Raw genomic sequence first — 72089 nt, 5'->3', positions numbered from 1 at the left:
GCAAGGCCTCCTCCCATCTCTGACTGCAGTGACATCACCATGTGAGTCTCAGAGCAAAGAAACGCAAAGTGGCCAAGCAGAGATGTCCTTTCCAGGACTCCTGGCTCTGGAAACGTTCTTGGATTTTTGTCCAAACCAATGTTTTCAGACATTGTTAATACATGAAGTCGCATTTCCCAGTAATTCTCAGTTGAGCAAATGTAATACTTGAAGCCTTTGTTGAATTTTTTTAAAAGGATGTTACTGTTCCTCAGAGTCTTTCCAATCAACAATACATACATGTTTAAGTTTTGTTAGTTGTTTTAGAAAAAACCTGCCAGCGTCTGTTCCAGCATTGTTTGAGAGCCTGCATGTCCAAGCGGCTGGTGTGTCCGCGCAGCTGGGGTGTCCGAGAACACGGCCAGCTTCCCTGCCCCGTGGTCTTCGCAAGAGGCTGCATCCCCGGGTCTCCATCTCTCCACTTACAGAAATCGGTGACAGTGCCCACCCACGGGTTTGGTGGGAACACGCCGATGAGATCACGCCTGAAAAGCATACAGCAATGTGGGCCTCCTCTCATCTGACAGTCTGCAATAGTGAATCTTGTTCCCTAGGGTGACAATTAATCCTTAGGTGATCTCGTCATCTTGTGGCTTTTTCCACTCTGGAGAAGCCTGTGTTCTCTCTTGGACACACATTTCTCTGTTTCTCTTCCCTCACATCTTTCTAAGTAAGTTTCATTCAAAAAAAAAACTATCTTGCTTCACACACACCTATTCTTTTGCTTTGTTTTGCTCTTTGCCCTCTCCCGATGGTGCTCAGGGCTTGTCCTGGCCCTGTGTTCAGGGGTCCTAGTGGTGTTCAGGGGACCATATTCTGTGCTGGGGATGGAATCGGGGTCAGCTGTGGGCAAGGCCAGTGCTCTCCCTGACGGTCTATCCCTCCAGACCCTGACTTGGCTACTTTTAATTACATTTCAGGGAGAGGAATTCCTGTGGTGACTGAGATTTAGAATCTTCACAGAAAATTCAAAAAATTCCTGGCTTGTGAAATGACAGCTTAGACTAGAATTTAAGCATCTTTAATTAAAAATTTAATCTTCTGCAATAGATGTTTTAATTTTCCTACAAAAAAAGTAGGAGAACTGGAAAATTTCTGGCCACACTGCTTGCCTTTTTTATCCTGGTATTTTTTTTTTTTAAATTCCTGCTGTATCTCCCGCCTGTCTCATTAGCTCTGATAACTCAGGTGTGTGTGCTGGGACAAAGAATACTGTTTTTACTCATGAGTTGCTGCTGCTCATTCAACCACACGTATTTGGGGGGAAACAAGCCACAATCAAACTGCCCATGTGTGTGCCATAACTTAAAATAGTCCATCTCCAATATTTAAATTCAGAAAATACTCTTAATTTGTGACCGCTGCCAACCTTCGATGCATTACCCAAGGACGCAGAGCCTGGTGGAAGGTTGTGTGTGTGAGTGTTGCTTTGTGGTGTCACGGTCGGGCCTGACCGAGAGGAAGGCGGTGGGTAGAGAAAGGCAATAGTTCCCAAGCAGCCGCATGTTGGCAGGGCAGCAGAGAACACCCCTCCCGAAATAGCTGCTGCCCAGTTAAATATTGTGGGTTTCCGGAGTGACATCTCCCAGCCCTACAACACTGACATGCCAGCAGGAGCACACCAGTCCGGATGGGGTGTAACACAGAACCCAACCCACCCAACGAACATAGCACAGACTTGTTACGTTCCTGACAAGCGCTCAGGAAACCTCAGCCAGTACTGAATATGCCCAGTGAGATATAAGAATTTTCACAAGTTTTCTTCTACTGAAATATTTTTTGACCACTCTTTACCCATTAAGTGGTAACAAGCAATACAAGATAAATTCTTGTGGGCCTGCTACAGGGGCAGGCTTGGAGGGTGGTTTGGAAAATGGGGACAGTGGTGGAGGGAAGGGGACAGTGGTGGTAGGATTGGAGGGAATAGTGAACGCCTGTAACACACCATCATGAATCAAGGGTGTACAAGGCACTGGTTGACCTCTACAAGAAGAAAACATCCAACCCCATCCATAAAATGGGGCGAAGAAATGAACAGAAACTTTCCCAAGGAAGAAATACGAATGGCTAAAAGGCACATGAAAAAATGCTCTTCATCACTGATCATCAGGGAGATGCAGATCAAAACAACTATGAGATACCACCTCACACCACAGAGAATGGCACACATCCAAAAGAACAAAAGCGATTCAACAGAGAAGTGGCCAGGCATTCTGGTGAGCAACGCAGCCCGGAAAATGCTCCGGACCCGAATTGGGGCCAACAACACTGGGGAGCCGGAAGGAGGAGGTGCAGCCTGCACACCTTCTCCAGATGGAGCTCTGGTGACACTGAGCAGCAACTAACTGGGCTCCGGCTGGGACACATCCGACCTTTTCTAAAACCTGAAAACATACAATCTTTTAATGGAAAACTAATTATCAAATGCTTCCTTAGTAGGGTTGTCTTGTTTGGGGGTATAACTCTCACAACAATAGTGAGTTTTGTGTTGAAATATGGAATGTAATGTAATCAAGGTGAAGAGAAAATGAAGTGAAATTCATCAGTTATATAGTTGGGGTGGGGGGCGGGGGGTATACCGGGGATTTTGGTGGTGGAATATGGGCACTGGTGAAGGGATGGTGTTTGAATACGATATAACTGAGACATAAACCTGAGAACTCTGTAACTTTCCACATGGTGATAAAATTAAAAAAAAAAAAAAGAACAAAAGCAACCGGTGTTGGCGTGGATGTGGGGAGAAAGGAACCCTCCTACACTGCTGGTGGAAATGCCAACTGGTTCAGCCCTTTTGGGAAACAATATGGACACTTCTCAAAAAATTAGAAATTGAGCTCCCATTTGACCCAGCAATACCACTTCTGGGAATATATCTGGGAGAGGCAAAAAAGTACTGTCGAAATGACATCTGCACCTGTATATTCATCGTAGCACTGTTTACAATAGCCAGAATCTGGAAAAAACCCAAATGATTGGGAACAGATGACTGGTTAAAGAAACTTGGTACATCTACACAATGGAATAGTATGCAGCTGTCAGAAAGAATGAAGTAATGAACTTTGCCTATAAGTGGATCAACATGGAAAGTATCATGCTAAGTGAATTGAATCAGAAAGAAAGAAACAGACACAGAAAAATTTCACTCATTTGAGAAATATAAAACAACAGAATGGGAGGCTAACACCCAAGAATACTAGCAATAAGTACCGGGAGGCCTGCTCCACGGCTTGGAAGCTAGCCTCACATGCTGGGGGAGAGGGCAGCTCAGATAGAGAAAGGAACACCAACTAAAGTGTAGCAGAGGATCCACTCAGGATGGGAGAGGTGGGTTGAAAGCCGACTATAGATTGAACATGATAGCCACCCAGTATCTCCACTCAAACCATAGCACCCAAAAGGAGAGAGAGAACAATAAGGAATTCCCTGTCATGGGGAGGGACAGCATGGGGGGGTGGGACCCTGGGGCCATCGGTGGGGGAGAATGGGCACTGGTGGAGGGATGGGTACTCGAGTATTGTGTAACTGTAACAGGCACGAAACTCTGTAACTGCACCCTCACGGTGATTCATTAATAAAAAAAAAAAAAAACTTCGTAAATCATGGCGTTTAAAGTGAGAACAATAAATTTTTTTTTAAAGAGTCCATCAAACCCTGAATTAAAAAAATTAAAGTGGGGCTGGAGAGATAGCACAGCGGTAGGGCGTTTGCCTTGCACGCGGCCGACCCGGGTTCGAATCCCAGCATCCCATATGGTCCCCTGAGCACGGCCAGGGGTGATTCCTGAGTGCAGAGCCAGGAGTAACCCCTGTGCATCGCCAGGTGTGACCCAAAAAGCCAAAAAAAAAAAAATTAAAGTCACCCAGACCTCCTTGAACATGATGATCCGAAGAGGAGACGTGACTCCTTGGGCCAACAGTCTCTCTGTGCCTCCAGCTCACCTGCGAGCTTGGCTGGGAGGGAAGCGCAGGCCGCAGTCTCCTTCATGGCCCTCTCCTCCCACCGGGAAGTCACTCCTGGGCTGGACGTGGGGACTCGGGGGGTGTGGGCACGGTGGGCAGAGGCGGCCCAGTCCCACCCACATGCCTGCTAGGATCTAACCGACCCCTGGACTCTGCAGGTACCAGCTGGGAAACTGACTGCCAGCTCTGTCGAGAACCTGAGTTTAGCACCACGGCATTTAGTAAAGAAGGACACTCACAGGCTATTCTCACAGGTGGACTTTGGATCGCGGGCTAGGGAGTGGGGCGCACCTGTGCATCACCAACAGTGGCTCCATGGACACGTCTCCTCTGGAGCGAGCTCCTTCAGATGGGAGGTTATGCCGAATCTGTCCATACGCCTCCCGAGAGTGTCCTCCCACAGGACAGAATGTCTCTGAAGCTTAGCTGGGCCTCGGCGTGCCACCAACCTGGGCGTTCCCTGCAGCCGTACAGGACCCACAGGATACTACTGACTTCGCCCAATAAATTGCCCTTATTTTATCTGACACCAACTGGCTGGTTTTACTTTTTAATACTTTCAGCCATTGATTTCAGCTAGAATGGTTAGCCATTAAAAGACACTTACCTTAAATTCCTTCTTTGAAATAAATTCTGCCATTTTATTTTATTTTTCCTCACTCTCATCAGTGTTGGGCAATACATTTAATTGATTTTCTTTTTCGTGTTCTATAGAAATCACATCAAATCGTGTATTTAAATGTATTCTTGCTATTTAAACTGTCACTTTGCGAAGTGAACTGACAATGGAATTTGCCTTTGGCCGATGGGGATTATTAGTAGAATTATATTACTTTACTACACATATTTTCTTCTTCAATGATGAAAATTGATTTTTAGTATGCAGAGCAGGAATTTCAAAAGAAAAAGCACTATGAATGCAATTACTGTTTTATGTGTCAGAGAACTCATTTTTGCAGACCCCATTTCAGGTAATACAGAAAGGGAGATATTTTTATTTTCATTAAAACAATCACATTTATCTAAAATAATTCATCCAGAATATGGTCATACTATCAGAAAAATCTGTGAGCTACTTGTCCAACCAAGAGAGTGAAAATTCATAACTCACTGTCAAGTCCCAGATGTGTAGACAGAGGCTGAAATTAAAACTGTGTCTTAGACGAATCGACATCCTAGGCCAGGTCCCGATCATCTCCTGCAGCTGACGGGATTTCACTGACCACGCTCATCTGGACAACTTGAAAAATTATTTCATATCCTGAACTCAAATGATTAATACGTATTTTAATCCTCTCAATAAATCACATGTTTATTGAAGATAAATGAACAGCCTTTTCTATGTCCAAACTGCATCAATAAAGAATTTTGTATGTTAAAGTAGAAGTGGCTCCTGACTTAGGAATGTTAAACATGCTGGAGTTGACTTCTTCATTCAGCCCTTGAGTTCCATCAGAATCATCGGAATCCAGGGCAATTAGGACTTATTTCCAAACCAGTCAACTTTCTCCTCTGTCTCTGCCTAGAGAGAAATGAAAATTTTGGAAGATACAGCAGTCAGTCAAAGGTTTCTCAAGTCATTTCAATTTTTGCACAAAGCCAGCAGTGAGTCAGCCATATTTCAACTCGAAATTTGATATACACCCAAGCAAGTCACACCGTTTAGCAGCAAATGAATTCACTGCAGATAAAGAGCTCAGAATGTGACAAGAAAGATTAACCAGAGTTGAGGATAAAAGAGCAAAAATTTCCAAATGACTTTATGAGTGTCTGAAAAAACCCAGGATCATTCTGAGCAAGTCTGATCTGAAGACTGGCTGAGTTCTGCCCTAATTGAAAAAATAATACAGAAAACGGCGAGAATATTTCTAAGAATTACCTACAGAAGACCAAGATATCACTGGAGAAAACCATCATTTACTTATTGACGAAGCTTATAGATAGACAGATATTCCTGATCAGTTAGTATTATTATTGCTAAGTCTTAGTAATAAATCACGGTCCTTATCTACGCATTCTATTCTTGCAGCCACGATGTCCTAGCAAAACTCCACTTTTACCATACTTCCGGTATAATGACTTACTGCTCAACGCTGTGTCCAGTGCAAGGGCGGTCAGCCGACACGTGCCGGAGCTTCAAGCTGGGTACACACTGGATGGATTTTTCTTTTTCCAAATTAAGATTTTGTTTTAGATTTACAGAAAACTAAGGGGCCAAGACAGAAACTAGTCCTACCCACCATCTCCACACATGGACAGCCTCCTCCTCCTCATCCCCCCTCAGACAAGCTCACCCGTGGCAGCTGATGGACCCCGAGTCTTCACATTAGGGCTCAGTGTTAGGGCTCATCATGGTGTTGACTGTTGTGCATGTACAGTGAGGTGTGTTAATACACACTGATGGCCTAGCCGGAGTCTTGACCGGAGAGTCTGGTCTCCCTTATCCTTGGTCCCTCGCTCTGCCCAGCCCTGGCAAGCCCTTATCTTCTCACATGTCCGTCTTTTCTAGAGCACTGCATGGTTCCTGTCCTGAGCGAGATGCCTCACGGTTGACCTTTTGCATCTCACAGTCAAACTCGGTAGCATCAAGATGGCTCTGAGGTCACCTACCTGAGCCTCAGTCTACCCGTTCTCCTGCCGCAGGACACCTGGTTTGTTTCTGGCGATTGTGAACCAGCTGCTCTCAACACACACCTGACCTCTGTTGCATGAACTTAAGGGTCACTCCTTGAGTGAATACTAAGGAGATTAATGGCTGGGTTGTGATGCGAGTTTACGAAGTTGCGAAGTTGCGTTAGTTTTGTAAGAAAAATGCTGAAGTGACTTCTAGAATGCTCTGTGTCTGTGCATTTCACCAGCAATGAACAGGAGAGATTCTTGCCCACATCCTCTGGCACCCTGAGCTGCCTGTGCTGTGGGTCTTGGGGGCCCCAATCAGCTGTGGTGACCCTTACTGCTCCTTCTTGGCTTTCCTAGATGGCGAGCAGTGCTGAGCTTCTCTGCTCAGGATCCCGAGCACAGTCTTGTCCCTGGGCGGCTCTCACCATTTGGGGTCACTGTGTATCCCACTCGTTCATTTTCCTATTCCTGGGCATTAAGCCTGGGCATAGTCGTGGTGGTGGGAAGTATGTGCTGGTGGAGGGATGGAGTTGGACTATTGTATGACTGAAACCCGACCATGAGCAGCCCAGGAACTGTGTATCTCATGGTAATTCAATTAAAAAAATAATAATTACATGTAGCAACTGCTTGTGTGTTTACCCTATTTCCCCCAAACATATTACAGAGGAAAGTGAAAAAAAAAAAAAGCTTTGTGTATTTTTGGGTGTTTTTTTACCCCCTTTTTATTGATTCACTCTGAGATACAGTTAAAAGTTTTAATGTTTGAGCTTCGGTCATACAATCTTCAAACACCTATCCCTTCACCAGTGCACATTTCCCACCACCCAAATCCCAAGTATTCTCCCCCACCCCTGTTCCAACCCTCCCCCTGCCCATGTGGCAGACAAGTTCCCCCATACTCTCTCTACTTTGGTTACATTCGATATTTCAACACCAGTCCCACCACCACTCAAACCTGCCGAAAAGGCAATGCTAGACGATTTGTTTTATATTGCTTGTTATGGATAGAATATAATGTCCAGGAAATTCTGTGTTGTTGTCTTCCAGGAGCTTTAGTTTATAGTCTCTGGGTCTCGGGCGTTGATGAGTTTACATGGTGTCGGGGGGGGAGTTTGTGGTGTGACTGCCAAGCTACTGGAAAACTGGGGACTTGGGGGGAGGAGGCCCAGTCCTGAGTCAAGGGGGTTTGGAGATCTCAGCCATGGGTTCCTGCTTACCTCCACGCTACCGGCTCTTGCTTTGTCTTTTGATCTCTTTTGAGATTTATGGGTCTCTGAAGTGAGGCCAATAAATGAGCTTATATAGCTGAGCCAAGGTGGTTGTGAGTGTGGCTCCCACATATTTAACTTTTGGCCGTTTAATTTCTTGGTAAACCTGGCCCCAAATTGTTGGGGTCTGGCCAAAGGCACAGCAGCAATTTGGCGGTATCTGAAGTCTGAAGGCACCGTCAGGCTGCTGATGCACTTGTCCTCACAGGTACAAGTTGACCTGCTGGTGGCACCATACCCGCCTTTGTGTATTTTTGATCATAGTTTTAAGTGTTTCATTTGCAAATATTTTCTCTCAGTCTCTGATTTGTCTCTTCATTCTCTTGACATTATCCTTTACAGAGAACAGCTTTCTAATGTTAACTGTAGGATAACATAGCCACAAGGAGCTTAGGTTTATCTGGGTCACTCCCATCAAGGTACTCCGAGTCACTCCCATTCCTTTGTTTATCTGTAACCACTTCTCTATGCTCTCTTCCCCAACCAGTTAATCAGCTTTTCCCCCTAATCAGACTCTGTTCATTTGTAAGGTCAGATCTTTCTAGGACACTGAACTTAATTGTAAGTTAATGTTTCCTTTCTCCTTTCCTTATGTCTTTTGAAGAGTTTACTTGAAAGCAATGTCCCTTTTGTATAGACACAAGAAGACAATATTATGCTTTTGTAACTTGGAATTTAATTGACTTCGAATATTATTCATCCCCGGGCATCTGCTTTCTCGACTTAAGCCTAAGTTGCCCTTAGTTCCTAGCACCCCAAAAGCAGGGTCCCAATGAGGGACTGAAGGGACCCAGGGCAAGCTCTGAGCTACCCTGGCATGAAATGGGCCAGGTCAAAGTACCACGATTCTTAACTATAAGTTAAGAGCTTGATCATGGGCAAATGCTGTCATGATCCAAAGTAACGACGAGACTAGGCCCTGCTAGGGATACGAAAGACTAATCTGGCCTGAGCACTATAGTCTGAGATCGAGATGGCCCAAGGAGAGCAATTCTATAAGCTTAATGCATCTCTTCCTGTGTCCATACAAAATGATTAATATTATGAATGCTTATATGGTTGTTGGACAAGGAGAAGGGAAACACACCCATGGGATTCTGCCCTTGGGTGGGTGTCCTGCTGAAAGAGAATCTGTCCTAGAAGCAGCATCCCCTGAGGGAGAGAACTTTAATCCTATTGATTGTGACCACACCTGTGTGTAAAACCCAACCCCCTCATGTTTGGGTGGATTTAACTAGGCTGTAAGAGTGGGTTGGGGGTCGAGATCGAGGGCCCGGAGAGAAGCAGAGAGAGAGACAGGAGTGAATAAAATAAACGGCAACTGATCAATCAACAGGCTGGGCCTTCGTTTCCTCCTTCATGTGCTCCATGGCCCTGGGCCGCTCCGAACCCTGGGGTGGCCCCCGGGCTGATGTTTTTTACAGTTAACGAATTTTAATCACGCTCAATATAAGTCAGTCTCATCCAGTGGACAGGTGACATTGTTGAAATCAACCCCAGGTGAGGTGCTTTTGAGGAAAGAACTCCGTGATGCGTTTTCCTCCGAGCCATGTTTCTGCTTTGTCTGCTCCTGTTCGGGGTGACGATTCCAGACAGCTGCGTTGCCTTGGCGGCCCCCACAGGTGTGCCCCCGTCTAAAACATGATCGCAGCACACTTCAGAGCAAGCAGAACAGGGCAAGGCTTTGTCCGCGAAGGTTTGTAAATTAGTGATGGGAGAACAACCCATTTTACCTTCATTGAGAAAATGCCGAGAGAAAAAAATAAAGGGTAATTTCCATTAATGACATTTAGAATGATGTCAGCTGTTCTATAACATGGAATGAAATGTCGACTCACGTCATTTTGCCCAACACAGTCTCAGACACTCAAACCGGCTCCTGGAGTGCTGGTGTTGGTGCCCTGGCTTTCCCCGTGGAATATGTCAATCAGGCTGACGTCCTTGAGGTGGGCAGCAGTGAAGGAGGAGCCTGCCTGGGAAGGATGGAGACTTCACTGGGTTTGGCAGTTCCTTCTAGGACTACTTGATTATGTTTTATAGATAAAAAGCATAGCACTGTAGCACTGTCATCCCGTTGTTCATCAATTTGCTCGAGCGGGCACCAGTAACGTCTCCATTGTGGGACTTGCTACTGTTTTTGGCATATCAAATATGCCACAGGTAGCTTGCCAGGCTCTGCCATGCTGGGAGGATACTCTCGGTAGCTTGCCGGGCTCTCCAAGAGGGATGGAGAATCGAACCCGGGTTGGCCACATGCAAGGCGCCCTACCCACTGTGCTATCGTTCCAGTTCTCTATTACTTGCAATTAAAATATTTAATCACTGGATCTGCGAAGACACACCCACAAACACACTTACAAACACACACAGAAACACATACACAAACACACATACATACACACATAAATACACATACATGAGCACAGATACACACAAATACACACACAGAAACACACACAAACATACATAAGCACACATACACACACAAACACACAAAAGCACCCAGAAACACACACAAACACATAAAAACACTCCCAGAAACACAAACACACAAACGCACACATAAACACACATACACATACAAACATATATACACAGCACATACACACATACACAATTGCCTTTTGATTGAACAGCAGGTGATTTAACTCGACTTCACAAGAGAGAATGGGCCAGAGCAAGAGCAGGGGTGGGGGTGAGGGTCATTTGCCTTGGACGTGGCTGACACAGGTTCCATTCTTTGATCCCCAGCATCCCATGGGGTCCCCTGAGCCCTGCCAGGAGTGAGCACAAAGCCAGGAATAAGTCCTGAGCACTGCTGGCTATGACCCAAAAGCCAAAAAAAAAAAAATGGGGGGGGGGCAAAGATGCAAAGACCCCTGCCTGGCTGAGACCCACCCACACAGGCTGTTCACCGAGGCCAGTTGTGGGATGGGGACGCCGGGACCAAGACATCACAAATGCACCATTTCCAGAGATGGGGGCTGGTTGCTGGGGTCTCCACTGGCTCATGGAGACGTTGAGGGGAGCCCCGGGGGTCTCGCCTGGGACCAACAGGCACAGCCCCACATCCAGGGTGGGAGGCTGGAGGCCACAGGCCGGGCCAAAGAGCGAGGGGGAAGACTCGGTGGGAAGCTGAGTGAGGAAGGGGTGGAAGGGCTCGAGGCTGAGGCTGAGGGTCCCTTGGGTGCTACACCCCGAGCGCCCGCGCCCAGGACCCCGGAGCCCTGCCATGGGAGAGAGGAGAGCTTCTGCCCGGCAGGCGTGTGCAACCCGCATGGAATGTGGACGAGCCAGACGCTCCCGGAGCAGGTGCCAGGGGGTGGATGGTCTGGGGCGCAGAGACCCACCCTTCAGCGCTCGAGCTGCACAGATGTTGTTAATTTTGGTTTTGGGTTTCTGGACCACACCCAGCAGTGCTCAGGGCTGACTCCCAGCTCTGTGCTCAGGGATCCCTCATAGAAGGGCTCAGGGTGGGCCTATGGGGATGCCGGGGATTGAACCTGGGTCAGCCTTAAGCAAGGCAAGTGTCCTTCCTGCTGTATTATCTCGCCAGCCCCTGTGTAGGAATTGAAAGACACACACACACACACACACACACACACACACACACACACACACACACACACACACACATAACATGTTCACCCAGCGGCCCCCTAGAAAACTATGGGGCCTTCTCTAGCCCTGAGCAATGGCCAAGAATGTGAGTTGGGGACAGAGGTCCACTTTCCAACATGACCAGGACTGGGGGGCTGCCCAGAACACTATCTCAGCGCCCCCCCCGATAAAAAGCATAATATTTTAAATATGTTTCAATTATTTTGATTGATACTGAATATTTAGGACTAATTAAAATACCTAAAATGGCGAAACTGCAACAATTTTCCTACTCTGGTGGAGGGGAATGTAGGTGGTAAGGTCACTGGAGATTGGACTTTCTCAGTCAGTGTCAGGGAACACCTTTAAATAATTAAGCATAGCACCTCTGAACTCTTCACATAGATAGTTTTCAAGCGTGCTGGTGGAGTTGATGACATTGCAGCCTTCAGGAGCAGAGATCATGGAACGCCTATTACTTAATAAAATAAGCCTCTATGATGACTTGAGGGCAGAGAGTCTCTTGCCCCTGCGCCTGGCTGTCTTTCCCAGGGCCCCTCGGAGGGGGTGGGTTTCAGTTTCCCTCCCGGCCCTGAGCAGAGCTCCCAGCGGCCGAAGACTTCTGGAGCCCAGCCACAGCCATGCTCAAGGCCCCTCTCCACACATTCGGACGAGCCTCACGCATGAAGGAACTGGCAGAGAAACCCAGGTGTGTGGGACCTGAGGCTGAGACCTCCAAGCCTGCTTGGATCGGGACTGGGCCTCTTCTGCCTAGATTCCCCATTTTTCAGTAGCTAGGTGGTTACTGGACTAGGGACTAGGGGACCCAGGGACTGCCCCCAGCGCCGTGTAATCCCACCAACGGCCAACATCCAGAGACTATAAGACCAAGCTTCACAAAGCGGCTGTGCGACATCTTATAGCCTAGTTCTCTCTCTGGGAGAACCGGCAAGCTATTGAGAGTTTTCTGCCCCCATGGGAGAGTCTCGCAAACTCCCCATGGTGTATTCATATGCCCAAACCAGTAACAATGCTGGGTCTCATTTCCCTGACCCCGAAAGAGCGTCCAAAGCGGCACCATTGGAAAGGACGAGTAAAGAGAGGCTTCTAAAATCTCAGGGCTAGAATGAATGGAGATGTTACTGAGATTGCTCGAGAAATTTGACAATCAATGGGATGATGATGATGATGATGATCATGATCATGATGATGATGATCATGATGATGATGACAGCTTGAGGGCAGAGACTTGAGGGTGGTATCCTGCTGGTCTTTGCTCATTATCTACGCATGTAGTAGGTGCTCAATAAAACTCTCAGCAACAAAGGTTTGTGGTCATGGATTTCTTCCTGAGAGCTCACTGTGAAAACAGTTCAACCGTCAATTTGAGTCCAGATGTTTTGGAAATTGGCTAGTTGATTCATCTCTGCCAAGTAAGCACTATCCTATCACTCTAAAAGCATTAGTCATACACCTACTGTGTATTTAGCATCATTAGTTTGGCTCAGTACTCAATAATCAGGAACAGATGGAATTAGTTGGTAATAAAAAACAAAACATGTTTTTTCCTCTCCACCCACATACACACAAAGTAAAAAAATAGAATTCTCCATCATTTTTCTTCTAGCAAGGACATCTTCACTGCATTAGTCAGCCCTGGAGGCCCTCCAGCCCCAGGGCTGATGTCTAACTTTAGAACTAACGAGCTCCATGTTCCAGTTTGCCAAGCACATGTTCTCCCTGTGCGCACCAGGCCACTCTCCTTGCTTTGTTTGTTTGGGGACCACACCCAGCGGTGCTAGGGCTTACTCCAGGCCCTGCATGCAGGGACCACACCTAGGGCACCCAGGGAGTAGTATGGAGTGCCGGAGGTGAGACCTGGGTCTATGAGAAAGGTAAAGGCCCTAGTCGCTGCAGCACGCTCCAACCCCGGCACCGAGGCACCCATTCCTCACAGATCCATTGCCAAGGAGGGTTTCGACATGCCTCTTGTTCTTTCTCTTTTGTTTGGTTTTATTTGGGGGCCACACCCAGCAGTACTCAGAGCTTACTCTGGCTCTGTGCTCAGGGATCATTTTTGGCAGGTTCCGGGAGACCATAGGTGGTGCCGGGGAATGAACCTGGGTCAGCCAATGCCTTACCCATTATACTAACACTTTGGCCCCGGAAATTTGGCTCAGTCCTTTCATCCAGTGCTGGAGAAAATGTGGGCAGGTCCATCGGAGAAGAGCAGGTTTGTGGAGGACTCTGCGTCTGAGTATCCCCATTCCCCTCTGAGGGCTCTTTAAAAAAAATTTTTTTTTTTTTTATTGAATCACTGTGAGATAGACCCTTACAAAGCCGCTCATGATTGGGTTTCAGTCATACAGTGTTCCAGCACCTGTCCCTCCACCAGTGCACATTTCCCAGCACCAGTGTCCCCAAGTTCCCTCTCACCATCTCCAACCACCCCCTGAGGGCACGTTTCTTCTCTGTCTCTGTCTCTGTCTCTCTCACTCACTCTCTCACTCTCTGAGGGCTCTGTAAGACTTCGGCTCGCCATTCCCTGACAGCGAGCTTCCTTCCTAGCTGCTGCACGGGATTGCAGCCCCGTCACTTTTCATGAGCTCTGCTCCCAGCCCGGCACCCCAAACCCTCTGATCTGTATTCCCCCAAAACTTCCAGATCTGAACCTTTGAACAGGCCAATTTGCACCAGCAGCTCTTTCCTGTAGTTGTTTGTTCGTTTGCGTGTGTAATGTTTGGGGGACAACTACCAGTTGGTCTCCCTATGTCCCATCCTTCATGTTCTCTGTCTCCCTTCTCCAGGCTAAAAGCATCATCTTCTTTCTGCAACTCTCCAAATTCAAGTTGATTTGTCATTCTCTGTACTCACTCTTTCCGTTCCAGAGGGAGCGCTTTGCTCCCAAGTCATCCTGACCTTCAGGAGAAGTTCATCATGGCAGGGATGAGAAAGTGCTCGGCCCCCAAGTACAGTCTCTGTCTGTCTCGAACAATGAGTGCAAATCACACCAGGATGCAGAGAAGAGGCAGCGACTCCTGACTGTACCCACATCTGGAGAAGCAATGTGGTCAGTGACAGGGTCCCGGGGAGATAAAACCTCAAGACTGCTCAAGTCCACTTGGGGAGATTAGTGGCAGCTGATGTCACTGATATGAGCAGATTTGCCTTCTAGAGAAAATTCATTGTCTCTTCAATATATATATTAAGTGTGTTTTCTTCAAAATGCATATTAAAAGTTCCATTGAACATATACAAGAAACCTGGGGCATCCTTTTTATTCTGAGTGAAGTCTTAAGCTCTGGGCCTGGAAGACACAGTCAACAAAGGAAGTAGAAAGAAATACCCTAAGATTCACTTATCTTCTCAATGAATCTCCAAGGAGTCAAAAAACTTTTGAAAATGAAGAACAAAGCTGGAAGGTTAAAAAACTTAGTACAGAATCTATTATAATTAAAATGGTGTGGACATACGCATAGTCCTATAGAATAGAACAGAGAGGCATGATTAAATCCTCAAATATCAAGTTAAATGATTTGTTTTGCTTTATTTGGGAACCATATCTGGCTGTGCCCAGGGCTTACTCCTGGCTCTGGACTCAGGGATGACTCCTGGCAGTGCTCAGGAAGCCATATCGGGTGCCAGGGATTAAACCAGGTTGGCTGCATGCAAAGCAAGTGCCTTATCCACTGTGTTATTTCTCCAGCGCCTCTGAAGCATTCCTGACAAGAGTGCCAATATCACTACATGGCAATATTTTCAGCTAGATGCCCACAAGACAAAAGGATAAATTTGAACCTTTGCCTAATACAGTTTATATGCAATTAACTTAAAATGCATCAGGGATTTAAATGTAAAACCTAAAATCACAAAAATCTTAGACGTAGAAAGCAAAGATCAATGTTTTGTGACATTGTATTTGGTTTAATTTTTTAAAATACAGCATCTTGGGCATTAGCAGCATGGAAAAATAAGCAATATAAACTTCACAAAATTATTTAAACAGTTTTGAATTAAAAGAAAATATCGAGAGTAAAAAATGCAACTCAACATAGAATGGAAGAAAATGTTTTCTTTGGTTCGTTATATATCTGGAAAGGATTCATATCTAGGATAGCTGAAGAATTTCTAAAATTCAACAACAGAAACAACTGTACTAATATGGACAAAATTTGAGTAGATTTTTTTAACATACAGAGACTGAGGAGCACTACAACCGTGCTCAAGATCTTCAAGAAAAGATGAATCACGTCTGCCTTGAGAGTCAGCCTCACACCCGTGAAGATGTCTCACGTAACTAGACAGAAAGCATCCCTTGGAGGGAGGGTGCAGGGAAGCCAGGGTGCTGTGCAGTGACAGCGTGAATGTGGAAGTGGGGCGGCTGGGGTCGGTATGGCAGGTCCTCAGAAACAAAGGGAAGCACAATACTTACACTGCCAACTTACACTGCCGGCGTCTACTCCGGAGAACAGAAATGAGCTCTGGAAAGGATATTTGGACACCTGTGGTGGAGGCAGAATTATTCACAGTAACTAAACTGTGGAAGCAGTCCAAGTACCCATCAAGAGATTAATGGATAAGCAAAGACAAATGGTTCACAAGTCCACTCAGGTGAGCCATTGAGCGAAGGCAAAATCAGAATGATGGGGGATTGCCAAGAGCTGGGGGGGAACTAGACGTATATTGTTGGTTGAATAGGCAGCGCTTCAGCTTGACGAGATGAAGAGTTATGGAGATAGATGGTGTTTGTGCAACATCACGAACGTATGTAATATTGCTGAGCCTCACACTTCCACACTTTAGATACATCATTATTAACCCAAACCATCATTTATGTTGGGGTTTCCTTGGGTTCTGCATGCTATGAATTCCACAAGCACATCGTGATGCTTTCAGCACCAGCCCTGCTGCTCCATGTGTCGCCCACACGCACTCACCAGGATCACCGTGCTCTTCTTCCTCCTTCCCACATCTCCTCAGCTTTCCACCGGGTCCCTCTCTGGCCTTCTCCAAATCTCCTGTGTCTGGAGTCCTCCACACTGGCGTCTCCACCTCTCAGCATGCACGGAGACATTCTTCACGTCTTCTTTTGTGATCTGACAGCTCTGTCCTACTCTTGAAGAACACTGCACTGTGCTGTGTGGATACACTAGAATTTGTTTTTTTAATTTAATTATCTTATATTGACTTTCCTCTGCTCACTTAAAACATTTTAAAAATTTAATTAATGTTTTTTGGACACCATGAGATACACAGTCACAAAGCTGTTCATGATTGGGTTTCAGTCATACCCAATGACTGAAATGATTGGGTTTCAGTCATACCCATATTCCAACACCCGTCCCTCCACCACTGCACATTTCCCACCACCAGTGTCCCCAGGTTCCCTCCTGCACCCCCCACCTTAAGCTTGCCTCCATGGGAGGCATTTTCCTTCTCTATCTCCTCTCTCTCTCTCTCTCTCTCTCTCTCTCTCTCTCTCTCTCTCTCTCTCTCTCTCCCTCTCCATCTCTCTCTCTCTCTCTCAATGCCAGAATTTTTAAAAGCTATTTATAGGGCTGGAGTAATAGTATAGCGGGTAGGGCTTGCACGTGGTCGACCTGGGTTTGATTCCCGGCATTCCATACGGTCCCCTAAGTACCGCCAAGAGTAATTCCTGAGTGAAGAGCCAGGAGTGACCCCTGTGCATCACCAGGTGTGACCCCAAAAGCAATAAATAAATAAATAAATAAATATAAAAGCTATTTACATTTAGAGGTCTGCTGGTAACCTTCGGCTGTGAATAAAGATGCTACTATATTTGTGTAGGTCTGTGTAGATTTGTGTTCTTAACCCACTTGGGAAGAAGTGTAAATTATGGATAGTAAGGTATAAGAGGTGTAGTTAGCATTTTTGAAATCACCAAACTGTTTCCCAAAGTGTCTGTACCATTTTGCCTTTCCATTAACAACCTAGGGAATTGGTTCCTCGTGAGCACTTGTTGAAGGCCGTTTCTATGTCCAGGTGAGAGTCAGTGATTCTGGGTGACGTGGACCAGCTTCCCATAGGGTTCATTGCTCTCTGTCCAGCTCTTCCAGTGACTGAGCTCGGATAGTTTGTCAGCTTTTCACGGGGTTGCTTTTGTTCTTATTGCGGAGTTAGTGAACACATTTTGAATCAAAGTCCTTCTCAAATATGTATCTTGCAAATACTTTTTTGCATATTTCACAAAAGTTCTTAATTTTGATTTATTCTTTTTCTTTCATAGCTCCTGCATCTTGGGGGTTGTATCTAAAAATTATCAGAAAATTCAATTTTTACAAGATCCTTCTCTATATTATTTTATATACATTTTGGTGGCTTATAATTTTGTATATTACATTAAATGAGAGCCCGGCAAGCTACTGAGAGTATGGAGCCTGCACGGCAGAGCCTGGCAAGCTACCCGTGCGTATTGGATATGCAAAAAACAGTAACAATAAGTCTCTCAATGAGAGACATTACTGGTGCCCGCTCGAACAAATCGATGAGCAACGGGATGATAGTGACAGTGACATTAAATCTTTTAACTGTTTGAGTTTTGTTTTGGTAAAAGATGTAAGATTTGTGTCTAGATTAAAGTTTTTGCATGTGGATTTTCTTTAGCAGTAACAGTATTTGAATAGAATTAGTTTCCTAATTCAAACTATTTTTAAGAGAACTGATTAAAGAAGACTTTGTATAGCATAATATTTAATAATTTAAACTGCAGGATGTATACTGTTGCATTTTTGTAATTTTTGGATGAGTTTTATTCAGTATTTGTAAAGAAACACGATCTTTGTTAGTCCATTTACTCTGCTGGCATAACCGCGCACTCAGAAGTAGGTTCTCGATTCACTCTGTGTCTTTAGACAAAACGACGGCATCGGCCACATCTGCTCTGCCCTTTATGAGTTGAGGCCTCTTCCCCCTGCACGGAAGGCTCCAGAAGCCCACAGAGCCCCACGGCAGACACTGAGGGCCCAGCCGTGCGGCTGCTGTCGTGTTCGCATCTTGTTTCCTCTGCCAGTCGTGGGCTGAAAGGCTCTTGGGCTGAGGGCGAATCACCCTGGGTTTCCCGAGCCCGGTTTCAGGGCTGCTGATGTGGAGGAGGCAGCACCTTCGATGGAGAATTGATTTTTCAAACTTCACGTTCCCTTTGTGAACTGTGTGATTAATGGGCGGCAAGCGTTCCACTGGAGAAATGCTAATTAATAAACCTTCTGATTAACTCCTTGATATATCCTTGACCCATGATCATTACTACACAATTTTTTTAAGTCCTTCATCATGGTCTACAAGTAATCTATAAAGAGTTCAATAACTACCAAGAAATATGCAGCACCATTATTTTTCAGCCCCTGGGGAATGACCCGCCTCCGGCTCCAGGCCAGCATGGTTGACCACTGGAGCACGTGTGTGCTGTGTGCAGAGGCCTGCAAGTCTCTGGGGTTTCCCGGCATCTTTGACAAAGGTCCCGTGCTGCCAGGGTGGTAGACAAATGCCCCCCAGTGCCCATACTCTGGGCCCCTGAGCCTGCAACCTGGGAACTCACCCCTGAGGCCAGCAGGCCCAGGCCTCGCCGTGTGGAGAGCGCCCAGGATTGGTTTCTGGAGGGTTCGAGCCCCCGGAGAGCCCCCACCCTGGCCGAGACCCAGCCCGGCCCCTGCTCAGCTCGGCAGGGCCGTAATTCCGGCCCAGGAAGAAGCTGCAGGTGCAGTCGAGGCAGCTCCTCACACACTCGGAGACGCAGGTGCCCTGGTCTAGCCGAGAGCCGCGCAGGGTCTCTGCCGGGGTGTTGGGTGAGAACCTTCCACGGCACCCACGCCTCTAGCACGGCTCACGGCGAGCTGTTTTCACGGCTCAGGCCGGCTTAGCTCAGGACTGTGGCCCCTCTCCTGGGCCTCCGCTGGGGTGTCGGGTGAGACACGGCACTCTGCCTCCAGCTCAGGGGCTCCGGCCGGAAAGCCCCTTTAACAGCGCACAGTGGCTCCCAGTGACGCTTCTAACCCTTCTCCGAGATGCCAGTTTTCTGGCCCCGGGGTGGGCTGTCCAGTTCTGTCCTCTCCTGCCCCCAAAGCCAAGGGCCCTCTCTCCCCTGAGTTGTGCACCTGTCCCCGGTGCAAGGGGACCTCGGGAGGCGCCTGTTCCAGACCTCGATGGAGGCTCAGCAAGCTGCAGGGCACAGACCCCGCAAAGACGTGGGAGACCCAAGGGGCCGTGCTGACGCCCTTCTCCGAGGCTGCCCGGGAGGTCGTGCCGATCTTCAGCTCACCCAGCTGCCCTCCTCCCCTGAGCAGGCTTGCCTCCCCGAGGACCCGGCATCAGGCTCCTCCGCCCCTCCGTGCCAGCAACTTCTGACCCCTGTAGCTTCTGGCGGGCCCCCCCACCGGGACAGGGGAAGCTGCGGCATCTCCAGTAAGGTGAGCGGCCGGCTGGCGCCTGCATCCCTCCCCTTCACCATGTCCTAGCGTTTCCACCCAGTGCTGCCCTGTGCTGGTTCCCTCCCCCGCTTCTCCGCAGTACGGTTGACAGGAGGTAGGTCCAGGCAGGGACAATGAGGAGTCTGACTGTAGCCGTGCATTGGGAAGTGACCGTTACAACTAAGCAAACCCCTGGAACCGCCGCCTCACAGTGGCCGCGCCCTTCTCTGAGGTGGGGCGAGAACTGGCCAAGCCCAAGTACACACTGAGCATGGCTGAGACTCAGCCTTCAGTGCTCCCTGAACTGACCAACAGTCCTGCTCCCCAGCCCAGCAACGCCACGGCAAGCCCGAGCTATGTGACCCCTGTCTGGTGTCACCGGTCAGGTTGCTGGGATGACGTGCTGGCCAAACAGCGGAAGACAAACAGATGAGCTCATCTAACCAGAGTCCCGAAGGCGACCCAGTCACAGGAGGCTTTGTCCCTTCGGAATGTCAAGGAGACGGATGTCCTGACCGTGCCATCCGTCTTGCACCCTAGGATGTCCCACCTCATGTGCCTCGGAGGGGGGGGTCTCGGCAGACAGTGCCTCACCACAGGTTTCTTCTCTTTCTTCCTTCATTCTTCACCACCATTGTTCTTCCTGCTTTGGTTTCTTGTAACGTCCCCCCTCCCCCTGCAAATTCTATACCTCAGTGGGCAGGCCCTGCATTTCTTCATATGGCCTTGCTTCCAGGTAAGTAACACGCATGTGAGGAAAGCGTGTTTGCTTGGGATCTCCGTCTGGAACAGCTGCGCATGAAGGCGCAGGAGAAGGCAGGAAGCTGGGCGACCCGGGCTCGGGGCCAGAAGGACAGGAGCCAGACGGTCTCTGTTCTCTCCTCCTTTCTCTCACAGCGCAGCCTCTCAGAGCCCCCTAGGCCTGCACGCGCTGAGGTTTCCCCCCAGGGCCCGTTCAGGTGCCTGCGCTGTTAGTGCCGGGCCGAGCAGAACAGACTCGAATTGTTCGCAGGGAGTCGTCATGTGGGGCTGGGGCGACGTGGAGAGAGGGCAGGGAGGCCCTGTGGAAAGGAAGGGCCACATACGGCCACGGGGGAGAAGCTCCACTCGGGCACCAGAGCTCTGAGGAAAATCTCTGATCCAAGAAGCGGCTCTGCTCCTTTCCACAGGGCGCGCTACAACAGGCCCGTGGGCACCGTGGACACCCATTGTGTTGGGTTCTACGAGCCTCTGCCACACTTTGTCAGCGTCAGTGGCCAGGTGGGCAGCTCCCTGGACATAAGTGCTGGCCCATTGCCAGGTGAGAGGTCACCTCCCAGCTCCTCCTGCGACTTTCCTTCAGGGACGTGGCCCCGGGTGCTTCCCTGACAGACACCGCCTGCGTTTATCTGCTCTCAGCAGAGCGTGCGAATAACAGCACCAGACTGTTCCGGACTTGAGTGCGGGCACACAGGATGCTCTCTGGGCTCCAGATTCCTGTCCCAAAACTTTCTAAAATTCTCACAAGCAGCATAAAACTCAGAAAGAAAAAACGGTGCTTCCAACGCAAGTGCCCAGGTAGCGGCAGAGCATGTCCGTTTCCTTCCTCTGCATAGCAGTGCCCGGAGAGAGAGGGGCTCTGCAGAGTCCGCACGGGCCTGGACCCCAGCAAGTGGAGGCGTGTGCCTCATACACGCATGTCCTTTCTTACAGAAAGGACATGCGTGAGGCACACCACACGCTTCTCTTCCCAGCCTTCCATTATGGTCTCTCGGGCCTGGGCTGCAGAATATCCCATTTGTGAGCCAGGCAATGACATTTGCAGTGTGACCGGCTTGTAGGAGTGAGACTTCACTTTGCAAAATGCCACAAGCCAGCCCACGTCTTGCAGACAGAGCCGAGCCTCTGAGGCCGTCTGCTTCCCCTCCAGAGCGCCTCTGAGTGGTTCCATCTTTCCTGATCGTGAGACCACTGACAAATGCGTGTGCTCACTTGCAAACATGTTTGCAGAAGCTGCAGCTCAGTTCCTCTTCTTCCTCTCTCCAAAGGACCCTGGCAAAGTGCAGAGTACATAAAAATCTTTAAAACAGCAAAGACGGCTTTTCAGCTTGTTTTGGTTTGGAGACCGTGCCCGGCTGGGCTCAGCGCTTGCTCCTTGCTTGGCAGCCAGGGATCCGTCTGGGGCCTCAGGGGACCAGATGGGGTACCAGGGATTGAGCCCAGGCCGGCCACCTGCAAGGCCAGCGCCCTGCCCTCTCCACTGCGGCTCCAGCCGAGAAGAGTCATTGTTAATAGAACTTAAAAGTACATGGCCCACATGTCAACTGTGTCAGGGACGGCTGCAAACGAGGCCACAGATGTGATGAGAACAGAAAGAATCAGGAGAGCACAGGGACTTTGGAAGGGACTTTGTTTCAGCATAGCTCCATTGGCTGTGAACACCAGCATCTCCATGGAGAGTCACTCTACTCCGACCAAGACGTGGCCATCAACTGGCCATGCTAAGAATAGTATCGTATAAGCACAGCTGCTGTTGGTTGGTGGCCCACCCGCTTAGGACGATTTTAAGAACACAAAACTACTAGAACTGCAATTTTCAAGACACTAAGAAATGAACTCCTTGCTTTTGTGAGTCTGAACACAGGAGTATTTCTCTATCCTGAAGGTCAGGGACAAGGACATGAAATTCCTCTAAGAACTTTACACTTGTCAAGCTCTTACACCGGGACCCAATGAAGGTCCAAGAGCTCCAGCCAGGATTTCAGATTTCACATCTCTGGATGCAGATTCAATTCAATTGAAGTGCAGGTCATTCATTTTAATGAGATTGTCATGGGAAATTAAAGGATTGTTTCTGCCTAAGCAGATACTCTGTTCCAAGATTTCAAATAAAATTGAAATTCTTTTGCTGTGCAAGGGACATTCCCCCTGATTTAAAAGGTCGAAATCAGTGTCATTTGACCTCAGAGCAATTGGCAATCAATATTTTTAACCATTCTGATCATCACTGAAGACCCATCGTGACTAGATGGAGAAACAGCTCAATATTTTCTATCTTTGCTTCGTGGTTCATGGATTAGAAGCGGTTTTTTTTTTTTTTCTATTTTATTTAGGTTTGTCTCTGGGATTAATTCCTGTTTCCTAAAAAACATAAAAATTCCTTTTGTATTTTCTTTGAAAAATACATGTATTTCACCCATTAGACTTCTTTTGGCTTAGAATAAAATGCCCTTTAAATGACACTGAGGTTAGTTCATAAGGAAAAATGTTGAGCATGATGCATTCTAAGTCCCAAAGCCCAGAGTCTGTACAACACCCAACCGACCCATCTCACTGGCAGGGCGCCACCTCTGTATTTGACAATGTGGTCAGCGGGACACTTTGGCTGGTTTCCCTCCAGTGTCTTTCTCATGGTCAGAACTGAGAGAAAAATCTGGCAAAGATGTTCTGACCTTAAGAGTTTACAGGATGCTCTGACTTAAAGGATGCGATTGGCTGATTTTGAGCCCTGCAAGGTGCTTTTCCCCCCTTAAGCTGAAGACATTGAAGGAGATCTGCTAGGACCTGCTCTGAAAGCCCCACACTTCTTTGAGCAAAACAGTTTCGTCAGGAATGGGGTCCCTGGGCTGGGCTCGGATGCAGGCCCACGTTGCAGCTGAGGGGCTCAGTAGTGACTAGAGTAATTACAATTAGTTAAAAACGAGTTGAGTGATTCCTAGCTGATTACTTCCTGTGAGCATAACTAATCTAATGTTTCGCTTCCCAAGCAATAATGGTTAAAATGCTAATTGTTAAGGCCTTATTAAGGCGTAATTGTTATCTGTCTCAGCTGAGCTCATTAATGATTATCGGATCACTCCTGGGTTCTGAAAAGTGGGTGTTTCTTCGGGGAGGGGGGGAAGCCTCGGTTGGTGCTGATGCCCCCTCGCTCCCTTCCCGCTTCTCTGTCCCACAGTCTCAGAGCTCAGCAAAAACAGGAGCGCCAGCCAAGCTCTGGGAACCGAACCCACTTCAGAGAGCAAGTTGGCATCCTGCAAGATTTGGCGGTAGCTGGCATCCATCAGGAGGCCAACAGAGAGCAGGTGCGGCCTCCCTGTGAGAAAGGCAGTCTGCTCCCCACAGCCGGGCCCAGGCCTGCCTGCCCTCCGGAGCCTCCTGACTCAGGCATCCAGAGTGACAGCCCCAGAAGGAAGCTGGGGCACTGGACCCGAACCCCAGCAGCAATGCTGGACTGCAAAGTCACGTAGAGGCCTTTGACGGTTTGTCCGTAAATGCTGCTTAAATGCTTACAGCAGACAGGGGGGCGCTGCTTTATTTGTCTGCTTACCAGAAAAGTAAAATGTTGGCATTTGGGGGCCGGAGCGATAGCACAGCGGGTAGGGCGTTTGCCTTGCATGCGGCCGACCCGGGTTCGATCCCCGGCATCCCATATGGTCCCCCAAGCATCGCCAGGAGTAATTCCTGAGTGCAAAACCAGGAGTAACCCCTGAGCATAGCTGGGTGTGACCCAAAAAGCAAAAAAAAAAAAAAAAAATTAAAAAAAAAAAACGTTGGCATTTGAGAGACCAGGAGAGAGAAAGAGAGAGAGACGGGGAGAGAGAGAGAGAGACAGGCAGACAGACAGATAGAGACAGAGAGAGACAGAGACAGAGACAGAGAGTAGACAGTACAGCTAGGAGGGCTCTAGCATCCAGCTACCTGGATTAGCTAGCATACAGATGACCCATATCCCATATGGTCACTGAGAACTGCAGGGGTAATTCCTGACTGCAGAGCCAGGAGCAACCCCTGAGCATCACTGGCTGTGACCCAAAACCACACAGAGAAAGAGAGAGTGAGAGAGGGGAGAGAAAGAGGGAGGGGGAGAGAGGGAGCAAGGGAGCAAGGTGAGAGAGGGAGAGGGAGAGAGGAAGAGAGAGGGACCGAGGAGAGAGAGGGGCAGAGGAAGAAAGACGGAGAGAGCGAGTGAGTGAGAGCACTGGGGCTGTGAGGGCGTGCTGCCAGACGTGTCCCCTCTGGGACTCTACAGCTGCCCCCCTTCGAGCTTCCATCCCGGACAGGAGGATGGGAAACCCGTGGGATGGGGCCAGAAGACTGGATAAGGCAGTGGCAGGGCTGGGCCAAGATGGGGGCCAGCGGGTCAGCTCCTGCAGCTTGTGACAATTGAGGCTGGTGTCAGCCCTGACACAAAGGGCTGCAAGTGAAAGCTTAACTGACACGTAGGGACAGCCCAGTCCTGGGACAGCCTTTGTACTGTGGGCGCGTCTGTGAGTAAGATAGTGAGATAAAGCACATGTATCTGTCTGGAATAAGAGAAATATTTTATTAAGTAAGTGCATTTACTTAATGTTAAAAGTACCAATCAGCATGTTATATTTAAATAAACATGTTATATATTTAAGCATTTAAGAATCTAATATGATAAAACATTTCCAAATACTAGAGTAATTTGGTTTCATGCTCTAAGAATACATATGCATAGAAAGAAAGACAAATGGGAAAAACTGTTTAGGGTTAAATTGAAATGGAGCTCCTTATATAATACCACCTCATTGCTTTTAAAATAGAGTTTTAGGGGCTAGAGAGATAGCACAGCAGGTAGGGCGTTTGCCTTGCATGCAGCCAACCCAGGTTCAATTCCCAGCATCCCATATGGTCACCCAAGTATTGCCAAGAGTAATTCCTGAGTGCATGAGCCAGAAGTAACCCCTGTGCATCGCTGGGTGTAACCCAAAAAGCAAAAAAAAAAAAAAATAGAGTTTTATCTACAAAAGTATAGCGTTTAATTCTCAAATTTGTATTAAATATTTGTTTCCTATATTGAATTTATCTCTTATACCAATATGGTGTCCTTGACTATAAGTTATTAAAACCTCTAGTCCAAGAATCTATGTGGATACTATGTGGAAATTTTTTTTGTGTGAAATAATGAGTAATATCATTCGAACACAGATGTGTAATTATGAAAATCTGCACCAGGGTTTCTCGCTTGCTAGGCCATATGCAGCATGATTGACACTCTATTCAAGATACTTTTTTCTTCAGGCTGAGCACACTCCCACACCTGCCCCCCAAAAGGCCCCCTTGCACAGTGCTCAGGAGTGCTTAGCAGGGGAAGGTTTTGAAGCATTGTAGACTCTGAGGAAACACATACTTTTCTTCCTTCTATGAGTTTGAATTCTCTCACGATGGAGTATATAATAAAAATGCCATCTATTTACAAACACCAACCCAGAAAACCACAGCTGTATGAGCTAGTAGGAAGACCCCAAGGAATACCATTAAATAAATGAGTCAACTGCACAAATCATTGCCTCTGGAGTTTTTAAGATCCTGACTTTGCTATAATTAAAGAATTGCTTGAGTGGAAGTGGTGATTCCTGCCGACCCACCAGCAGAAAACACGCTCTTTCCTTCAGTTCAGCCCAAGGGTCAGCGCGGCCGCACAGCCCACAGGACAAGGCTGCCAACAGTCACTGTGTGACCCTGTGGGGCTGTGTGCGGAGAAGGTTTATCTGAGAAGCAGGAAACGCAGCAACTGAAAGCATCCCCTCAGGGCCAGAGGGAACCAGAGGGGCCAGATTTCCCCTTATACAGAACTGATTCAAAAACAGACGGAGGGTTAGAAAGAGTTGTTTGTCAGACACTAGGCATGAAGCAGAGAGATACTAGAGAAAAAGAACCAGGTGAACCCCCAAACTGTTACTACTAATTGCTCAGAGAGTTCCCAGAGCAATCTCTGGAAGAATACCAAGAGGCTTCTGTGGTGATTCAGTTTCTCTCAGGGCCAGGGGGGAAGGCCCCATCTCTCAGGGCCAGGAGGGAAGGCCCCATCTCTCAGGGTCAGGAGGGAAGGCTCCATCTCTCTCAGAGCCAGGAGGGAAGGCCCCGTCTCTCAGGGTCAGGAGGGAAGGCCCCATCTCTCAGAGTCAGGAGGAGAGGCCCCATCTCTCAGGGTCAGGAGGGAAGGCTCCATCTCTCTCAGGGCCAGGGGGGAAGGCCCCATCTCTCAGGGTCAGGAGGGAAGGCTCCATCTCTCTCAGGGCCAGGTGGGAAGGCCCCATCTCTCTCAGGGCCAGGAGGGAAGGCTCCATCTCTCTCAGGGCCAGGAGGGAAGGCCCCATCTCTCAGGGTCAGGAGGGAAGACCCCATCTCTCAGGGTCAGGAGGGAAGGCCTCGTCTCTCAGGGCCAGGAGGGAAGGCCCCATCCCTCAGGGCCAGGAGGGAAGGCCCCATCCCTCAGGGTCAGGAGGGAAGGCCCCATCTCTCAGGGTCAGGGGGGAAAGCTCCATCTCTCTCAGGGTCAGGAGGGAAGGCCCCATCTCTCTCAGGGCCTGGAGGGAAGGCCCCATCTCTCTCAGGGTCAGGAGGGAAGACTCCATCTCCCTCAGGTTAGGGTCCGTCTCACACTGAGAGTCCGGCCTAGTGTCAGAGGGAGTGTGGAATGAGGGATGGGCTAGAGAATAAGATCTCGTCAGTCCCGTGGCCAGATCCTGCTTCCCAACCCTGAGCTTTCTGGGCGTGGAAAGTGCCATGTGCACAGGGCTTGAACATCGCCAAAGGGTTTTCCCTCAAGCAATGGGAATAAACTCACCCAGGTTTAAGAAGTGTGGTATTGGTGCCACCTGCACACACCAAAACAAGATACCAAATCCTGAACTACAGCCAACTCTTATCAAACTCCGGAACAGAGGATGTCTGTAGCAACAGAAAAATGATCCATGACCCCAGAAGATAAATTCAAAATAGTCAGCATCCAGCACTGTGTACATACATGTAACACACACATCCGTGCTGCTGAATGTGGACTATATTAATTACATATCGAAGAGGACAAGTGCATGCGTCCCGATGCTGTGCCTGGGGACAGGAAGAGCCGTCACCGGCCCCCCTGAGGGGCTGTATCTCAGGCTGAGGTGTGGGAGTCTGCACCCACACGGGAGAGAAGAGGACCCCCAGCCCAGCGCCTCTGCGGGGAACACAGCTCAGGGGCTGAGGTCCGACGCCAGGTCCCCCGGAGGGAGCCGAGATTGTTCTCCCAGGCTGCCTAGGGCAGATGTTGGGCTGTGAGGTGCAGCGCTGATGGAATGCAATTAGCTCGGCCGGGCGGGCATGTGTGTTTCCCGCCAGGCCCTGCAAGGCTCTGAGTCAGGTAGACGGCACGGAGGGCTTGCCAGGGGGGAGTCCTTTGCAAAGAGATGACGAGAAAAGACCCCAGTCGTGTTGTTGATGGTTGGGAGAAGGAAGCCTGGGGCTCCGGAGGGCTCGGGGAGCAGGGCACAGCTGGAAGGTCCCCTGAGCACTGGCGGGCACAGGGCACCCTGCGGGAGACGGAGCATGTGCAGCGTTGCCACTCAACTCGCCCACTCATGGTCCCTGTGAGCGTCTTCCTTGCTGCCTTGGAAATTCTTTCCTTTGGGTCTAGAACCAACTTCATCGACATGAGTGGCTGCACTTGTCATGGAAAAACAAGCATTGAAAGCAGATCGAGCTGTTTGCTCCTTGACATGTTGGGCCACTGAGACAAACACCACGGAGGGTTCTGGGACTCTTCCACAGCACTGAAATCTCCTCAGGAGAAGAGCAATCGTAGGGTTGACGTGAACTTATTATTTTGATGACAGAGCAATTTCCAGTGCTTTAATATGAATTTAGAGAAGCGGAGGGAACAAGTGTGTACCGTGTTCCTCAGACATTCATGCTCTCACAGTGAGTGATGGCACGAGCAGAAGCTTGTCCAGTTTATAGGTCTGTGAGCGTCTTTATCGCTGCAGCCGGGATGTCCAGAAGCTTGCGCCGGCTGACTGGCTGGCATCTCCATTATTAGTTCTTGGTGAATGTCCCTCCAGGGCGCGATTCTGAGGTTGTAAATGTCTTGTCCTTGAATACTGTGGCATTGAACAAAGAGATTTTATGTGGCTTTTTCTCTGGAATCAATAAAACATCAATGCTTAAAACTGACTTGAGCACCACGAGGTCTTAGCCCTCCACTACCCACAGCTTTTATTGATATTATTAGCAAAGTGTTTATTGACGCCCCGCTGATAAGGTACTGTGCGAGACAGTCACGAAAGCTGGTGATTTATGATTCCTTACCCAGACCCGTTTTGTCAGCTCCGGACATGAAGGATAGGCTCTTCATGAGTTTCCCTGTACTTCTCCTGCCTGTAGGAAAAGACGGATATTTCAAACCAGGAGCTGACTAAGACGCTCCTTAAATCTTAGCCTGTGGCACCGGGAGTCCGAGCCTTTACGCCAGTGTCAGAGGGAGATTTATCGGGGCAGCGGCTTAAACATTCATACAAAGTTATTGTGCACGCATGCACACTGTGGCATGGTACATAAAGACCATGAAACAGTGGCTGGAAGGTGTCACATTTGCGACCCCGGTGGTCAGGTGACAAGGGGCCCATCCTTTTGTTGCCTTCGATCCCGGGCAGGTCAGTGATATAAAAACTGAGGGCACCTGCGTCTCTGGGTCTTCCCCTCTGTCCCGGTGGCAGAAACACGAGTGGCCTCTTCATGAGGGGTCCATCCCCTGTGGCTTCCCACCTGGACGGACAGAGCCACCTCCAGGGTGCCCCTGGGTGTCACGTCTGTGCCAGACACTGCGGGACTGAGCCACGGGCGCCTCTTGGCTGCACACGCGCCTAGCTTGCCTTTCAGACCTATGCTGGACCTTCAGGGTTAGGGACAAGAGCTCTGGCCAAATGCGGTGATACGGAACAGCTGTGACAATGGGGCCTCACCTGGCAGTGCTCAGGAGTAACTCCTGGTTCTGTGCTCAGGGGTAAATCCTGGCAGCTTCAGGGAACAATGTGGAGTGCTGGGGAGTGAACTCGGCTTGGCCACGTGCGAGGCAAGTGCCTTGCCCTTTGTGCCGTCTCCTGGCCCCTGCGGTGGGGGTCTGTAAAGACTAAGAGAGGCAGGATGGCCTCCATGGGAACCTCCCCCTGCAGGGACACTGGCCGCCCTGCCCTGTCTTCACCTCCACTGCAGAGGATGGCACCTCGCTCCCATCACCCCGGGGGAATCTCATTGTCCCCCGGGATCTCGCCTCTTCCTCTGTTCTGGCGCTGAATGAGGGAAGGGCAAGAGGCAGAGCCGATGCCACCTTTGACAGTGAGTCGGTTAAAACAGGCAGAACCCACCTCTGCCAGCCCCGGGCATGGGAACCCCGGAGCAGAGGTGAGCTTCTCTGTTGGGGCCTTGGAATAACGAGAATAAAGCAGGCAAGGAGCTGGCAGCGTGGGAGCAGACTAAGACGAGTACTGCATCATCTCATTTCATGGGGCTTTGGATGGTTTAATGTAGGTGTTCACCCGTAGACACTGGGGCGGGGTGGGGAAGATAAAGGATTCTACTCACACAGCTAACAGGATCATAACTTTCAAAAATTTGCTGGGGCTTTCCCTAATAAGGCGCACTTTCAAGCCAGGAAGTGACTAACCCCGTCTGGCAGTGACGGAGGAGGGTGGGATTCCTCGGCTATCATCGGAGATATGCCATGTGCCCACGGGACCTTGTCCTTCGACCGCACACGGGGGGACCATCCCCGTGCGCTCTGTGGGGGGAACCTAGCAACGAGATACAGTAACAGCTGTAGAGTTTGCAGAGAAGTTTGCTTGGGAACGCAGTTGCCATGGGCGCCGGCCCTCGCCACGCTCAGAGTTGGTGTCGTGTGAAAGCAGTGAGCTCAGTTTACTTTGTCTGCATCGTTCTACCCACACCGGTGACTCCCGGGGGGGGGAGGGGGGAGGAGGAGGAGAAGAAATATCTTTGCCAGACATTTGATGTTAAAAAAAATCAATTCTTTTCATTTTTGAACAGATGCAGAGGAGACATCATTGAGAAGCCTCTTCAGCAGTGAATCGCACAGTTAGATCCCAAATAGAGACTGTGTCAACTTTCTGGAATGCGAAAGCGTCTGCTTGGAGCTGCGCCCTACTCAGATGAGTCACACACAATTATAAGTCCTCAGAAATTTGCTTAAAATAGTTGCAGCTGGGAGATTAAAACAAAAGTTATGAATGAGCTCAAACCAAGTGAATCCTACTCTGTGGGGAAGAGACTCAATGAACGGGCTAGGAAGCAGCTTCCAGGAGAAGGGGGGGTGGTGGGATTTGTGCGTTTGACCTGAGAGACCCCCTCCTGGGCGTCTGGGGGTGGGGGCTGCGGCAGGAGGTGGCTGTCAGCCTCAGCCCTGGAATAAGAAGCCCAGACTGAGTGCTTCTTCGCCACCTGCTCGGCCCCCTCCAGCAGGGCCCGGGTCTGTCACCCTATGCTTTCCAGGCCTGGAGGGACCCCCGGCACTTCCCGACATGTCCCCAGGACCAGGAAGATCCCCAGAGCGGGACAGGGGCCCTGGAAACACGGCTGAGGGCTCCAGAGATTGACCACCTCCCAACCCGACCCCCAGGCTGGTCTCACAGAGGGTCACGGGGCTCCTGGACACTGGGGACAGCACCAGGGAACATGCACTGTCGGGTCACTCAGAGGCCCCCGACTCCACAGCCCGCAGGCCCTGGGTGACCCTCGGGGCAGTGCGCAGAGCTGAGCCAGCACCACTTCCCTCTTCTCCATTCAGCTCTGGGCAAGCCAAGGGCTGGGAGACACGGGGTGGGTGGGGGCGGCCTAGGTTCCCGAGGACAGGGCGTGGACCCCAGGGCTGCCACATCTCACCGAGCGCAGGAGGAGATGGATTCCCTTCTGGCCAAGGTGTGCATGGGCCAGCCCGGGGTGAGGATGTGGTGCTGGACAGTGCCCGTGGCTGAGTGGACAGAGGCTGCAAGGAAGAGGGGTGGGCCCAAACGTCCCCCCCGACGGGCATGTGAAAGAGCGCAGAGACCCCCCCCCCCTTACAGGCTCTCTCTTCCCCACAAGCGCTTCATCCGGAAAAGAAATAAACACGTAAATGAAAATGGACTTAGGCACAAAGGTGTTTTCTGACACAAAGGACCGTGGCAGACTCGGGAAGTCGGGCTTGGGTGACCCCACTGCAGCCCCGTGTACACAGGGAGGGCACAGCCCGGGCCCTCAGGAGAGTGGGCCTGCAGGTGAGTCAAACATTGGCCAGGCTGGGAAGCCACTTGCATGGGCTGAGAGTGACATGGTGATGAACAGGCGGGGGAGGGAAGGCCCTTCTCTGTCACCAGACCACTGACCCTTCCAAAAATCACGGCACACGTTTCTGATGGGCTAAGCTACAGTTTTATCAAATAATTTCCTGTTCAATAGTGGCTGTGAGTTATCATTTGGTGGTCGGTGAGGGAAAAAAGTTCATTTTCCAGTGAAGGTCTTATCATGCCTAGCCCAGGCTATAGAAAAATCATTCATCTATTTTCTCTGGTTCCTATAGTTAAGCTACTGTTATTTTTATTATCCACATAGCACACCTCCGATGCTTTGGTGTATTTTTATATCTCTTGAGATTTACTGAATTTAGCAGGTTAAAATTTTCACACAAGATGTTCTTAAGGATAAGAATTACACAGGCGTTATAGCAAGATTTTTGTTAAACGGCTTCTAACAGAATAATTAAGCTTTATATTGCTGCTGCCTTCCAACATGTAATGAAGCTAAGGTCCATCTACTTTATCTTTCCTTTTCTTTCGATGATGTTTTAATAAGAGTCTATGCAAAGTGCATGAGGTGCAAGCCTAATATAATGGTAGTCGCTGATATTTACTGTGGGTGGGAAAGAATAAAATCCTGGGAAAGAATAAAATCACCTTTCTCCACTTAAAAAATTTTCAATTCTAATTCCCAATTAGAATTTAATCTGTACTGTTTTAAACAAAGCAATTGCAGACAAAATACTCTTATTTTGACCAATAAATTATCTTCCTCTTAACTTTCATATTTTGGGTTTAATTTGTTACTTAGACAAAATTTCAGATGTGAAGAAATTGGTAAGACTCGAATAGTGATAGCCTTTGTCCTTTCTTTTTCCTTCCTTCCTCAAACTCCTGGGGTTAGTTGATAAATGTGGCAAGTCTCAATCACACTTGAACACTTTGGAGCATAATTCTTACTAAGAAGGACATTCTCTGACAAAACCAAACCATGAATATCGAGATTAAGGAATTCCCTTTACACTTCATCGTCTCACCGTCTGGAAGGAATTCCTTGCTTCAGGGGGTCTGTGCCATAGATTTCCCTTCTCTCTGGCCTCTTCCAGCTGAAAAGGTGTTTACACGCACCCTGTCCCCCAGGCCCCAGGGCCTTTGCAGATGAGGAGACAGTTATTCTCAGGAGCCTTCTGAGTTCTGACTGTAATGGAAGCCTGGAAGGACTTTCTCCTCCTTGGGGTTCCTTTTTCCCCAGACCCAAGGAAAGAGGATCCAATAGGTTAAAAGCAGATCAGGTGTATCTCAGCTGTCTGCCAAATGGAGAGGAGACTCAGGTGCGGACACCAGGATGTCTCGCCTAGATGCCGGAAAGTGCTGATCAGTGAGTCCCGGCCTCCCTCGCGACCTCCCCCGTGCCCTGGGGCCTGGGCCCCCCGGCCCTTTGCAGTGAGCACAGACTCAACGCTTGAACCAGTGAGATCAGAGAGGGAACAGTGGATGCTCCTCTTCTCACTCTGGTTAAGAAATGGCGAACGTTATGCAGCAAACAAGACGGCCTTCTGTGAGGGCGTGTGCCGGCCGGCTAACACGTGCACGGAAGTGGCTCCTTCTCGTCGTGAGCATAAATGTGATCGACAGTGAGTCTGTCTCACTGCTGTGGGAAGTCTGTCCCCAGGACCGCACGTGGCACGGCGGGGAGGCCTAGAAGGGGGCGTTGCCCGGGGTGCCCTCGGGTGAGGTCTACACCACGTGATGGAGCCAACTTGGAACACAGCTCCCACTTCTCAAGGGGCCGCGTGACCAAGAGTCCACCCTGGTTAGAGACGGCCGAGTAGTGGGCAGGGAGAGGGACACCCCCTCTGGAGACAGCCCTGTCCCATGCCGGAGGGGGGGGGCGGGCCACGCTCGCCCTCAGAAGGGCAGGGCCAGGGCTAAAGCCAGGCATGAGAACAGGAAGAGAAACGGGAGCTTCGCACGGCCTCCGCAGCCCCTGTGTGCCACAAGGAGGGGACCCCACCTTGACCACGGGCTCGGGCTGAACCCTGAAAACAGGGCAGGGCAGCTGGCTGGGGACACTGAGAAGACCCTTGCGGTTGCACTGTGACCCCCAGCGTCACCCAAGACCCCTGCTCACGGGTGCGGGGCCGTGACCTGGACAGAAGAAGCCTGAGGGTGCCCGGGCGGCGGGGGAGGGGTGCCCACGCTCGGCTTCCCGCCGCCCTGCCCCCGCCACGCACTCTGCAGGTGCCCTGTGCTTCTCCAGGGCGGGACAGGGCACGCTCTGCACCCTCGCAACCCCGTCCTGCCTCTGCGGGGGGCCCTGTCCCGCAACTGGCCCATGTGAACCGCTTTGCTTTTTGCGTCTTATCATTGAGTCTGAAGAGTTCTGCTATATTTTGATGACGGTCGTGTGGCAGATGCTTCTTTCTCGAATATTTCCCCCAGCAATCCTCTTACTGTTGCTTGTGCCTGTCCGAAGCGATCAGAGTCAATGCCGGCACCCAATATTCAGAAAGGGCCCTGCTGGTACCCCGAGCCCGTCGAGGGAGCAGCCGGCTTCTCCTGCTGACGCTGGTTCGGAGGGAAGCGCCCTCTGAGTCTCCGAGACCAGGCTAAGCTCCTACGCCAAAGGTCAGGGCTGAGGCTGCTGTGGACGATGTCCAGCACGATGTCCTCTCAGCCCCACCTCAGCTCTGCTCCTCAGCGAGCACCAGCCGCCGCTTCGTCTAACTGAGAGACGAGACCCCATCAGAGGCCGTTTCACTTCAATCCCACGGTTGTGAGAGGTCAGGCAGACAGCCCACACAGAGGTCATGGTTGAAGAGAAATTCCCGTTGAAGACGTGGCTTTCGGGGAACTACCGTGGGAGAGAGAAGAGAGTTTAGCCTCTGTGGCCTCCAGAGAACGTCAGGAGCCCGAGCAAGCCCTGGGACTTGTGGAAACAGAGCCATGTGACTCGTTTGTTACCCAAAGCAGCAAACCAAACGCCTCTGAACCTTCGCTTCCCTCACTGGGCTGGGACCGGCGGCTTGTTCCTGCACTTCTGCCTCTGCACAGCCCCCCAAGTCCGTAGCAGCCTGTCACCTGCCCCTGGTCTGGTCTTGGGGCTTGTGACCGCCCAGCTGTAACATCAGTTCCTTTGACTCCCCGGTGGGTCACTGGCCTGTGCAAAGGAAGCAACGTTTCGTGGTGAAGAGCAATTCTCCACCTGCCTGTTCCCATTCCCAGTTCCTCCACGGCTGCCGAGCGTCTGTCTCTCCTGCTTTCCAGTATATGTCTCTACTCAGAAATATATATGCATATATACATATATGAACAGCAGTGCTGGTTGTGGACGGTATATGGCGGCAGAGTCATGGCAGGCAAACGAACGCTAGTTAGCGACGTGCGTGTCTGGCAGGGAGGTGAGGCCAGTGGGGCCGGAGCCCTGGGCAGCGTGGGTGATGCCCGGGGACTGGCTGACAGGGAAGCAAGAGCAGAGCAGCTGCAGGTTTTTATATTCAAATAAAGTCCGGCTAATCCCAAACCATTTGGTTTCTCTGTTTTACTGAGGACTGAACAAAGGTAAGATGTTTCATTTTCAAGGATGTCTGTTTGTTGGTGTGAAAATCCCTTTAACCTAGAATGGGTTTCGAGCTTTAAATGACCTGACTGCGTTTTCCTTGCCTAAGTCAGTGTGTGTGCAGCTCTCCGTCCCTGTGCTGATTGGACATCGCCTTTGTTTGGCAGGGGCCACTAGCTCCTCCAGGGCCCTCCTGTCACCTGCCTCTTGTCTGTGATCAAACTGGAGCTTCAGAATGTTTGTGATCAGCTGCGTTGGTGCTCTAGTGTAAGACTACTCTAATTTCTAACTTTTACAGAGCATTCAAGCTCACTTAAATCCAGGCCTTAGCCCTCAGTGCAGAGAGGATGTGAGCTTGGCAGTCAGGGTGCTAGACACTCATCCTGAGAACTGGACATGGTGTCCACATTCCACATGCCTGCATGTGGGACAGGTTTTAATTGGTTTGAATAAATAAATAAATAAACCTGTCAGTACTTTGGTTTTCTTAATGACTATGCATGAAATACTCAAATCATTTTATTAGTTTGTAGTCAAAACATGATACTGACTTTCTCCATACTGTAAAGAATTTTTTTTTTTTTTGGTTTTTGGGTCACACCTGGCGATGCTCAGGGGTTACTCCTGGCTCTACACTCAGGAATTACTCCTGTTGGTGCTCAGAGGACCATATGGGGTGCTAAGAATCGAACCTGGGTCGGCCACATGCAAGACGAACACCCTACCTGCTGTCCTATCGCTCCAGCTCCAATACTGTAAAGAACTTTAACATGTTCTCAGCTTATTGTAGAAGTGTTTTAAAATATAAATACAGAAATTTGCATTTTAAAAGTATAGTGTGTGACTTTATATTTTGTGACTAGTCAAGAAAAGATCAGAGCAATTTTATTTTATTTTATTTTTTAATTTTGTTGAATCACTGTGAGATAGTGACAAGCTTTCATGTTTGGGTTACAATCACACAATCATCAAACACCCATCCCTGTACCAGTGCACATTCCCCACCACCAATATCCCCAGTACAATCCCCCTTTCCCACCCAGATGTGTGAGATGATATCTCATTGTTGTTTTGATTTGCAACTCCCTGATGACTAGCGATGTGGAGCATTTTTTCATGTGCCTTTTGACCATTTGTATTTTTTTTGGAGGAAACTTCTGTTCATTTCTTCTCCCCATTTTTTGATGGGGTTGAGGTTTTTTTCTTATACAATTTTACTAGTGTCTTGTATATCCTGGATATTAATCCCTTATCAGATGGGTATTGGGTAAATATTTTTTCCCATTCTGTGGGCTCTTTCTGTATTTCGGTCACTGTTTCATTTGACGTGCAGAAGCTTCTTAGTTTGATGTAGTCCCATTTGTTTATGTTTGCTTCCACTTGCATGGTCAGTGCTGTTTCGTCCTTAAAGATGCTTTTAGCTTCAATGTCATGGAGAGTTCTGCCTACATTTTCCTCTATGTACCTTGTAGATCCATGTATGATATTGAGGTCTTTAATCCACTTTGATCTGACTTTTGTGCCTGGCATTAGACAGAGGTCAGAGTTCATCTTTTTGCAGGTAGCTATCCAGTTTTCCTTGCACCACTTGTTGAAGAGGCTTTCCTTGTTCCACTTCACATTTCTTGCTCCTTTGTCAAAGATTAAGTGGCCATATATTTGGGGGTTTGTGACAGGATATTCAACTCAGTTCAGAGCAAGTAAAGGCAGACTTTGCCCCTGGGAAGAGCAGCTTTGCTGGGCCTTTTTCTCTGCCGTCATAATCAGCACCTGGATTTTCAATGGAGCCCTGGGCCTCCTTCACCAAGCCCCGACTACCATGCCAGGTGAGTCCAGGGAAGCCCAAAGCACAGGCAGAATCCAGTATTCCTTCAGAGTTAGAGGGGAGTTAGAGGTGTGCAGGAGTGTTCTAATGAAAGGTATTTTCTCTCTGTCTCGGGCCGGTGTGGTGGTGTGCAGAGCTTACTCCCGAGTCTGCTGAGCTCAGGGGCCTCTCCTGTGGGGCTTGGGGACCCTATGTGGAGTCGCACGCCAGGATCGGGGTCCAGCCAGCCACGTTGGCTGCCTCAAGGCAAGAGTAACCCCTTCTTGATGTCTCTGTCCTGAGAGACAGATTAAGCTCGTGCTGGGAAGCTTCGAATCTGCCAGGACATGTCCTCGCTTCGTCAGAAGGCCCCAGACTCGGGAACATGGTGTTCACTGTTAGATGCTGACGCAAAAACTCACAGAGTGGAAGCTTGGCTAAGGTGTGCCTCCCAGACCACTCGTGCGTCATCTTATTAGAATCTCATTTTGATGAACCCTGAAGAACAGAAATCTAGAAAGGGAGATATAGCAGACTCTCAGTCCCAGCAGCCTGGCTCGCCTCAGAGCACCACGTGCAGGAAAGCAGAGCCCACACTTGCTTTTTTCTCTAATCCTCATTATAGTTGCTGTTTCCGGCCATGCCTCACTGTGCTCAGGCCTCTCTCCTGGCTTGTGCCCAGCAAGTACCCCTAGCTGACTCGGGATGGAGCCCAGATCGGCCGTGTGCAAGGCCGGAGTCTTGCCCATCCTCTCCCCACCTGGAACTTGCTCTCTGCACAGGTCCCTGTCAAAGCCACATTCTTGCCTTTGGAGATGAAAAGACCGCAAACAGCAGGAGTCAAGGCAAAGCAAGCACTTAGCAAACAATGTATTGAATGAGAGAAAGAAATCACATTCTTTGATCATCCTGATATTGTGTTTATTTGGAAGGAGAGAGGGAGAGAGAGAGAGAGAGAGAGAGAGAGAGAGAGAGAGAGAGAGAGAGAGAAAGCTCCTTCCACAGAGGCAGGCAGGGGTGAGGTGGGGTGATGGGAGGGAACCTGGGGACACTGGTGCTGAGAAATGTGCACTGGTGGAGGGAGGGGTGTTGAAAATGACTGAAACCCAATCATGAACAGCATTGTAAGGGTTTATCTTACAATGATTCAATAAAAAATATTTAAAATGAAAATAAAATAATAAAAGGGTTGGATTGGAGTGATAGCACAGTGGGCAGGGCGTTTGCCTTGCACGCGGCAGACCTGAGTTCGATTCCTCCATCCCTTTTGGAGAGCCCGGTAAGCTACCGAGAGTGTCCCGCCCGCATGGTAGAGCCTGGAAAGCTACCCGTGGCTTACTTGATATGCCAAAAACAGTAACAACAAGTCTCACAATGGAGACGATACTGGTGCCCACTCAAGCAAATTGATGAACAATGGGACGACAGTGCTAATGAACAGGTCACATCTATCACATATTTCCTTCAAAAATATGAAAAATTCTCTAACAATTTTTGAGTTTGAATAAAGTCAATCTCTAGGTAAAAGAATCATGTTTATTTGTTTGGGACCCCTCCCAGAAGCACTGTTGGGTTCCGTGGGCCCCAGGCCAGGGGTCCGTCCTCGGGGTGTTTGGGGACGCATGGTGCTGGGATTGAGTCCAGGGCCCCGAGTGTGGAGCCTGTGCTCCGGCTCCCGAGGGCTCCCTGCTCCCCCCGGCGCTGGCGGCGAACATCCACGTTTCCTAGAGGGGGAGTGGAGGTCTCCTGAGCAGCTCCCGGAGACAGGAGCAGGTGCCGACCCCCAGCTCTGGGGCCAGCCTGGAGCGAGCCGGATCCCCCAGGCTCAGACAGGGCCTTGGTGCTTGCTGAGCCTGCCTTTGAAGTTGGGGGTCCTTGTACAATGGCTTTGGGGGGCCCCGAGCCGGTGCGACTGACTCTGGGTTAGGAAGGGTGGGACCAGGTTCAGGCCAGACCCAAGAGACACTGCAGGTTTGGGAGGACACAACTCCACACGCTGCCACGGCAGAGTCAGTATTTGTGTTGCCACGGAATTGGTGTACGTCGTTTGTTATGGGCAGATTCATTCTATCCAGCTGTGGAGGCGCTTCCAAGGAGTTCTTTATTAACAATGATTAATCCATGGACTGGAATGTACCCTCTAAAATTAAAAACACGAAGTGCTTACACTCACACAGTAATGCTGACATGCAAATAAAAGCATCACACTGTATGCATGAAAAGCATAAATATTACAGTAGAGACAAACCTTTAAGACCACTATAGTGCGACTTCAAATGACCCCTGTGGGGCCCAGGCCTCTCTCGGGCGAGACAGTAGCTCTAACCGCCAGCAGCAGCGGCTCGTGGGTCTGGCTTTGGTGGTACAGGCAGGGCCGACGGCACACCAGCCTCTCCAGCCAGCCCAGCTGCAGGGCAGCGCTCGGTACCTTGGAGAGCGTCCCTGGAGCCTGGCACCCCAATCCCACGGTCACATGGGCCAGAGACGTGTGCAAGACAGCTTTGCTAAGCACCCCCCTGCGGTGAGCAGAGGGTCCGCTCTCTCCTCCCATGCATGCCCCCTCTGTGAGTAGCAAAGCACTTCATTCACTAGAGACTAATCCTATGAAAGGATTCTCGTACTGCTATGGCAATGAAGCTCTGGATAGGAACTGAGCGCTGAAGGGCGGGGAAAGGACGCACATGACAACCTTCAGTGACAGTAGAGCAAACTGTAAGGCGTGCGCGAGAGAGACAGAGGCAAGGAGACAGTCTGTCGTAGACTGGGGGGGGGAAGGGAAACGGGGACGTTGGTGGTGGGACATGCATACTGAAGGGATGAGTGTTGGAACGGAGTATGGCTAAAATCTAATCATGAGCAACTTTGTAACCATGTATGTATCTCACTGGGGGGGGAAGGGAAACGGGGACGTTGGTGGTGGGACATGCATACTGAAGGGATGAGTGTTGGAACGGAGTATGGCTAAAATCTAATCATGAGCAACTTTGTAACCATGTATGTATCTCACAGTGATTCAATTTTTTTTAAGTTATTGAAAAAATCTTCTCCAGTTGATGGGCCTGGTCAAGGAGGGCCAGCGAGTAATAGTGAAGCTCCAACCTAGCACTGCGTCCGCCTGGCGCTGTGGGGTGCACGTGAGCTTCCCAGAGCCCTGCTGGCCTGGGTGACCAGGGACAGACCTGTCACCTCACACTGACCTCCTGAAAGAATTAACAAGAAGAAAGACATTCCGTCCAGCATGCTTCTGCTTTCATAGATGTGCTCCCTCTCTTCTTCAGGACAGGCCTAATGTGAGCGAGGAAGCACCTAGCACAGAGGACGAGTGGTGTGGCCGTGGGCCAGAGTGACCCCTTGCCCCAGCTCACATGTCGAAACACCAAGTGGGATGCTTCGGAGATGGGGCCTGGGCAGGTGATTTGTGGGGAAGAGCCCTTAGGGTGGATCGTAGGGTGGAAAATGCCCTTGTAGGAAGAAGAAGTGACCCCAGATCCCACCCCTTGCCTGCCCCCTCTCGGGCCCACCCGGAAAGAATGTCTCACAAGTACGAAAGAAATCAACGGTGCCAGCTTTCAGTACTGTTTTCAGTACTAATAGGCACAATAGACATCTTGCCTCCAATCCAATTACGTAATAGAGAAATTCACAGGGAGAGGCAGAAAAAAATGCACAGAAATGATGGGTGTGGGGCCAGGCGAGAACGCCACAGGCTCCTGAGGGCCAGGCAGGGGCCCGGCACTGCAGAGCGCAGTCTGGGAGCCCCTGAAGGAAACCAAACAGGGTTCGGTGTGTGTGAAGAGAAGCAGCGCGTGGCTACTTCTGTTCTGCTCCAGCTGGCACAGGGGCTGCAGGGAAACACTGACTTCCGGTCCAATCCCTCGTGGTCCCGGGCTGAGCTCATTTCTGCTCCTCCTCACTCCAGACTGAGTCCAGGGCACCTGCCTCTGAGCCTCGCACCCAGCCCGCCCCTGCAGAATGGGGCACAAGGAGGGCCCAGGAGCCGGGGTCCGTCTGTCCACCACAGCGGGGACAGCAAGTGTCTCTGCTTCCTGTAAACCATTTCCGCACCTGGTGGTGCCTCCCTGAGCCTGTCGGGGCTGCTCAGGGCTCACGTCGTTCAAGGCTGGGCCAGGCGATTAGGAGGAAAATGGTCCAGTTGCAGGCCAGTGTCCAGAGATCAGACGGGCATGGGCCCTTCTCTCCTACTGGACTCTGGAAACGGCAGCAATGCAGCCCCTCGGGGGCAGCCACAGAATGGGTCTCGGAGAACGGTCAGAGCGAGAAAGGACCTTGGAGGGGCCAGAGAGAAGCGAAATCCAGAGAGAAAAGCCGTGTTGGGTCGGATGGTGGCATTAGAGAGCTGGGGGAGGAAGACCTGGGGTGGAGAGGATGGAACAGGGCCTGCCTCAGGGTGTCCCGGCAAGCCCCCCACGCCACCTCCCTGCCAGGTGACTGGGCTGACCTGGCGTCGGGAGAGGAGAGGCGTGAGTGTGCCTCTGTGTCTTCCTACCACAGAACCCCCCCCCTCCACAGAGACGGGGCAGGGGGCTCCTCACCGCACAGTTCCAAGGGTCCAGAGAGGGAGCGGGGACAGCAGGGTCCCTTCCACGTGACGAGGGTCCCCTCACCCCTCACTTCCTCCTGAGTCCTCTCCGTCTGTATCTGGGCCCTACTCTGGGCTCTCGTCCCAGCAGCCTCCTGCTGGTTCTGGCCGCAGGGCCCGAGGGCGCTGGGACTGCCTGGTCCTGCGGCCCAGCTCGGCAGGCATCAGCTGGTGGCCTTCGTGACTCATGCTGCGTCACCTACCAGGGGCACAGGTTTGGACAGGAGAAAACGGATTCAGACTTGTAATTCAGGGTACACGAGATAATGGTCGGCAGGTGGGGGTGCACAGAGAGGACGTGGGGGAGCTGGGGAGGGGATGTCTCAGTCCTCTGCTCTGCCGCTACGCCCCTGTGAGATGTGCTTGGGAAGAGACACATCAGTGAGTTTCCCGGAGGACCATCCGGGTGGACGGGAGCAGAAGCATGGCTTTCGGGGGTGGCACCAAACCCCACTGTGCCCAGGGCCTGTGTAGCAGCCATCCCCCACACACGTGACAGAGCCCCAGGTCTGTCTGTCTGTCCCGTCCTCCCACATCCACAGGGCCTGCTGCATCTGGCCACACTCTCCGGCAGACCGCAAGTGAGCTCTGCGTCGATAACTTAGGTGCACGGTGCAGGCAGAAACGGCACAACCAGGGGCAGGAAACCGTGCCAGTCTCGCGTCCCGTTTCCCCTGGGTGCTGATTCAGGCAGCAGATCCATCTGTGAGCCGGCGTGGCACGGGATGGTAGAGCATCAGCCAGTCTCGCGCTGGGCTTGAGTGTCCACGTGGTTCCAGCCACCATCTCCGTTGCGGACAAAATGGAGAGACGAAAGTCAGAAGACACAGAGGTTGGCTGTTGGCATTCTCTAGTCAGGTTCTGGTCAAACCCAGGCAAGGGGCTACTGGGGCTGGGCCCTGAGAGTTCTGCAAAGGCCAGGGGGTCCGTACAGGGGTCACCAGGGCCAGCTTTGTCTGTTCACCCCCATACTGCAGCGTCCACACTGCAGCGTTTCTTAGAACGAGGAGGCAGCGTTTGCAGGTTCTATTTTAAACCAGGGGAAATGTGTTAAAGCTGTTCTACTTCTGTCAATAATACTTCTATTTTCTACTTTTTAAATAAATCTTTCCATCTCAAAAAATTTCAGCTCACACAAAAAAGTGAAAACCTCACCCAAAGATTCTTTATCTGCCTTCTACTTAGCTTCTCCAATAAAACCTCAACATGACGATCAAAACCGGAGAATGACAATGCAACACCAGCTCTGGTTGGTAGGTCTTGCTGGAACTTTTTCAAGTGGCAACTATTTTTCTCCCTGAAGAGAAACCCAGACCCCCCCCCATGCCTTTCTTATTTATTTGTGGGGGAGGGCTTTACCCAATTGAAAAATTAGTACACAACAACCTTTTAGCACTTTCTCTTCAAAACCTCTAACTTTATTAGGAAACGTTTTGAAGAGAAAGTAATTTTTTATTTACTTCTTGATCCAGTAAAATTATTACAATAATAATGAAGCAGATTTCAGCCTCTATTTTGTAATACAACTTTTAAAACCCATTGCTTTTAATACCTGGAAATAATTTCCTAGAAGGTTGTAAAAAGTATATAAATTACTGACCTGCACATAACCTCCTTATTTCACTATTCCTGACTCACTACCACATCTGTTATAAATTTTAACCAATCCTCTAAAAAAATCTGGTGCAGGGTCTAGAGTGATAGCACAGCGGGTAGGGCGTTTGCCTTGCACGCAGCCAACCCGGGTTCGATTCCCAGCATCCCATATGGTCCCCTGAGCACCACCAGGAGTAACTCCTAAGTGCAAAGTCAAGAGTAACCCCTGTGTATGGCCGAGTGTGACCCAAGAAGAAAAAAAAATTGGTGCACAGATTTTCCATAAAATTAACCATTTCAGAAAACTCTATCGAGAATTATAAAGTCAGCAATATAGGAGAAATGAAATCTGATTATATTTTTAAAAAAACTTTCATAATTGACTTAACAATTACTAAGTGAAAATATGAGAGAAAATTGACCTAATTAACTTGCATTGCTCAGACTGCCGGCTTCCTGGCAGGGGAGGAGAAGTCTGCACTATTCGCTCCCTTTGGTTTGCTAGCGCCCTCTTCGACCTTCTCCTGCTGTGTCAGTTTTCCCAGAGACCTGAGAGTGCTCTGGCATCTTAGTGAGAAGGACTCGGACATTCCACGGCCGCGCCACCCTCTGACCACGCTCCTCAGTGTCCGGCCATGATGCCCGGTCAACACAGCTGGCGTAGGGTAGAGACAGGAGGACCAGGGAAGGATGCGCTTTGGCCTTGCAGAACGGACTCAGCTAACCTTGGTGCTGGCGAATAAACTAACAGCTGATGCGCTGACACACTAAAGAACCGTCTTTTCCTCACTCACATGAGTTTGGTGCCACTCGGAGTCTTCGGGGAAGGCATGAGCAGATGTCACAGGGACACTCCCAGCCCCTGTCAGAGAATTTTATTAATTCTGCAAATGCTGTGGTTTTTGGACAACCAAATTTAGCAAAGAAAGATGAGGCTGGAAGATAGTTCTCCCCTTTGGAGAGTAGATATTTCAGGATCTCAATAAATCTTTTGAAAACTAATAGCACTGCAAGTAATTTCTTCACATCTTTAAAATACTTAGATATTCTGGTCATCCAATTACAAGTATTCTTACACACTGACCTTCCTATTAACATGAACTTCAAAATGCAAAATAAAGTGCGATAAGTCTGCTCAGCGGCTGGTGTAATGGGACACGCTGACGGGGAAGTTTCACTCTGCCGCCCGCCGCCTCTCCGGGGACCGTGTCAATCCCGGGGGAGAGATTCCAGTTTTTGGAGTGCAATGAGTTGAAAGACCATCTCCAACACATATGCTGGAATCGGTGTGGCAACACGCCCGGTGTAGGGGGAGTCTTGTAGGAAATCGGGGTGCCGCCTGGCGGAGTGACGGGGCCGGGGAATAAGCACGCGGGTCCTTCATGGGCCTGTGCTCTGCAGACCCTGGCGGGCAGGAGTGCCCCTTCCTTCTCCAGGCTTGCTGCAGCCAAGGGCAGAGGACACGTGAGGCGGGAACTCCCAGGAGAGGCCCGTGGGTCTCTTGGGGCTCCACGGCCGGCACCGCAGAGATGACTGAGGGCCAGGAGGCGTCACGTGTGTCACTGCTCAAATGCAGGGAAGGGCCATAAGAGAGAGGCCTCTGAGACAGCTGTCATGATGATCATGATGGTCACCCCCAGGCTCCCGCTCTCCCGTGTGGACTGTGTTACGAGGCGGCGGGGTGGGATGCTGGGTCGCTTCACACCCCAGGAGGACTTGGCAGCTTGTGGGTGGGTCAGAACTCGACAGATGTCCCTGGAAAACTGCTCTCCTCAGCGCAGGAAGAGCGGAGAGAGGCAGGCGGTGGGAGCCGGTGACTGGGTCAGTCAGAGGAGGAGGCGGCAGGTGAGGGTCAGCCCGTCAAGGGCAGCTCGAACCCTCCAGTCCCACCAGGCCCGGGAGGAGCCCGGCTCAACCTTCCCTCAGCGGGATGCAGTCACTGGCTCAAGGAGGCGACACGTTTCCCTCAGGACTCGGAGCAGAGCAGCGTGTGTCCCTCAGGGCTCTGGACCGGGTCTCCACGCGGCTAATCAGAGGAGGCCCTGCAGTACAGGGCCGGGTCTGGCTCTCGGAGAAGAGATGGCGCCGTGTCCACCTCTCCCTCTCTGTGGGTTGGTCACGCTACTATTCACAGGCCATTGGTGGGTTTCATTCCTCAGAAGTTACTCTTAAATGTGTTTCGCTTTGGAGAAGCTCCCCAGTCGTTCTGCTCCGGCCGGCAACGGATGAGATTTCTAGCCCACGTCCCACCAGCACTCAGCGATGCTCACTCTTAACTTTGGTCACTTGGTTATCTCATAAGTTATTTCAGAAATTTCGTTTTTCAATTCCAGAGATGCCATTTGAAATGGAAGTGAAAGCTCTCGTGTCTGCTCAGAATACGCAGGGCCAGCGGGTCCGCACTGACTGCCCACAGCTGTCCCTCTCGCACCAACGCCCCGCCTCGGCTCACAGCTTCGAGGCCTCCAGAATATTCTATCTGATTTTTTAAAAAGTAACCTCTACATTTTTATTTCAATATATGTGTATTGGAAATATATGATGGCTGAGAGCTTTTGATGAAACTTGTTATCCTTTGGCGACTGTTTTAAATGCTCATTGTTCAGTTTTGCTCAGTTTCATTCCCTCTTTTTCCTCACTTTTTTTTTTTTATCATTTTCACTTTGTTTTCTGGGACTAGTGTTTCTTGCTAATACTGTTGTTTTTATGGAATCCAGTGTAATACGAGGACTTGAGGGGCCTATGGAATAATTTGTGTGGGGGTTGAAGAGGCTGGAGAGCTCGGACAGTGGGGAAGGCTGAAGGGTTTGAACCCCAGCACCGAGTGTGGGCCCTCGAGCGCCCCCGGGAGAGAGTCCTAAGCACAGGGCCAGGCACAGCCCGGTGTGGCCCAACTCCCAGCACCCCAATAAGGAAATAAATGAAAAAAATCGAGCAGAAGAACTTAATTATATGGAATTTACCTTACCCCAAAATACGATTTATAATATTTATTTGATTTAAGGTCTTACAGAACCGAAAATAGGAATGGTAGTCGTGGCTGGTGCAGTTTCCAGGATTCGGTTCCTTTCCCTTCAGACTCCTGGGCTCACCGAGCTTCTCCAAGTCAGTCCGAGTCTGTGGTTCTTCTGTGTCTGCACATGTGCAGGAAGGTGGGTCCCGCCCTCTGGACACATCTGTCCCCATGAATATTTCTAAAAGGCAGCGGAGGAATCTTCTTTGGAATGCAGCATCCCTGTCACTGGCATTGAAATGGAATCATAAACCACATTTAATTTCATTCACAGAATTTTTATAACAGCAAGACAGCTGCTCAGCATAAGTTTTCCTGTTGCTTTTAAATTTATGGTACAGATGATAAAATGAATTTGGAAGTAAAGGCCAAGAAGCAAGTGAATGAGCTTTATGGAAATTAATTGGACTGCTCCGGAGGCTTATTTTTCATTGAACATTTCTGGCCCTTATACTGCCTTCGGACCAGGAACATCCATTTCCTAATCTAGTTCATGATATACTGGTAAAACCATAATTATCTCCCAAAACCTAGTTTAAATGCCTCATTACTTTTTCCTGGGTGACACTGGGTAGATTCTGCTTTTATAAACGCATCACTGTGCCCATTTTGACAGTGTGATCTAATTGTTCAAATCGATTATTTGACTATTAAGGAATAAGACACACAACAGACCCGTATCAGCATTTTGCAGAAAGTCTGATTTGCTTCAGTCTTGTTGATGTTAAAACTTTGCAATCTCATTCTCAACTGAGGTAGTCACTTGCTCAGGTGTGTGAACGGAAATTAATCAAACACTGGAATTGATCACGCCTGTTCTGGGTTTCAGCAGGGAAATGCTAGTCACAGATAGACGCCTGCCAGGCCTGCGTCTGAAGAGCAGAATGAGTCTGATCTGGGGCAGCCGAGTCCTGGCTGACCCTACACCCGATTCTGAACCACATCGTGTAAGAAGCTGGTGTGTGGGATTGCAGAACCCTCGGCCCTCCTGACCGGGAGCTGCTCCCAGGCTCCCCCTGAGCTCAGCCACCAGGACTTCTCCTCCCGGCTTCCCTGGAGCACGGGGACGGGGGATCCGCGCAGATGGGAAGCAGGAGGCTTTCTTTTCTCAGGGGCCAGCGGCACATCTGCTCACCACTGGTCCCAGCCCGACCACGTCCGGCCCGTCAGAGCTCGCTCTTCCGCTCTTCCTCCCTTGGGCCCCTGCAGCCCTGCACGGAGGGGCCTGCTCTGGAGGCCTCTGGCTCACCCCTAAGGAGGACGAGGGCTGTCCAGTCCCTTCAGAACTCATCCTTGTGGATCTGTACCAGAATTAAGTGGATTCAATTAGTCTCAATGGGCTGACAAAGACTTCAGGAGCCTCCACCCCCTGCTGGGACCTCAGGAGGCTCCACACCCCGCTGGGACCTCAGAAGGCTCCACCCCCCTGGGACCTCAGAAGGTTCCACCCCCCGCTGGGACCTCAGGAGGCTCCACACCCCCGCTGGGACCTCAGGAGGCTCCAGCTCTCGCATTGAGTCTCACCCCTTCCCCCACCACACACACTCTGGGACCTGAGGCGGCTTCATCATCCCCGCTGGATGCTCAGCACGCAGGAGGCGAGCAGCATTTTGCTCTGAACACTCGGGAAGGAAGGCGATGGAGGAGGTGAGCACAGCTGCTCGCCTACCCCCACCACCAATTTTCCATCTCAGTCTTCTGGGACTTGGGACTGGGAGGGACATGCCCTTATTGGCTGCCCTCATTAAATGGAAACTTGGGCATCCTAGAGCCGATGGCACGCAGAGAAACGCAGCTACCCCTCACCCACTTGCCAACCCAGAGAAGCGATCCCCACCAGGGTGCTTGGAAGAGTGGCTGATGAACTGCCACACACACTGACGGGTGTTTCTCAGCACCGGCCTCTGAGGAAGGGCCCAAGAGGAAGGTAGAAGAATGGTTACTTGGTTTCTGGTTTCTGGGTCACATTGGGCAGAGCTCACAGACTGCTCCTGGTACTGTGCTCAGGGGGTCACTCCTGGCAGTACTCGAGGGCCACCTGGATGGGGATCAAACTGGATGCCAGCCGAATGCAAGATGAGCATCTTAGTCCTGCACTCTCTTGGTTTATCTCTTGTGCTATCTTGAGGTTTCATTTTTAAATGAAAGTATATGGGAGAGGAGAGTGTGATCCATAGATATGTCCTATGCACACATATGTACATACATGTCTATGCTGTGGGAGAAGAAAATTTGATCAAAAGCACGTGTCTATAACATGGCACATTGCTGATGTGTGGTCACATGATCCGTCCAATGGCCTAGATTAGTCTGTCCAGTTTGCATGTCCCCACCCCCTCGTGCCAATATTAGAGGACGGGTCATACAGGAAATGAAGCGGCCGCTGCTTCTGGGCGTGTTGTGCACGGATACAGGAGAAGGTGCTGCCATGCATCATTCCACTTAAGGCTGGACGAGAACAAACTCTCTCGGCTTCCCGGATATGAGCTGCTATTTCTCATCTCTGCAGGGAAGCCGAGGAGACAGGGAGACTGGACAGTGAGCTGGCCCTCTCTGGCATCTCCCACCGGGCACTTGAGGGAAGCCCAGCCCCTCACTGCAGTGCCCGCTGCCCTCTCTCCTCTCCCGGGGCTGTTCTGGTTAGAACACACTGAACTCCACCAGCCCGGGGAGGGTGGGAGTTTACCCTCACAGTTACCGCAAGGCAGACAGCTGGTGACTCTCATCAACACCATGTTAGTGGTGAAGGGCCCAGAGGGAGAAACTCAGCGACAGCTCACGTCAAACGCAGCGAGCAGAGTGGGATTCCATGCACCGTCCCCACCGCTGGTGAATGCTCCTGCGATGACTCATTCACCTAGGGCCCATTGGGACAAAGACCGGTTACCTCTCATTGAGAAGCAGTTTCTCCAAGGTCGAAAAATCAAAGTTGAGAGGCTAAGTCAGTAGATAGACATTCGGGGCTTGGGGCTTTTTGGGTGGGGGCACAGGTATGTCTTAATAGGGCTGTTACTGCCAGTGAAAAGGATCAGCTTGAGATAAATTTCTCTCAAAAGGTCTTTCAAGATGGATCCCTAAGCCTGTGGGAATGACACCCAGTTTTCACAGCCTCTCACAGTGGGCTCATCGTTGTTTTTGAGTAGTTTCTTCTCTCTCAGCAAGGGAGCCTGAGGCTGGTCACTCAGGCTTGCTCAAGGGCAGGAACTCCCACGTGGCTGTGGCCATTGCTGCATGGTCAGTGGCAGTGCAGCCCAGCAGAGCCCGTCGTGGGGTGTGAGATTTGCTCCTACCCTCTCCTGTCAGGGGCTATGGGGTCCTCTAAATCCATCCTGCGACAAAGACGCCTTCCCTGGTGCTCCCCCAGGCTCTGCCCAGAGGCCAGTGGGACGGGGTCTCAGCCATCCAGGATGAGCTGCTCGGAGACGTGCTTCCATGTGAGTTAGGAGCAGAAAGTCCCATCCCGAGTGAGCCAGAGAAGACAGACACAGGACAACCCCAGTGACCTGTGGTGTAGGGGGTACTGAAGGAAGGGAATTCACTGTAGTCAAGGGGAGGCCTGGACCCCCGGGCCCGGTGTCGGAGAGGAGGGCGGGGAAGGAGAGAATCTAGGGACAGAGCAGGAATACCGGGTGAGCAGGCATCGGGGCGTCAGTGAAGCCGTGACAGGTGAGGGGTCGAGCCACAGACCCAAACGCCGACTCAGCAACACTGAAGACTCGAGATTTAAGCTCAGCCTGAGACTCTGTCGTGAGCCTGTCAAGGTGACAGGGGGACGGGGCGGGGGGCCGTGGGGGAGGGAAGCTGACGCTGGTGGTGGGTTGAAATATTATACGCCTAGAACTCAACTATTAATAATTTTATAAATCACAGTTCTTTAATTAAAAAGGTGGAAAAAGGAAGAAACTCCCTTCCCGGAGACCCGCTTTCCTTGCCCTCTCCTTGTCTCTTCCTGGGTCCTCCCACCTCCCAGCACCAGTCAGAGACACACTAGGGTAGACGCACGCCCAGGACAGACAGACAGACAGATACTGCCTGGCTTCCTATCCAGGCTGGAGCACTGGAAGCAGGGTCAGCTGCACTGGCCTCCCCAGGGCCCCTGTGACCAGCAGGGCCGTCATTGAAGGTGCCCAAGCTCTGCCTCAGGGGCCAGGCCCAGCCCTCCCGCACAGCTGCAACACCAGTTGAGCGCTGAGTTAACGAGCGGAAAACGGGAGCCCTGGGACCGATTTGGCTATTTTCAGTCCCCCACGCCCTGCTTCATTTTATTTTCACTGACATATTTTATTTCCATCTCTTGATCCCAAGTGTACTTGCATAAGGTTTATTTGCATCCTGAGTTATGTTGAGGAATAAATGATGATGAGACGCTGGAAATCTCTTCCCTGCAGACCCGCCCCCAGTAATCTCCAGACCCCAGCGGGCTCCTGGAACGCTCTCCACCAAGCCCGCTCTTCCCTTCGATTCTGTTGTTAAATGCCATTGAGCTTCCCGTGCCTGCCCACTCATCTGGTGGCTTCCCAGTAAACACACAAAAAAGCAAGTTTCGGTGCGGGTTGGGGGTCCCTGCGGTTTTATATTTAGAGACGGCAGGGACCTGGCAGAGCTCGTAAGTGTCGGGCACTGTGGGGGAGAGCAACGGCCGGCCCAGACTGACCTCTGTCTCCCCTCTCCCAGAGCCAGCCAGGACGCATGCCCGCTGCAAACTTAGGGCATAAAATGAAATTCAACAGAAATGGATTTGTCCTTAAAAAATGCATCCTGGCTTTGGTCAAATGAGTCAGGACTGACATATTTTGAATTACTTTGTGTACAGACTGTTGCATTTCTTTGAAACTTGATCTTATAATCACTGCTTTAGGTAAAAATAGGTTAAAGTTGATTGGCAGCACATTCCCCTGATTTCCTTTCATCCTGAAATTTTTTTAAAAAAGAAGTTAAGATTACTTAACATCTATTAGGCTGCAGATTTGGTCTGGTTCACCTCAGTGAAACAATCCTGAAAAAAAAAAAAACAGAACAACATGTGCTAACGCACAGTTTAAAATCAGTGGAATCACACACTGAGGTGATAAAGCAGCAAATGTTTATTTTCTAAATGAATCAACGAACAAAATTTGTGAAATGGATGTTAGACTGTCATCTGGAATGAATTTTATTAGTGACCAGGAAACCCGTGTTCATCAACTTATCCTGGAGATGAATCCTATTTTCATTCTCTTCCTATTGATGCTGCTCGTGGCCTGGTATGAATCTGGGACTCCGGATGCAGCAATTCCTCTGGACTGTGGAGAAACAAACACATAGCTGAGATGCTTGGAGCTGCTGAGTCACCGGGCGTGCCCGGGAACACAGGCTCCCCCATGCCCAAGTATTCAGATCCTCCTCCCCACCTCGTGTTTATTTGCAAACAGGGAACTTCCCAACCCCACTAACAACACCATTTGAATCAATAAAACTGCAATTCTTGCCTCCATCAGGGAGTTTTAAATGAACTTATCACGACTGGTTTAACAGCTAGTGATGGTAACAGTGCAGAGTCTCTGTCGGAAGGACGGTCCCTGCAGTTTCTGGACGTGGCCCAGGTCCTCCCAAGTGCTCCCGTCTCTCTAGCTGGACAGCCCAGCAGGCCTTCTGGGGTCTTCCCGGAGCAGCTTTCCAGTCTGCAGCTACTCTGGGGGCTCAACAGCGTGAGGTGGACGTCAACCCCCGGAGACGGCTCTGGGTGTTCCCTGGACCTTCGTGTGACAACCAAACTATCTTCAGTGGCTTACTGAGTTCTGGGTGGCCGGCCCACAAGGACATCTGGACTTTGGGTCCAGCTGGCACCTGTCCTTTCACCCTCTGGTCACTGCCTCTTCTATCCCCAAGGCCAGCTGAGCCGTCTCCATCCCCAAACTTCCCTTAATATCTCATTAATATCTTCAATTAGGCTCTGCCCGTTAGTCCCTGGCCACACCGGCTGCCCAGCCTGTGCACACGTGCTGAGCCTTCAAACAGGGGACTGTCCTAGGTGTCCCCACTGACCACAGGGGGCCAACAGGCTCTGACGGCAGACACTTGGTGTCACACACTCAAAGCCCCTTTATATTGTGAGTAGCTGCTTTATTGATTTACAAACTGTTTCTTAAACTCAAGGCTTATGGAGCACTTCCATTTACTTTTTCAATTATGAATATTTGGTTTTATTCACCGGGATCCATAAACAGACCTTGTGAGATTTAAATTCTATGAAATTTGTTGAAACTTGATTTATGGACCTACAAACTTAACTTTATTAATCTTTCTGTTCAATATGTCTAGTTTCTCTGTTAAAACTTTTATCTTATTGTAAATATATCTCTCATGAGTTATCACCATATGTACTAAATAGAATTTTCCTCCCGTGAATGATGTTACAGGTTGGCACCTAAGTGCACTGGCTTTGCTCCCGTCCAGACTTCTGGGATACCTATTTGTTCTAGAGATTCCATTTGTCCCTTGTAATAACCTTAGACTCTCACAAGAGGATGGGGGATGTCTCCCTGGTGGGGCTCAGGAGGCCTGGGTACCTATACCACAAACCATAATGGGGGGCTGGGAATGAAACTCCAGTGGGCGCATGCGATAGCTGTGCCCGCTGTACTGTCTCTCTGATCCCTTAAAATGCTCTTAAGTCAATCACTATGATCTAACTGAAAGTTTAAATCTCTAGATGCTTTCTCTGCTCACTTTCTTTTAAAGGTTTAAGGCTTTCAGTTTGCTTGTCATCATGCAAGTTATCTTCCAGCTTATATACTAAGATGTAGCAATTTTTATTTTCTATCTTGGGCGCTTCTAGGCAAGGCTCAGGGGCTGCCCCACTGGCCCACTGGGTGGGTGCCCCACTCAGGGCTTGGGATGCAGTTGCTCAGGTCCAATAGCACTGGACTTCCTGGGGCCCCCACAGTGCTCGGGGCCTCCCCAGACCAGGGGGTGCCAGAATTCTTGCCGGCATCTTGAGTGTGCACTGCCTGTGACCGCCCTCTGAGCTATAACCCCTGCTCCCTATGTCTCTTATGCAATTAAAGTGACAAGCGCACATTTTTCAGTCTCAGCATTTTAGTCACAGACCCAGGTCAATAAATGTGGACTTGAGAAGGAGTTGACGTGTGTCCACTACTAAAGGTAATAATCTCAACGTGCCCCTGCCACTCCCGGTCATGCCTGGCAGTAAACTGCCCTTTGGGTTATGTATTAACCCATGCTGAGTTCCCGGATTTCCAGCACGAACATTCTTAGATAGATGGGTGCATTAGAAAGAATATCGACAGAAACAAAATAATACATCTCTATTTTATTCATACACAATGTTATTTAGAATTACAACCACTGGGAAATTGCCCCAGAATTTTGAACATTTAAACTATTGGTTCAGAAGATTTGATTCATTTGGAGTCTCTTTCATTCAGTGTTCTCAGAGCATAACCTCTCCCCCATTTTTTTTTTTTTGCTTTTTGAGTCACACCCAGCGATGCACAGGGGTTACTTCTGGCTTTGCACTCAGGAATCACTTCTGGCAGTGCTCAGGGGACCATATGGGATGCTGGGAATCAAACCCAGGTCGGCCGCATGCAAGGCAAACACCCTACCCGCTGTGCTATCGCTCCAGCCCCCTACCCCAATTTTTGAATGAGAATATACCAACAAAAACTCAAAACATTGGGAGGAATAAGTTTGATTTCCAGAACATGGAATAAAACTTAGAGCAGAAATTAATGGCATGGAAACCCAAAAAAAATTCGAAGCGTCAATGAAACAAAGAGCTGGTTCTTTGAGAAAATAAACAAGATTGATAAACCACTAGCAAAACTCACAAAGAAAGAGAGAGCGAGAACCCTAATAAACTGAATCAGAAATGAAAAGGGGACATCACAAGAGAAACCAATGAAATTCAAAAGATCATCATCGACTACTTTGAAAGTCTGTATGCCACGGAACAAGAGAAACTAAAAGAAATGGATAAATTCCTTGATTCCTACAATCTCCTAAGACTGAACTAAAAAGACTGGAATACCTGAATAGACCCATTCATACCAAGAAAATTGAAGCTGTAATCAAAAGTCTTTCCAAAAACAAAAGCCCAGATCCAGATGGATTCACTAGCGAATTCTTCCAAACATTTAAAGAGAACCTATTGCCAGTTCTTCTCAAGCTTTTCCAGGAAATTGAAGAAACAGGAACTCTCCCAAACAGTTTTTCTGAGGCACATATTTCCCTAATACCAAAAGCAAACAAAAACACCACTAACAAAGAACATTATAGACCATTATCCCTGATGAAAACTGATGTGAAGATCCTCAACAAAATATTAGCAAATAGAATCTAACAACTCATCAAAAAGATCATGCACCACGACCAAGTGGGATTAATCCTGGGGATGTAAGGATGGTTTAACATTCGGAAATCAATCAACATAATCCATCATATCAACAAAAGTAAAGATAAAATCCATATGATCATATCAATAGATGCAGAGAAAGCATTTGACAAGATCCAACACCCTTTTATGATGAAACACTCACCAAATGGGTTTTGAAGGAACTTTCCTCAAGATAGTCAAAGTCATCTACCATAAACCCATGGCAAGCATTATCCTCAATGGGGAAAACTAAGGGCCTTTCCTCTAAGATCAGGAACAAGACAAGGATGCCCACTCTCACCATTTCTGTTCAAATAGTACTGGAAGTACTAGCAATAGAGATTAGGCAAGAAAAATATACTAAGGGCATCCAGATAGGAAAGTAAGAAATCAAACTCTCACTATTCCTAGATGGTATGATACTATATCTAGAGAATCCTAAAGCCTCTACCAAGAAACTCTTAGAAACAATAAACTTGTACAGTAAAGTTGCAGGCTATAAAATCAATACCCAAAAATACATGGCCTTCCTATATGCAAATAATGAGACAGAAGAAAGGGACATGGAAAAAGCAATCCCGTTCAAAATTGTGCCCCAGAAAATCAAGCACCTCAGAATCAGCTGAACTAAGGAAGTAAAGGACCTCTACAAAGAAAACTATAAAACACTACTCCATGATATAAAAGAGGATATGAGGAAATGGAAACATATCCCCTGCTCATGGATAGGGAGAATCAACATTGTCAAAATGGCAATATGCCCCAAAGCATCATACAGATTCAATGCGATCCCTATAAAGATACCCATGAAATTTTTCAAAGAAATGGATCAAGCAATCCTGAAATTCATATGGAACAACAAATGCCCACGAATAGCTAAATCAATTCTTGGGAAAAAGATGACGGGAGGCATCACCCTCCCCAACCTTAAACTCTACTTAGCAGTAACAATTAAAACAGCATGGTACTGGAACAAAGGCAGAACCGCAGACCAATGGAACAGAGCAGAATATCCCTATACACAACCCCAAATGTATGATCATCTAATCTTTGATAAGGGGGCAAGAAATGTGAAATGGAGCAAGGAAAGCCACTTTAACAAATGGTGCTGGCATAACTGGACAACCACATGCAAAAGAATGGGCTTTGACCTTGACCTAATACCATGCACAAAAGTCAGATCAAAATGGATTAAAGACCTCAACATCAGACCACAATCCATAAGGTACATTGAAGACAAGGTCGGCAAAACCCTTCACGATATTGAAGCTAAAGGTATCTTCAAAGAGGACACGGAACTAAGCAATCAAGTAGAAACAGAGATAAACAAATGGGACTATATTAAACTAAAAAGCTTCTGCACCGCAAAAGATACAGTGACCAGAATACAAAGACAATCTACAGAATGGGAAAGGATATTCACCCAATACCCATCCGATAAAGGGTTGATGTCAAGGGTATATAAAGCACTGGTTGAACTCTACAAGAAGAAAACATCCAACCCCATCAGAAAATGGGCCGAAGAAATAAACAGAAACCTTTCCAAGGAAGAGATACGAATGGCCAAAAGGCACATGAAAAAATGCTCTGCATCAGGGAGATGCAAATCAAAACAACCACGAGATACCACCTCACACCACAGAGACTGGCACACGTCCAAAAGAATAGCAACCGCTGTTGGAGAGGATGTGGGGAGAAGGGAACCCTTCTACACTGCTGGTGGGAATGCCAACTGGTTCAGCCCTTTTGGAAAACAATATGGACACTTCTAAAAAAATTAGAAATTGAGCTCCCATTTGACCCAGCAATACCACTTCTGAGAATGTATCCCGGAGAGGCAAAAAAGCACAGCCGAAATGACATCTGCACTTGTATGCTCATCGAAGCACTGTTTACAATAGCCAGAATCTGGAAAAACTTGAGTGTCCGAGAACAGATGACTGGTTGGAGAAACTTTGGTACATCTACACAACTGAATACTATGCAGCTATTAGAAAGGATGAAGTAATTGAACTTTGCATATAAGTGGATCAACATGGAAAGTATCATGCTAAGTGAAATGAGTCAGAAAGAGAGAGATAGACATAGAAAAATTGCACTCATCTGTGGAATATAAAATAACAGAATGGGAGACTAACACCCAAGAATGGTAGAAATAAGTACCAGGAGGTTTGCTCCATGACTTGGAAGCTGGCCTCAATGCTTGGGGGAAAGGCAGCTCAGATAGAGAAGGGAATACCAAGTAAAGTGTGGTTGGAGGACCCACTCAGGAAGGGAGATGAGTGCTGAAAGTAGACTATAGATTGAACACGATGGTCACTCAATACCTCTATTGCAAACCACAACACCCAAAAGGAGAGAGAGAACAAAAGGGAATGCCCTGCCACAGAGGCGGGGTGGGGGGGAGGGGTGGCGTGGGGAAGGGATTGGGGGGAGGGACACTGGGATCATCGGTGGTGGAGAATGGGCACTGGTGGAGGGATGGGTACTCGAGCATTGTATGACTGAAACACAAGCATGAAAATATGTAAACCTGTAACTTTACCTCATGGTGATTCACTAATAAAAAAATAATAAAAATAAATAAAAATCAACCTACTGCCAGAAGTTAGTGAGACAATGTGAATTTATAATGTTCTAAAATGTAAAGAATTAAAATACCTAGAAAAATATAAAAATTAAGATGTAATTTCAAATAGCAATCTTCAATTTTCAAAATACCCACATGGGTGTTTTATATAGACACAACACATGGACATGCATACACACACACACACACACACACACACACACACTTTCACTTTCTTAACCCAATAAATAGGTAAGCTAAGCCTGGGAACTATTATAAATTTCACCTTTTAGAGAACCTTAAAGGTGCTGTAAATTCCTGTGTTAAAAGCGAAAGTCAGAAAGCTAACCTGATGTTCAACCCTATTTAACCCAATTTGCTACAGTTACTATGCATTGGAGATTTTTTTCTTGAGTAATGTCTACTGTTAAACCCCATAATTAGTAATTTATCAACCTACTCTAGCAAGTGGAGGCTGGGAGTCCCTAGACTTTGCAGCAGCTAACATAAAAGGGATAGCTGAATGACAGACTAATTCCTACTGGCTCTGACAGGGAAGCTCTGAGAGAGAGTTTAGAGGAGCCTTATCGCTGCATCACTGCGGTTTCCGGCTGGCGCCTGTTGGAACACTGCCCTCGGGATTACTGAGACTTGAACGGTGCCAGGAAGGGAAGCAGAGGGTTCACTGCAACCAGTTATCTCATAGAGACACAGCCAATTTAACTTGGAGAATCGCTTTACTCTGAGAAGAGCGTTCCTGTTTCTTTACCTCAGTGAAAAGTCACAAGACTTTGTTCATATGAAAAAATGCTTAAAATACAATAAAGTGGAAAACAGCTGAAATTTTATCACATAGATGAACATGCTGATAAATACTTGAAAGTGTTTCTGGAGCGTAGATGCCAGCTATGTGAACATATGGTATCACTATCCAATTCTTTATCTTCAAATGTTTCTAGAACTTTCCTCATGTATTTTTACACAGAAACATAATATGTTACTATATATACTACATATACATGTTCCAAATAGGGTCTACGGAGCTCAGTATTTGTACATCTACTCATGTATATCTATATGTGGATATGTAATCACACATGCACAGCATTTCACATTTCACACGTGTGTTTGTGACATCCTCTTTTTAATTCCAACTGGATCCCCTGGCACTGCCAAGCACTCATCCACTATTTTCCGTAAGATCATCCCTCTCTGAAACTCTAAAATTACTTAATACTGTCTAGTCGCTTTAAAAACTCTCCCAAGAAAAACCAAACTCGACAGATGATCTCATTTTCAGTTTCACACAGAAAGAAAACATAAAATGCACTGCCAGGAGCGCTCACTGCTTTCTCTGAAGTCCTCGGAATTCTGCACCAGGGTCTCCTTCCTCCTGAGCGGGGTCGTCCTGCTGGCCTTGGGCTGGCCGCCCTGTGCGTCCTCCGAGCCGGCTGCTTCTGACAGCCTGCAAATTTAAGAAGCAGATCCCGACCCTGTGGCTCCTCTCCTGCCCAGGCTGCTCCACTCCGTCCCTCGCTCAACCCGGCCGGTTCTCTCTCTCTCTCTCTCTCTCTCTCTCTCTCTCTCTCTCTCTCTCTCTCTCTCTCTCTCTCTCTCTCTCTCTCTCTCTCTCTCTCTCACAGGTTCTCTCCCGGTTCAGGTTTCTCTCAGAGGCCGTGATGCGCTCCGCAGCCCCCTGCAGCACATCCATCTGATAGTCCCCCTTAAACAGTGGTGCCTGGCTGCTGGAATTTCACACCTTCCTGATTTGTTTCCTACTGCAAGTCCCTTTTCAGAGCCTGCTCTGGCTCCTTCCTGTCCTCCTGACTCAGAGACGATGAAGCTCCTGCTTGTCCCCCGCCGTCTCTCTCCACCCGTGTCTCTGCGGCTCTGTCTTCAGTCGCCCTTACCTGCCAGGACTCCCCGCACTTCCTTCCGTGGCCATGCAGCAAAACTTTCACCTGAAGGCCCCGTGTGGCTGCTTCTCTCTAGTCATCCTGGAAAAACCACACGGGAACAGCAGAGCTTGTGGACACGGCCACGGAGCTGGACCACTCCCATTGTCCCCTGCAGCCTCATCTCACTGAGCATCCCTTGTGGCCGACTCTTAAACCACGCAAACCTCGGCCAGCCAACACTTCCCCTCAGGAAATCACGGGCTTATTAGAAAAAGAAATTCCTCTACCCCACAGAAAGAGGTTCCAGCAGAGCAGAGCCCTCAGCACCAGGGAAGGAGGAGGAGGAGCACAGGCAGAGCTAACGGCGGAGCTCCTCGCAAGGTTCAGAAACCATGTTTGACTACTAGTGCAGAAATCATAGCATCTGACACCCCGAAGTTGGGGGAAGTTAAGTGGGGGGGTAGGGAGAGAGAAGGAGGTGAGGAAAAGGAGGTGAGAAGAGGGAGGTGAGGAGTGGGAAGTGAGGAGAGGGAGGGGAGGAGAAGGAGGTGAGGAAAAGGAGGTGAGGAGAAGGTGAGAGAAGGAGGTGAGGAGAAGGAGGTGAGAAGAGGAAGGTGAGAAGAGGGAGGTGAGGAGAAGGTGAGGAGAGGGAGGTGAGGAGAAAGAGGTGAGGAGAAGGAGGTGAGGAGAAAGAGGTGAGAAGGTGAAAGAAGGAGGTGAAGAGGAGGTAAGAGAAGGAGGTGAGGAAAGGGAAGTGAGACAAGGAGGTGAGACAAGGAGATGAGGCACTGCCCAGGTACATCAGACCTTGATTAGACTCCTGGCACCACCTGTGGTCTCCCCAGACCCCAGTTAGGCCCCTTGCACCATCGGAGGCTTCCCTGGTACCTCCAGGGATCACTCCTGAGCACAGAACCTGGGTTAGTGTCTGAGCACCACCCCCTCCACAAACAAAACACCCCAGATGGAACTACACTTGGAGTTCTTTGAGCAGTAAAATACAGATTCAAGAAGACTCTGAAATGCCTAATATCTAGTTTAGTAACATAAATGAAACACCTAAAAATGCATTTAAATACCTATAAGTCAAGATATAACCCTAAAAAGAGGAAAGTAAACTAAATAAGGTAAAAAAAAAAAGAAAGTTAAAATGTCTGAAACAGAGAACAATTCATAACACGAAGATATAAGCATTGCTATATTAATTACCTTAATCATGAGCTGATTAGTCATAGACTAATCAAAAGACAGGTACTAGCAGGTGATTAAAGAGGAAAAACCGAAGGACATGCTTTTCACGAGACACACCCTGCAGATTAAATCAAAGGTAAAATAAGTGACCGTGAACACCTGGGCACACTCTGTGTGTGGACAGCAGGAAGTGACACCATCCTCTGAAAAGTGGGGTCTCCAGCGAGTAGTGGAATGACGGCAGGGGGCGGCCACGAGGAAGACAGTGAGCAGAGGAGTGACCGACCGCAGAGGGGAAGGGCCACGAGGAACAGTGACTACCTGCGTGCATGTCGCTGAGTCCCAGAGAGAGCCAGGCCGCCTCGGGGCCGGACCACCACAGCCCCCAGTGGCGAGGCCAGCGGGGCCAGGCAGACCTGCCCTTCTCTGCCCTCACACGCCCGCCAGCCTCTACGAGCGCGTCCCGCCTGGCGCCCAGGGACTCTAAATTGTTTATTGCCCCAGAGGCACAGGGAGCACTGACCAGAAGAGAACGCATTGTGAATTACAGAACACTTAATCTTTGACTCCTTAACTGAAGTCGTGAAGAATATATTTCTGCCCATAGCAGAAATAAAGCGGAAGTCATTAGAGGGCTAACAGTAGAAAAACACATAATCATTGAGAAAACGTGTAAATGACTGTAGGATGACATTACTTTGTCCTCTCCCCCTTTCCACAAGGAGCTTGTCCCGGCTTTTTCCGGAACTTAGACTTACCCCAGTCACACCCATCAAGGTGTTCCCGAATCACTCCCATTCCTTTGTTTAGCTGTAACTACTTCTCTATGCTCTCGTCCCCAAAACAGTTAATCAGCTTTTCCCCTAATCTGACTCTGCTAATTTGTAAGGTCAGACCTTCCTAGACACTGAACTAATAATATTGCCTTTCTCCTCTCCTTATGTCCTTTGAATAATTTACTTTAAAACAATGTCCTTTTTGTATAGACACAAGAAGACAATATTATGCTTTTGTAACTTGGGATTTAATTGGCCTTGAATATTATTTCCTCACGGGCATCTGCTTTCTCCACTTAAGCCTCAGTTGCCCTCAGTTCCTAGCACCCCAAAATCAGGGTCCCGACGAGGGACGGGACGGATCCAGGGCAAGCGGTGAGTTATGTGCTACCCTGGCATCGAGATGGGCCTGGCCAAAGTGCCTAATTCTTAATTATAAATTAAGAGCTTGATCATGGACAAATGCTGTCATGATCCAAAGTAACGACGAGACTAGGACCCTGCTAGGGAGAGGAAAGACTGATCTGGCCTGAGCACTTCAGTCTGAGATCGAGATGGCCCCAGGAGCAATTCTATAAGCTTTAATGCATCTCTTATTGTGTCCATACAAAATGATTAATATTATGAATGCTTGTATGTTTGCTGGATGAGGAGAGGAGAAATACACTCATGGGACTCCGCCCTTGGGTGGATGGTCCTGCTGAAGGAGACTCTGTCCTAGGAGAAGCATCCCCTGAGGGAAAGGAACCTTATCCCTATTGATTGTGACCACACCTATGTGTACTCTCCAACCCCCTCATGCTGGGGGGATTTAACTAGGCTGTAAGAGTGGGTTGGGGGGCGAGATCCAGAGAGAGAGATCCAGAGCCGGGAGAGAAGCAGAGAGAGAGAATGAAATAAACTGATCGCGCAAACAGTTTGGCCTTCTTCCTTCCGTCGCCTGCCCTTGACCAACAGCCACACACAGCGGTTCCAGAGCACCGAACGCGGGCGGTGAGACAGAGCCGCTCGGAGAGCCCGAGAGTGCACATGCCTGTCGGCATGCTTTAGTTTTTTACAAATGACCATTGAGCAAAAAGTAAATATCCAAGGGGAATTTAAACACAGATGTGATTAGGCTATAGACGGTTCAGAGACTGGAGCGCCGGCTTTGCATGCAGGAGCTCAGGTTCGACCCTTGGTGCCACCTGATTCCCAGGAGCGACTCCTAAGCACTGCACTTGGAATGGGGGCTTCTGCATAACGCCAGGTTAGCCCCCAAACAAATACATTCCCAAAATGCAGACGTGCAGAGAATGCTCCAAGGGCGAGTGTGTGATTGTCAGACAGAAGATCTGGTTTGATTCCAGCGTGGCATGGCCCCCTTGGTCTGGAGCAAACCTCAAGTGAGGAGTCAGGTAGGGGTAACAAATAAACAAAACCTCAAGAGCTTGGCTAACTGCAAAGACACCGTATTCAAATACACGGGAGCCGAGGCAGCACTGCGTGGAAACTAAGGCTACTTTCATGATGGGAGAGGAAAGCAGGAACCGAGACTCTAAGCCTGTCCTGTAAGAAACTAACTGCAGGGGCTGGTGCAATAGCACAGCGAGGAGGGTGTCTGCCTTGCATGCAGCCAACCCAGGTTCGATTCCCAGCATCCCATATGGTCCCCCGAGCACCGCCAGGAGTAATTCCTGAGTGCAGAGCCAGGAGTAACCCCTGTATATCACACACACACACAAAAAAAAAAGAAAAAGAAAAAAAAAAGAAAGAAACTTAACTGCAGAGTAAATCAATTTAACAAAAGGGACCACAAAGCAATGACAAAGGAGCACATCACTGATTTTGCAGAAGGGAATTTTTAAAACCTTTTAATAAAAAGACAATAAAATTAAGAAACTCCAACAGACTGACAAAAAAGAAATATCTAATGACAGCAGAAAGCAGGGCCAGGAGGACTGGTCCACTGCTGGGAACTCATCACAGGTAGAGGCGGACAGTTAGGACAAGAAGGGCCACTATGACCACGATAGCTGGAAACGACCACTCCGGACAAGAACCGAGTGCTGGGAGTCAGTATACACGACAGCCTGTCAGCACGTGCATTGCAAACATAATGCCAGAAAGAGGGAGGGGGGAAGAGTGAGGGAGAGAGAGTCGGGGGAGAGAGGGAGAGAGAGAGAGAGAGAGAGAGAGAGAGAGAGGGAGGGAGGGAGGGACAGAGAGAGGGACAGAGAGAGGGACAGAGAAGAAAGTGCCTGCTATAGAGACAGGTTAGGTCAGGAGTGGGGGGTTGGGGGTGCTGGGAAGGAAACTGTGGGCATGGCTGTGGGAAATGTGCACTGGTGAAGGGATGGGTAGTGGAACATCCTATGACTGAAACTCAATCATGAACAAATTTGTAACTGTGTATCGCATAATGATTCAAAAAAATTTTGTAAAAGATATGTTTGATCAATCTCAGGATATAGGAATACAGTATTATGTTATAAGCAAATATTTTTTCATAAATTTAACAACTTAGAAGAAATTAATCAGTTCTTCAAAAACCAAAACCATCAAAACATAAAAAATGCATAATCTGATTCTGAAGCTTAAGAAATTTATAACTTAAAAGTTCCAAGAAAAGGAATATCACTGTGGCTTCTCTGGAGAGTTTTGATATCTGAAGAAAAATTAATATCAATCTTATCATTTTTCCCACAAAAAATATAAGGGGAGAGATCAATTCTCTGCCTACTTTATGATGATGATAATATATTCCTGATAATGAATCAAGGCACAGATACTAAAATATGAAAATTGAAGACCAATATCTGTAATAAACTTGGGCTAAAAGTACTCAACAAGATATTAGGAAGTAGAACCCCATGATATACATAAATGTACATACACACATGCCATAATTGAGTGGGATTAAGTCTAGGTGGACTGGTTCTGTTCAAACTTTAGTCGCAAAATTCATCATGACAGTCCAAAGGAGAAAAGCCTATACTCAGCTTGATGCAGAAACACATGTAACGGTGCCCCACGCTTACTCATGGCCAGCTCAGCAGGTTGGGAAAGAGAGGTGGAGATGCCAGCTTGTGAAGAGAGTGTTAGCAAAAAATACAGATATAGCTGTCTTTGTCTGCAGTTAACGTATTTGTCTGTCTTGAAGGAGATTCCAAGGAGTCCCGTTTCACACCTTCTAGGATGAGTTCAGCAAACTTGCAAGATACAAGATCAACTCTCAGAAAACAATTATTTCTAGACCCTCAGAGTGAACAGACACATTCTGAAATTAAAATCATCGTGTACTGTCATCTATAAGGAAACGAAATGCTTAAAAAAAGGGTCTAAGTGCTGAGTACTACAAAATAGTATACTGATGTAAAAATCACAGACAGGCTGAAGTGGAGACAGTGGCGTTGATAGGTCACAAGAATCAACACTATGGCTTTCCGGCCCCGTGCGAGATCGACCCCGGAGGCAACTGAACCACTTTGGACATGAGCGGCGCCCCCAAATGCCTCCAAACTGTGTGCTCGGAGCTTCTGGCCCAGGCGCTGCCGGCAGGGTATGGTCTTTTCTCTCTCGACTCTTTCTTTTTGAATGCAGCGAGGCAATAGCCAGTTTTTAGACTATACAGGAAGCCCGGGATAGCCGATGGGCGGGACTTCCGAATCTGCCCTGTGCCGGCCGACATTTAAGCACAGAGCCATGTGGGGACGCTCCTTTCCGGCCCCGAGCGAGATCGACCCCGGAGGCAACTGAACCACTTTGGACACGAGTGGCGCCCCCAAAATGCCTCCAAACTGTGTGCTCGGAGCTTCTGGTCCAGGCGCTGCCAGCGAGTGATGCAATTACCAAAAGAATTTTCCCTGGACTTCATATAGAAATCCAAAACCGCGCGGCTGCGATAGCAGCCTAATATCTCTTGATTGTCAGCAACGTGTAAATGTTCCTTTATGGCAGGGCTTAACGGGGGGGAAACTCCAAACAATAGTACTACGTTTTTTGTTGAAGGGTAAAAGATTGTAGCGATAGAATTTTAGGCAGAATTTTCCCTGGACTTTATATAGAAACCCAAAACCGCGCGGCCGCGGCAGCCTAATGTCATCTAATCATCACCAATATGAAATGGTTCCCTTTTAACGGGTCAGACTTTGGTGGGAAATCCTAACAAGAATAGTAAGTCTTTTGCGGAAATATTGAAGGCTACCAAAGTGGTAGCCATGTCTATAGACTGAACTAAGCCATATCCCCACGCCGGCTGAGAAGAAATATCCTTCTTTCTCGGGAAGAAACGAGGCGTGGCGTTAACCATAGTATGATGTCCATTAAGCTGACACAGACCTGGTGGCGTGGGAATGGGATACAAGGGAATAAATTATTATGTACTTGGAACAGCGGGACGCTGGTGGAATCTTGAGCCGGGGCCGATACCAGCGTATTACTTTTGGTTCCAGAAACTGCTTGCAGACATTCTACCAGACTATCAACTAAGCCAGAGCCCCACGCCGGCTGATGACGAGAAATAACCATCTTTTTTGGTTTGTTTTCCCTTTGTCAGGCAGCGTGGTGATTACTAAACAGGCGTGATCTCAGTGGCGTGGGACGAGGGGGGAAAAAAATAGAAAAGTTATGTAACAAACAGCGGGACTTAATATCTCTACATTCTCAGCAATGGAGAGCCATCAAATGCTTCCTTGACAGTGGGACTGTCTTTTCTTTTTTGGGGGGAAACCCTAGCAACAATAGTGAGTTATGTGTTGAAACATGGACTGTAACCAAGATAAAGCGTAAACAAAGTGAAACTTATCACTTACAAGGGCGGGGACTGGGGGGGCGGGAGGTATAATGGGGTGGTTGGTGATGGAATATGGGCACGGGTGAAGGGAAGGGTGTTTGAGTACTGTATAACTGACATAATCCTGAGAACTATGTAACCTTCCACATGGTGATTCAATAAAATTTAAATTAAAAAAAAAAAGAATCAACACTACGAAAGTGTCAGTGCACCTCAAATTCATCATGGGGGGCAGAGGGAGGTCAGTGACATTCCTACCAAATCCCAACAAAATTGCTTGTAGACATAAATACATTAATTTTGTGCCATGCAAGACACAGATTATACAACATCTCAGACAATCTTATCAAAGAAGTCTATGATTGGAAGAATAATTTTCTTATTAAATTTTACTCTAGAGATACAATTCATATACAGCCCAGAGGACAAGATAGAGAATCCAGAACAGCCACACACAAATTTATTCACCTGATTTTTGACAATGGTTCAAATGCTATTTGATGATGGGACAATGTGACATGATAAACCAAAAGTTAAGATGAACCTTAACTGCACACTTAAAACTGAAATCAAAATGTACCACTTTTACGACTCAACACTTTTAGAAGAAAATAATGTAGTAGAAATATTTGAGATAGGTAGTAGACAAAATAATCTTATACCTGACACCAGAACCATGATCCCTCAATAAAAGAAATAAATAAAATAAAATAAAAATGAATAAAAAATTTTTAAAGTCAATGTATTTCTTTTTTCTTTTATCTTTTTTTTGATGAGGTACTTTTATTTTTTTTATTTTTTTAAATTTAATTTTTTAATTAGTGAGTCACAGTGAGGGTACAGTTACAGATTCACACATTTTCGTGCTTGTTTTTCCCTCATGCAATGTTTAAGAGCCCGTCCCTCCACCAGTGTCCATTCTCCACCACCAATTAACCCAGTATCCCTCCCACCCCCCCCCCCGTACCATCCCCCCCACCCCACTCCGCCTCTGTGGCAGGGCATGCCAATTTGATATCTCTCTTTCCTTTTGGGTGTTGTGGTTTGAAATAGGGATATTGAGTGGTCATCCTGTTCAGTCTCTAGTCTACTTTCAGCACGCATCTCCCTTCCCGCGCAGGATTTCCAATCACATATTACTTGGTGTTCCCTTCTCTATCTGGAATGACTTTCCCCCAACGTGTGAGGTCAGCTTTCAAGCTATGGAGCCAACCTCCTGGTATTATATACTACTATTCTTGGGTATTAGTCTAGTACTCTGTTGTTCTATATTCCACAGATGAGTGCAATCTTTCTATGTCTGTCCCTCTCTTTCTGGCTCATTTCACTTAGCATGATACTTTCCATGTTGATCCACTTATATGCAAAGTTCATGACTTCATCCTTTCTAACAGCTGCATAGTATTTCATTGTATAGATGTACCAAAGTTTCTTTAACCAGTCATCTGTTCTCGGGCACTTGGGTTTTTTCCCAAATTCTGGCTATTGTAAACAGTGCTGCGATGAACATATAAGTGCAGATGTCATTTTGACTATACTTTTTTTGTTTCTCCAGGATATATTCCCAGCAGTGGTATTGCTGGATCAAATGGAAGCTCAATTTCTAATTTTTTGAGAGTAGTCCACATTGTTTTCCAAAGGGGCTGGACCAGTTGACATTCCCACCAGCAGTGTAGGAGGGTCCCTTTCTCCCCACATCCACGCCAACACCGGTTGCTTTTGTTCTTCTGGATGTGTGCCATTCTCTGTGGTGTGAAGTGGTATCTCATAGTTGTTTTGATCTGCATCTCCCTGATGATTAGTGATGCAGAGCATTTTTTCATGTGCCTTTTGGCCATTCGTATCTCTTCCTTGGAAAGGTTTCTGTTCATTTCTTCAGCCCATTTTCTGATGGGGTTGGATGTTTTCTTCTTGTAGAGTTCAACCAGTGCTTTATATACCCTTGATGTCAACCCCTTATCAGATAGGTATTGAGTGAATATCCTTTCCCATTCTGTAGATTGTCTTTGTATCCTGGTAGGTATCTTTTGCAGTACAGAAGCTTTTTAGTTTAATATAGTCTCATTTGTTTATCTCTGTTTCTACTTGATTGCTTAGTTCCATGTCCTCTTTGAAGATACTTTTAGCTTCAATATCATGAAGGGTTTTGCCGACCTTGTCTTCAATGTACCTTATGGATTGTGGTCTGATGTTGAGGTCTTTAATCCATTTTGATCTGACTTTTGTGCATGGTGTCAGGTCAAGGTCTAAGCCCATTCTTTTGCATGTGGTTGTCCAGTTATGCCAGCACCATTTGTTGAAGAGACTTTCCTTGCTCCACTTCACATTTCTTGCCCCCTTATCAAAGATTAGATGATCATACATTTGGGGTTGTGTGTAGGGATATTCCGCTCTCTTCCATTGGTCTGCGCTCTGCCTTTGTTCCAGTACCATGCTGTTTAATTGTTACCGCTTTGTAGTAGAGTTTAAGGTTGGGGAGGATAATGTCTCCCATCATCTTTTCCCCAAGAATTATTTTAGCTATCCGTGGGCGTTTATTGTTCCATATAAATTTCAGGATTGCTTGATCCTTTCTTTGAAGAATGTCATGGGTATCCTTATAGGGATCGCGTTAAATCTGTATAATGCTTTGGGGAGTATTGCCATTTTGACAATGTTGATTCTCCCTATCCATAAGCAGGGGATATGTTTCCATTTCCTTATATCCTCTTTTATTTCATGGAGTAGCGTTTTATAGTTTTCTTTGTAGAGGTCCTTTACTTCTTTAGTTAAGCTGATTCCAAGGTATTTGATTTTCTGAGACACGATTGTGAACGGGATTGCTTTTTACATGTCCCTTTCCTCTGTCTCATTGTTTACGTACAGGAAGGCCATGTATTTTTGGGTATTGATTTTATAGCCTGCGAGTTTCCTGTATAGGTCAATTGTTTCTAAGAATTTCTTACTAGAACTTTTAGGCTTCTCTAGATATAGTATCATATCGTCTGCGAATAGTGAGAGCTTGATTTCTTCCTTTCCTATCTGAATCCCCTTAATATCTTTTTCTTGCCTAATAGCTATTGCTAGTACTTCCAGTACTATATTAAAGTGGTGAGAGTGGGCATCCTTGTCTTGTCCCTGATCTTAGAGGAAAGGCCCTTAGTTTTTCCCCATTGATGATAATGCTTTCCATAGGTTCGTGGTAGATGGCTTTGACTATCTTGAGGAAAGTTCCTCCAAAACCCATTTTGGTGAGAGTTTTTATCATGAACGGATGCTGGATCTTGTCAAATGCTTTCTCTGCATCTATTGATATGATCATATGGTTTTTATCTTTATTTTTGTTGATATGATGGATTATGTTGATTGATTTCCAAATGTTGATCCATCCTTGCATCCCCGGGATGAATCCCACTTGGTCATGCTGTATGATATTTTTGATGAGTTGTTGATTCTATTTGCTAGTATTTTGTTGAGGATCTTCGCATCGGTGTTCATCAGGGATATTGGTATATAGTTTTCCTTGTTAGTGGTGTCTTTGTTTGCTTTTGGTATTAGGGAGATATGTGCCTCATAGAAACTGTTTGGGAGGGTTCCTGCCTTTTCAATTTACTGGAAAAACTTGAGGAGAACTGGCAACAAATCTTCTTTAAATGTTTGGAAGAATTTGCCAGTGAATCCGTCTGGACCTGGGCTTTTATTTTGGGGGAGACTTTTGATTACAGTTTTTATTTCCTTGATATTTATGGGCCTATTCAGGTATTTCAAGTCTTCTTGGTTCAGTCTTGGGAGATTGTAGGAATCAAGGAATTCATCCATTTCTTTTAGGTTCTCTTGTTTTGTGGCATACAGACTTTCAAAGTAGTCTCTGATGATCTCCTTGGTTTCTGTTGTGATGTCCCCCTTTTCATTTCTGATTCAGTTTATTAGGGTTTTCTCTCTCTCTCTTTGTGAGTCTTGCTAGTGGTTTATCAATCTTATTTATTTTCTCGAAGAACCAGCTCTTTGTTTCACTGATTGTTCGGATTGTTTTTCGGGTTTCCATATCATTAATTTCTGTTCTAAGTTTTATTATTTCTTTCCTTTGATCTGGTTTGGGTTCCTTTTGCTGGTCCTCTTCTAAGATCTTGAGCTGCCAAGTCAAGCTATATATATATAGGCCCTTTCTTCCTTTCTGAGGAAAGCTTGCAGAGTTATAAATTTTCCCCTTAACACAGCTTTAGCTGCATCCCATAGGTTCTGGTAGCTTGTGTCTTCATTCTCGTTTGTTTCGAGGTATTTTTTTATTTCTCCTTGATTTCCTTTGTGACCCACTCATTGTTCAATAGTGAGTTGTTTAATTTCCAAGTGTTTGATTTGGTTCTCTGCATCTGTGTGTGATCAACTTCCATCTTCAGTGCATCATGGTCTGAAAAGATAGTTGATACAATTTCTATTTTCCCGATTCTATTAAGGTATAATTTGTGACCCAGAACGTGGTCTATTTTGGAAAATGATCCATGTGCACTGAAAAAGAATGTGTATTCTTTCTTTTTGGGGTGTATAGCCCTGTATAGGTCTATTAGCCCTGTCTCCTCCATTTCTTCCTTCAGAGCCATCGTTTCCTTGCTGAGTGTTGTTCTTGTCAATCTATCCAGAGGTGAGAAGGCAGTGTTGAAGTCTCCAACTACTATCGTGGTGCTAGTTATGTCCTCCTTAAATTCTGTTAGGAGTTCTTTTAAGTATTTAGCTGGTCGTTTATTAGTGCGTATATGCATTTAATAGTGTGATTTCTTCCTGTTGTACATATCCCTTGATGAATAGAAAATGACCTTCGTTGTCCCTTCTGATCTTTTTCAGCCTGAAATCTATGTTGTCGGATGCTAGTATGGCCACCCCCACTTTTTTGAGGGAGCTGTTTGCTTGCAGGATTGTTTTCCATCCTTTGATTTTGAGTCTGTGTTTGTTCTGACTATTCAGATGTGTTTCTTATAGGCAGCAGAAAGTTGGGTTTAGTTTCCGAATCCATTTTGCCACTCTGTGCCTCTTGATTGGTGCATTTAGACCGTTAACATTAAGAGAAATTATTGTCATGGGATTTTGTGCCGTTTTTCTGTAGGGTTTTTTGTTCTATAGGTTTTTTTCCTTGTCTTATAGTAGCCCTTTGAGTCCTTCTTTTAAATTTGGTCTTGAGTCTATGAAGTTCCTGAGCTGTTGCTTCTCCATGAAATAGTGTATGGTTCCTTCAAGTTTAACTGAGCATTTAGCCGGGTAAAGTATTCTTGGTGAGGCGTTCATTTCATTAAGTTTTTTCACTATATCCCACTATTGTCTTCGGGCTTGGAAGGTTTCTTCTGATAGGTCTGCTATGAATCTAAGGGGTGCTCCTTTATATATGATCTCCTTCTTTGATCTTGCTGCTTGCAGTATTGTGTCTCTATCCACGGCATCCATCATTCTGACTATGATATGCCTTGGGGATTTTTTATTTGGGTCCCTTTTAGCTGGTACCCTTCGGACTCCTTGGATCTGGATGTCCGAATTCTGTAGCCCTGGGAATTTCTTAGCAATGATGTCTTTAATTGTGTTTTTTCATTGGGATTAGATCCCTGTGCTTCTGGTACTCCAATGATTCTTATGTTGTTTCTCTTGAGGTCATCCCCTAGGACTCTAAATCGCTCTAGAGCCATTTTGAGGTCTTTTGCCATTATTTGTTGTTCCCTATATGCTTTCTGCAGCTTGTCTTCAAGCTCACTGATTCTGTCTTCGGCTGTAGTCATTCTACTATTGAGGGTTCCTACTGAGTTTTTTATTTCATCTACTGATTCTTTTAATTGTGTCACTTCTGTTCGTAGCTTTGAAATTTCTGCTCTCATTTCTTCCTGGATTATCTTGGTGGACCGTTTCAATGCTACATCCATATCCTCCCTTAATTTATTAGATGTTCGTTCCATCGTTGCTTTGAGTTCGTGAACCATCTTCATGATTTCCTCTCTGAATTCTTTATCTG

At 48.2% G+C, this 72089-nt stretch overlaps 1 long non-coding RNA gene across 1 annotated transcript; it reads right to left on the bottom strand.

Annotated features, from left to right (window-relative positions):
* Positions 1-51683: 51683 nt before the first annotated feature.
* LOC129404840 (uncharacterized) lies at positions 51684-59576 on the bottom strand. The gene is made up of 3 exons (XR_008630175.1): positions 59444-59576; positions 58829-58947; positions 51684-51818 (listed from the first exon to the last, which is right to left on the bottom strand). It is a non-coding gene; the product is annotated as an uncharacterized LOC129404840 (long non-coding RNA).
* Between the last annotated feature and the right edge of the window lie 12513 nt (positions 59577-72089).

This window comes from Sorex araneus, chromosome 5, assembly GCF_027595985.1.
Source record: "Sorex araneus isolate mSorAra2 chromosome 5, mSorAra2.pri, whole genome shotgun sequence".
Classification (NCBI taxonomy): Eukaryota; Metazoa; Chordata; class Mammalia; order Eulipotyphla; family Soricidae; genus Sorex; species Sorex araneus.
Note: the sequence above shows the minus strand (reverse complement) of the source record. Positions and strands in the feature narration are given on the sequence as shown.